A 67,446-nucleotide genomic window follows, 5' to 3' on the forward strand; every position below is an offset into this window, starting at 1 on the left:
GAACCTAAACAACATATCTGCATAGAAATGGCCTACTAAGAAAGATATACTTAAAGATCTTACTACCTACTATAAGGTTCTTAATATAACCTAAGTTGTAAAGAATAAGCTTAACTATTTTCCTTAGGGCGAGCGTAATTACTAGTCCTAAAAGGAAGAGCTTAATAAGCTAATAGTCCGCGCTAAAAAGATAGACGAATAAAAGGTGGACCTACTTTAAAAGTTTATCTCTCTAAAGATAGAAGAGCTAGTACTTAAACTTGCCTATAAAAATAATAATAGCGACTATATAGGTTGGAGTAAGCAGATAAATATATTTGCTAAAAACCTTGCAAACTATATACACTAAGCTAACCTTAAGAAGAACGCTAACTACCGCCTACCTGCCTAAGCCCCTGCCCCTATATTAACCCTAACCCTAGTAGTAACTAAAAAACCTATAAACCTTAATAGAATCTTAAACATGGAGTGTAAGCGCCGCGTTAATAATAGACTATACCTTACCTGTGGCCTGCCTAGCCACTAAAAGGATGCTTATAACCCTACTAAGATAGTAAACCTAGTCCTAATACTACCCCGTTAAATAACGTAAACTAATAACCATAGACGCGGTAACTGTAGAGTTTATTACAGACGCGGCAACCACGGAGCCTATTATAGCCGCGGCGGATAAACCCCCCCCTTTAACCCTATAGCTTAGTTACTCTAAACTATATCCTATATAGGAGCCTAACCCGTTAACAACGCCTAGTATTAGTAACTTCGCGCTAGCGAATATAAATACGGCTACATTATTAGTGAGGTATTATCTTTCTATACCCTAACTAAAACTAAAACTAATACCGCCAGCTAGACGGACACTAGACCGCCCTACTAAGATAGCCTTATACCCTAGTTATTAAAAGGTAAACCCTTAGACTAAGTTATGCCTAAGGGTTTAAACTATATAAGGAGGAAGACGAGAAGATTAGGTCCTTGTTACTAGATTAATTAGTCCTTTTTATTAGTAAACTACCACTTAATCTTAGATTAGTAAATAGTAATAAGAAATTAATCCTTATTTAAACCTAACTCTTCTTATTACGTAACCTATACCCCTAAGTTTATATTAATATAGTAAGCCTAGTAGACTCTGGTAGTACTATAATAGTATTTACTAACATAGAGTCTATTATAAGAAAGTATAATATTATAATTAAGAAGCTGCTAGCACCTAGGCTACTGCGCCTCGCAGATAGCATTCTAACTTTGCTTATTATAGACTACTTTACCACCTAAATATTAATCGGCCTCCATACTAAAGCTATACTCTTTCTTATTACTAAACTCTCGCCCGCTACCCTAATTATTCTAAGTATGCCCTAGCTTTAGAAGTATAAGCCCCGTCCTAGCTTTAGAAAACTTAAAATCCGCTTTAACTTAGACTACTACTTTAGGCACTACCTCCCGTAGGGGATAACCGACATTAGCAGGGACGCCCTATATAGATACTTAGTTCTACTAAGCCTAGTGCCTAAGACTATATATAAAGCCTTAATAGTAGAAGACGTTCCTAATAAAGGGGAGCCTATATAGCTATAAAGAAACGAGATAGTGGAAGACTGGACTACCCTAGTACTTAAGACTAAAATGACGGGCTAGCCAGCCCTGCTAAGACTAAAAAAGAAGGTCTGCTTTACGCCATTACTATTAAGAATCTAACCCTAACCTAGGCACTATTTAAACCCTAGCCGCCTAGCCTAATACCTAAAACTAAGCTATATACTATATACGCACACTACAGCTTATATTATAGTAAGGATTAGCTATAAAACTACTAAGACCTAGATAATAGAAACCGCGCTACTATAATGCCTAACCTTATACCTGTCTCCCGCGCGTACTATATAGGGCCGCCGCCTCATTTCCGCCCCCCTAGGCTAACTAAGCCATGCTAGCCTAGCCGTAGTACTAGAGAACTAGATACACCCTAACCTAGACGATATTAAATATACTTATACTATTAATTTTACCTAGTTCTATAAATAAAANGACGTAAAGGTAATAAGGATCTATATAGCAGAGCTAGTAGAACTAGTTAAATAAAATAAGCACCAATAGCTGCTTAAAGAGCTGCCTATAGGCCTAATAGAAGTACCGAACTTATTAAAAAGGTCTTTCCACCGGCTAGTAGAAGGTGACTATATAATAAAGAAAGCCTATAAAGTGCTCCCCCCCTATTTCTATAACTTCCTTAAAATAAATTTAAAAACTAAACCTAAGCTTTTACATTAGAAGATAGTTAATACTAATATTAAAAAATTCCTAAAAGGCAAACTAGGATTAACCCGCAAAGATATTCTACAACGCCTACTAAAGGAGTTTAGTAAATATATTAAGCACTTCCTCCCTAAAAATATATATAAGCTACCCCCTTACTAACCATAGGACTATAAAATTAAGATTACCCCTAGAAACTAGGCCCCGTACTATAAAAATAGACCACTTTTACCTGCTAAACTTAGGTATATAATAATAATAATAATAATTCATTGCTTAACGTCTGATTTGGATCCCTATTAGGCCCACGCGGACTACTCCTTATTTATATGTGGGGAGAAAACTCTATTTAAGAAAAATAAGAAAACCCCGTGATTTATCTCCCCGCCTTTTGGGACTTGCCTACTTAGCGCCTATGAGTTGCCTATGGTGCTCTACTACCTTACTATTTAACCTCCTTGGGAACCACTGCTGCCGTAATAAGCTTATGGACGCGCTAGTATTACAAACTATTACTCTACTACTGTAGAGTTACTAGGGGGCACCTACTGCTTACCCCCTTGCCTTTTATTACTATTTCCCTTATAACCCGGAACTAATTTAGCACATTTTAACTAATAAGCCACTAGGTGACCGCCTTAAGGCCTTTTTATATTAAGAGTAGTGTATTATAGTTCTCTATACTAGCTGCTAAGAGCATTATTTCTTAATTGGTGCGTAGGGGGCATAGCAGTATTACGTGTTTTGGTGTCTGTTTTGGCCAGCCATATTTATATCTCGGGCTACCTACTAGAACACCCACCTAGTAAAGCTAATCTTTTAGTCCTATTATTCCTGTTCTTAAGAGTGTTGCTATTATGTTTTCTGCCTTTATTAGGCCTTCTTGGAGCCCTTAGGTATTTACCCCCTATAGCGTTAACCATACTATAGCTTGGGTTTATCTTGCCTAAGTCAGCCTCTATACCTTTAACTCCTATTTACCTCTCCAGCGTTAGTCCAACTAGTATTGCATTGCGGTAGATAGTTTCCTGGCATTCTTACGTATTTTACTTTAGCTCCTTTCTCTGTCTTACTATTGTCTTTACTAACCTCTTACGCGTCTTCCTTCCTCCTCTATATAGGCCTGGGCCCTAAAGCGGCACTATTCTTCTTTTACTTTCTTTACCTGTTTCTCTAATATCTCTTCCCTACTTTANNGTTNTTNGTTTNTTCTCCTANGGGGNACCCTANGGTCCCTCTATAGTTTACTTAGGCGTGTCTTAATATACTTTATAACATTAGAGTTACGTTTATTTTATGTCCTTTATATTACAGCGGCTTTAATATATAACTATAGGGGGGGAATATTGGATTCCTTCTTAAGCAGTGCTGTGGCCGTTTGCTTATACCCGCCTATAATACTCTAGAGGCAGGCTATCTGGACCTTTTAAAGTGGTTTAAGGAGTGATTTAGGGGGGCCCTTCTTAGTTTCTCCAATGGCCTAAATACTGGATCTATATATTATGGTTGGCCGGACGACTGCTGTATATAGTAGGCGTAACCTCTAAAAGCATGGACCCTATGTAGAGTTAACAATCCTAGATAAAGCGATAAACTGTGCTTAGCCTTTATGGGCTGCTTACGCCGCATATACGCTCTACTAGAGCTTACTATTTACCTATACTCCTAATACCCTTAGGCCCTAAACTGGTTAACCCCCAAAGCCTTAAATACGAATTGTATACTAAAAATCTGCAGATTGGTTGCGTTTTCTTATGAAATGGATTAGCTGGTATTTCTCTGGTAAGAATTGGACTCTATAACGTTTTGCCTATTCTATATAAGTATTATAGGCTTTCTCTAGTGTTCTACAATTCTCTACGGCTGTTGGCCCGTATGTAATTAGGTTTGTGTCGTTAATAAAGCCTATCCCCTAGGTTGCCCCTTCCTTAAAGGAGTTGAGTAGGTTGCTTATAAAGAAAAGGAAGAGTATAGGCGAGAGGGGTAATCCTTATGGTATTCCTGTTATAACTATAATAGGGGGGCTCTAGTATCTGCTAAAGACTAGTAATGTTTCTTTCTAGCCTATAAACCCTTAGATAAATTATATAATCTATTCTAGGAAGCCCTTTACCCTAAGGATATGCAGGAGACGCTCGTAGGGTATATTATTGTAGGCACCACTAATATTTAGGCTAAGTATTAATACTATAAAGTCCTTTTACATCGCCCATGCAGATTTAATGGTGGCAGCGAGTAGCGTAAGTGCTAATAGTGTTAAGCGGTTCTTTCTTACCCCCATTTAACTTTGTGGTAGTAGGGCGTATTCCTCTACTATATCTGCCATGCGTTCCGCTATTACCCTTTCTAAGATCTTACTAAGGGTGTTTTCTAAGGTAATAGGGCGGTAGCTTCCTAGGATTGAGTAATCTACTTTGCCTTTTTTTTGTAGGACAACCGTTGTTATAGATCTTCCGAGTCGTGGGTAGTAGCCTATAGCAAAGTATACTCTAGCTACATCTACAAGCTAAGGTGCTATAAGTGGCCCATAGGTTTTTAGGGCCTTATTTAGAATCCCATCTGGTCCTAGTACTATATTATTTAAAAGGCGGCTAATAGTTCTAGCCATTTCCTCTATTATTATGTCGCTGTTAACCCACAGGCAAGTTACTAGTGTTTCGCCCGTAATATTACTAAGGTCTACTAGAGCCGGTTAGGGGAAGAACCTTTCTATAAGAATCTTTGCCTTCTTATCGTTGTTGTTTATAGCCTATAATTCTCCTACTCTTTGTAGGGGTGGTAGGTATAGGTCTTCTGCTAGGCGCCCTACCTTTTTCTTTACCCATTTTGCTATAGCCTAAAGGCCCTTATTATAGGGGAGGCTCGGGTTAAAAGTGTGCTCGTTTATAAACCGTCTTTAGTTATTCCTTGCTTCTTTTTTTAGGGTATTCTTTAGCTAGTTTCTTATGTCTTTATATCGTCTCTTGTCTTTAGGGTTATAGCTACTTATATATTTCCTTCTTGCTCGTCATTAGCTGGCAACTAGAACTGCATATTGTGTAAACTATATATATCGCGCGTAGGGGCCCGGTTTTAAGATCGGGCAGTACTCTTTTAGCCTATTTTTAATTGCTGCCTAGATCCTTTCTAGTCTTCGGTCAATTTCCTTAGGGGTGGCTAATAAGCCTCGCTTGTTTAGTATTAGGTGGATTTCTTCTAGGTTTTAGAGTTATTATTTAACTGTATTAAGGAAACTGTCTATCTTAAGCTTCCTTATTACATATCTTTTTCTATTTAGTTGCGCTTTAATATCTAGGTCTAGCTATATCTGGATAGGGATATAGTTTAGGGTAAGTGCCTATTCTTCTTCGGGGTTATACCTTTTAAGTCTCTAGTATAGGCCTTCGTCTATAAATATAAGGTTAATTGTGCTTCTGGTGGTACCTCATTGCCATATAATTGCTTCTAGGGGGGTGGCTAGCTTAAGGCCCCAGATATCTATAGCTCTTAGTAGGCACTCTAACTATTAATCTACAGCAATATAGATACCCCCCTACTACGGGTGGTAGAGGTTTATATCTCCTAGTAGGATAAACTCTATACCTTCGGTTTCTAGTAAGCTTATTGCCGATATAATATTCTCTATTTATAGGACCCCTTTAACCCTAGGGTTATATACATTAATAATTTGTACCGGTCCCCTATATATTTAGATTGTTATAACTATAATATCTAGGTTAACTACCTGCTATAACTATAAGGACAGGCTAATAGCCTTACTAATTATAAAGCACACGCGTGTGGCTACTTTTAGTTCGTATAGGAGCTAAAATCCTCGGGGGCAGTATGTTAATTATGTGAAGGTATTATAATACGGTTCTTATATAGTAAGGATATAATATTTCTCTGGGTCTAGACTATCTAGTAGGGGCCTTGCAAGGCAGTAGTTTGTGTTGCCGCAGTTATACTGTATAATGGATAGGTGGCGGACCCCCAGTAAGGGTCCTTCGACTCTCCTTCGTTCCTTATTTCTTCTGTTTCTACTTTCTCTAGAATATTTGGAGCTTCTATCTCTTATATCTACACCCTAGTTACTACTTATTTTATATAGAGCTTTTTATTCCTATGTCTTATGTTCCTATTAGCGCTTCTATATCTAAATCTGTTATTATTACCGGTTCTTCCCCTATTCTTACTAGTTAGCTATATACCCTTTATAGGTCGGCTACGAATATTATATTTGCCGTATTAAGTCTAATTCTTAATTATCCTGGTCTTAAGCCTACTATTGCTGTCCATAGGGGTCTTCCTATAGGGCGTCCTCTCCCTTATGTCCCCTATAACCCTTATATCCCTAATTAGTNTNGTAATNTTACNCGGCGTCGCTTNTNGCCCNTTAAGGCTTNGGATNGCTGGCCTAGCCCTCTAGTATTAAAGGTAGGAAACGCTAGGAAGGCGCCTGCGTCCCCCTAGCTTATCGCCTATTATTTCTATTCGTATAATCTAGCGTATAATTATTCCCGTAGCTGTTAAGCCCTTACCTTCCGTCTCCTATATTTAATGTAGTCTTCTCTCTCCTACGCCTTATATATGCTTCGGTGGCAGTTCACGCATTTTATTTAGTCTTAATTTAAGTAATATCTCGTATTGTGGGGGCCTATACAGTGGCCGCAGTACACCTATGCTGCGCATATAGATTAGGTGTGTCCCTATTATGTACAGCAATAGCATTATTTTAGGCATAGTCTATGGTTATAGAGCCTTGTGTTGTATATAAGGCCATTTATAATTATTCCTTTTTAGATAAGGAGTTTTTGCATTCCTAGTATATGTGTGCTAACAATAAGGGAGCTATGCGTTTGTCTGGCGTCTCCCTAGCGAGTCTCCGGCGACCCTCGTGTTTTTTTATTATTTTCGTTATATGCTTAGTTTGCATTTTCCTGTTAAAGCTATTGGATTTGGGTGATTTCGAGTCCTGGTATAAGGCGTTCCGTTTGTCTTACTATCTCCTATATAATTGCTATATTGTCCGCCTGGCGTCCCTTTTTTACCCTAAGGCTTATAGGAACCGCTGGGACTTTAACTAAGTAATCCTCGCGGAGTACTTTTATGCCAATATATTCTCCTAGCCTATCCCCTACCCTTACGGCTCGTTCCTTTGCCTATTAGTCCTTTAGGGTGACTCTAATATCTCCACTCTTAAGGTATTAGACTGTAATAGCGTTATAGACCTCTTTGCGTATCTTTATAAGGACTTCTGTTTCTAATTATCCCCTAAGCCCCTCTGCTTATTCTGTGTTTGGTTATATTATAATTATATACCCGGTTGTTAACTTAAGGGGGGTGGGTTCCCTGTGCTATAAAAGCGCAGCTATGGCGGCCTAGGTGCGGTTCGCCGGTAAGGGGGGGTTATACTTGTTTTTAATTTTGCTTAGCCGTTAAAGGATTTAATTAAGGGTTTGCTAGAGGGGTGCCTAAGGTTCGCTAAACTAGCGGAGCTATTCTGCTAGCTGTATTAGTTTGTTATGGCTAACGGTTACTCCCCCATAATTTTAGATACTAGACGCGTCTAATAGGCTTTATATTTTATCAGATGCCTTCTTAATAAAGGTATTTCCGCTTTATGGTGTGGTATTCGCCCGTCTTTGTTATAGAGGGCCATTACTAGGCGTAGTTCTAGCGGTCGCGCGCGAGTGCGAGCCACCGTCGTTCGACGTGTGCCTCCCCTGCGATGTATGCATCTTAGGGGGATTCTCTGGGTGTTTTTTAGGGTTCTTTTGGTTGGTTTTGGTCTTTTTGGGCCGGGTGCAGCAAGAGCTCCTTTTTTGGTTACAACTTAGGTATATAAAGAAGTGGATTAATAAAATGCTAGATAAGGGTTTTATCCGCGAATCGACCTTACTAGCTACTGTACTACTCCTCCTCGCTACTAAGCCTAGCGGCAGTATATAAATCTACTATAACTACTAAGGCCTAAATATAGTTACTATTAAGAATTAATACCTACTGCTACTAATCTATAAGACACTTAACGCACTTTATAGTGCTAAGTACTTTACTAAACTTAATATAATTACTGCGTTTAACTAGATCTAGATTACGAAGGGCTATAAGTAGCTTATAACATTTATTACCTAGTTCGGACTCTATAAGATGCTAGTTATACTATTTGGCCCCTATAACACACCCGCTATATTCTAGAACTATATTAACTATACTCTATATAACGCCCTTAATAACTACTACACTACCTACCTTAACGACGTCCTTATCTTTTTTAAAATACGCGCTAAGCATACTAAGTATATAAATAAAGTTATCTAAAAACTCGGCAATACTAGACTTTAGATTAATATTAATAAGTCTAAGTTCTACTCTACTAAAAAAAAATACCTTGGCTTAATTATCTTAACTAATAGCATAACTATAGACCCTAAGAAGGTATAGGCCTTATAGGAATAGAAGGACCCGATATTAATTAAAGAACTATAACAATTTCTTAGCTTTGCGAACTTCTACTAACGATTTATCTAAGGCTACTCTACTATCGCTATACCTATAACAAAACTCCTAAAGAAGGATATTATATAGCTATAGGGACTAGAACAAGCTAAATCGTTTAAGGCCCTTAAGGGAGCCTTTACTTTAGCACTAGTACTAATATGCTATAACTATATAAAGAAGATAGTAGTAGAGATAGACGTATTAAATTAGGCTTCCGGTAGAGTTCTTTCCCAATATAATAATAATGGAAAATTAAGACTAGTTGTATTCTTCTTTGTAAAGCACTCTACGCTAAAGTATAACTATAAGATCTATAATAAAGAACTCTTAGCTATTATTAAGACTTTAAAGGAATAGTATCCTAAGCTGTAAGGAACTAAGGAGCTATTTAAAATTATTACCGACTATAAGAACCTATAGACGTTTATAACTACTAAGCAGCTAAACTAACGCTAAGTCTAATAGGTAGAGTTCCTTTTATAGTTTAACTTTATAATTATATATAGACCTAGTAATAAAGCTATACTCCCTAACGCCCTAAGCCGGCTACTAGGAATAAGGCCTAAGGACGCTAATAATAAACGCCTCCGCCACCGAGCCTAAGTCGTTATACCGCCCTAGAAAGTTAACCCTATAATTTTAGAAGAATTACTATATAAGTCCTATAACTCTAATAACGCGGAGTTTATAGCCGCTCTAGACCCTAAAATAGCTAAAAAGTTACTAAATAAGTTAATTTAGCTAGGATACCAGGAGAACGAACTTATAAGAGATATAGTAGCAGCCCTATATAATTGGAAAGCTCGCCGTTAGCTAAAGAAGATTAGGAAATTACTTTGTTGTAATAAGTTAGAATATAGTATTATTAATAGATAGATCTACTTCCGCTAATATCTCTTTGTCCCTAACGCCCTAGACCTCTACCTAAAAGTTACTTATCGCTCTTATAGTAGCGGCCCCGCTAGTTACCCTAGTTAGGTTAAAACTTTTAACCTCTTAAACCAAATATACTAGTAGCCAGGAATTTCCCAGTTTACGGCTATATTTATTAAAAACTATGCCCTATACTTCCGCACTAAGACCCCCTATTTTACCCCGCTTGGTTTTTTAAAGCTATTAAAATTACCCGCCCGCCCATAGACTAATATCTTAATTAACTATATTATAACACTGCTAGTATACTAACGCCACAGCAAGGCATATAAATATATCCTTATTATTATAGACTGCCTAACTAAAATATAATATTTTGTTTTAGTAATAGGACTCTTAACAGAGAAGCTAGTTAATAGCTTTGTTAATAACGTATATAAGCTCTACGGTGCACTAAGTACGATTATCTCTAATTACGGTATATAATTTATTAGCGACTTCTAACAACGACTAAGTAAATACCTTAAGACAATCTTGTAATTAAGCTTAGCTTAATACTTAGAAACGGACAGCTAAATTAAAATTATTAACGCTGCCGTAAATAAATACCTTTATACTTTTATTAGCTTTATATAGAATAACTAGGTTAACTACCTACCGCTTACTAAGTTTGCTATAAATAACTAAGTTAATAAAAGTATAGGCATCTCCCTATTTTTTGTAAACTATAGCTTTAACCCTTACCTTAAAATTAAGCCTGCTAGCCCCCGCCTATTAACACTATTAGTATAAGTAAAGAAGAAGTTCCTCCACGTAGACTTTATAGCCAACCGCTTTAAGCGGATATTAATATAGCTTAAGGCCCTAGCCCGGATTTTATAGTAACGCTATAAAGATAATACTAATACCTATAGAAATAAGAGCGCGTTATTCTATAAAGGTAATATAGTTATAGTTAGCTTAAAAAATATAAAAATAAATAGACCTAAGAAGAAATGGGACGATAAATAGGACGGCCCGTACCCCGTACTCGTAGTATACTAAGGGGTAGTTATAGTAGACCTCCTAGACCACATTTAAGTAAATAAATCCTTTTATATATTTAAAGTCCGCCTCTAGGCTACTAAAGAGATCCCTAGCTAAGCAAATATTAATACTATAGAGCTCCGTAATATATAAGGACGAGTAGTAAAGAGAGATAATAACGGCAACATAGAAGATAAATGGGAGTTTAAGAAAATCCTTAATGTATATAATAAAGACCCCTAGGGCCTAACTTATAAGATTAAATAGAAATATTATAAGGATATAACCTAGTAGCTAGAGGAAGACCTAAAGGGTTATAAATAAGCTATATAGCGCTTCTATAAGCAACACCCTAAAAAGCTAGAACCCCAAAACTGGGTATAAGATAAAGAAAAGTCACGCTAAGGTCGCGGCCAACTACCGTATTAAAATTTGTGGTGGTTAAGATGTTATAGAACTTTAACTAGCGGTTAAAGTTATCTAATTAGCCAAATTCTTACTAAGAAACGCTATACGGATTGATTTAGGTAGTGGTATAGAGTTCTGCTAATCTTACTCACTAAACTAACTAATTAGGTTTTTTTATGCCCGGTATAGAAAATCGCTATTAGCTTAGTTAAGGGCGGTAAGCGGAACTAATATCTTTGTAGTAAAAATAGGCAACCCTATATACTGCCTATTTTTAAGTTATCTATTTAGTTTAGGGACTAAACTATCTAGGAAAGAGGAGTACTGTTACGGCATTAACCTAACGTATACTGTTTTATACTATCTCGTACTGTTTTCTATTATTAGCTAGCCTACCACTAGCGACTTAGCGGCTGGCCCTACTATTTATATACAATACCCCCTTTCTACCTTCTTCCCCTCTTTATACTATAACGTAGTTATTTAGTCTACTTTATTACAGTACTGTAACACTAACTAAATATAAGAAATCTAAATATAAAATAACCTATTAAGAAACTTAATTAGAAAAACGCTAGCCCTTATAAAGTTAAAAAGGTTATTTTCTCTTACGCCTACTAACTAAAGCTCCCCAATACGGTTTAAATCTACCCTATATTTTATACGTGTAACGGAACCTTATAGCAAGAACTACAATAGGCTCGTTATTGGGCTAGGTGTGTAGAAAATGCAAGTATAGAAGTTAACAACGTAATAATAACTAGTGGAGTGGTTGCCTAACAGATTAACTCTAATTATATTCTAAGAATCACTATAAGGAAGGAACTATCTAGGTAGGGACTAAGGGTCCTTAAATACACAACTATACTCCTATAAAATCCTTCTTATACGTAATGTACGTCTTATATATAAGGTATATAAGTTCCTTTTATTTCTCTTATTTAATACGTAGCACATTATATAACCTTAGTTACTATTCCTCGTCATATAGTTCTATCGGCTCTATCCTAAACTGTACCTAAATTAACTAACTAGCTTCTTCTGTCTCTTCTCTAAGTAGTTATAATATTATACTTAAAGCGTCCGTAATACTATCTTCCTCTTCTTTATCTTTGTCCTTAAAGATTTAAAATATCTCTAAGTCGTTTACTAAAGGTGTAATATCCGTCTAATTAATTTAGTTAATATTATTGCTTATTATACCTAAAGCAATTTCTTCTTTATACGCCCAACGTCGTGCTCGCACTGTTGCTATAATATTATCTCTTAGTGAGATTATACCGTCTCCATATTCTCGTTATTTAAAAGAGGGATTAGTTTATATTGCGTTAGCGAACCTATCTTTGTAATAATTGTCCTTTTGCTTAAAGTATACTAAAGCGAATATTTATTTATCCTATAACGTTTGCTCTACTTCTAATACTAAATATACGCGACCTATTACTCTTAATAGTCGTCTGGTTTCCTAATTAATTTATCTTAGGGTTTTGTATTTAATCTACTACTACGCGGCTAGATAGTAAATTATTGTAAGCCCTTATTAAGTTGGAACGTTCCTATAACGCGGAATAAAAGGCTTTAAATACTTAAATCGCGGCGTCTGCTCGTCTACTTTGTCTTAAAAAGGTTTATAAGAAGGTTTGTTTTAAGAAGTAGAAACTTATAAAATAAGGTCTGCAGAAACTAGGTAATAAAAGAACGGATTCTCCTCTAACAGAGAAGGAAATAGATCTAAGTAGTTCAGCAACTGCTCTTCTTAGGTCCCCCTTAGGTAACTTATTCTTTAGCGATTTTTTTTTATTAATACTACTTAACCTAATTTCTTTTAATACTCCTATACCTTTTCTATAGCGTTCTTTAAATTTTCTAGTGGCTTCTAGGTAGTCTTAGTGTAGCCTATCTACTTAACCTTATACTATGTTTTATTGTTAATGTCCTTATAATTAACAATCTTTAAAACTTACTATTCGTCTTCTTCTTATCCTCTGTACGTGTCTACTTTATAAACTGGTAGCTTAATATTTCTATATACTAGCTTTAGCATTGCGATATACTATATAGGGTAGATCTTTATTTTGGCTAGTAGGTTTAACTTAAACGTGACCGGTAAAATCTTCTATATAATTTTGAAAGGTCCTAGTCTAACATAGTTTAATTTCTTACTTAGTCGTTAACTCTTGAAATTTTTATATAGTAGCTATACTTTATCTCCCTCCTTAAGATCTAGTCCCTTAGATCTCTTAGCATTATAGTACTTTTTTATTCTCTACTGTACTTTCTTTGCTAATTTTATAAGGTCTATATAAAGATTCATTAACGTCTTTATTCTTTCTTTGGCTATACTACTCGTTTTCTTTACTTACCGTAGTAATAATAATGTTCTTAGTTTATATCCGTAATTTGCCTTAAATGGTAATATGCCTATTCCTTTTTAAGGTATTGCATTATATATAAACTATATAACTAGTAATAGTAATACCCAATTATTCTGTATATGATTAATATAATACCTTAGATACTGCTCTAGTGTTTAATTTAATCTTTCTATTTAACTATCTATCTGCGGATAATATGTAGTGGAAGTTACTGCTTAAACTCCTTACTCCGCTAAGAATACTTCCTAAAATGCTGTTATAAATCTTAGATCTCTATCTAATATAATCTTATTTAGTGCTCCATGTCTTATAAACACTTCTTTAACGTAGATTCTAGCGATATCTTCCGCTAAGATTTCTTCTGTATATATTATAAAGTATCCCTATTTTATAAGCTTATCTACTATTACTAAGATCGCGTTATAATCTTGTCCGGTAATAGGATCTTTTAATTTTAGTAATTTAATAATAAAGTCCTATAATATAACCTCCTGTGGTCTCTCTAGTATTTTAATAGGTTGTAGCCCTCTATATAGCTTATACCTTATTAGTTTATTTCTTTAGTAATTTAAATATTCCTTTATAACTTTTCTAGCTATTCTCTAGATTCCGTTAATAATGTATTCCTCCTAGAGTCTTAATACTAGGCCTATAGCTCTATTATATCCTTAAGTTAGTCCCTTATAGAAGTCTTCTATAAACTACTCTACTATGCTTTTTAGGATATACTTTACTTTTTGATTTTTGTATATATCCGTCTATAAATCTTCTAGCTATATTTTTAGAATTCTTTATGCCTAAAAGCTTTTTAGTATCTCGTAAACTTTCTCTAGTTTACTATCTTCTTAAGTTACTACAATTTTTAGATAATTATACCTAATTAATCTGTCTATATCCTTTTGTAATAAAGCCCCTAATAGCTTTTTCTTATTTTATAGTTTAGCTTTACGGCTTAGAGTATCTGCCCGCGTATTGTCTGTACCTTTAGTATATTAAATCTTAAAATGGTATTCCGTAAGCATTTCTGCCCATTTAACCTATCTTTAGTTAAGTTCCTTCGTTATTAGGAATCCTATTAGGTTCTTATAATCTATTTTAACTATAAATGGTTTTTTTGTACCTTATAAAAATACTCTTTATTTCTTTAATACTATAACTATACCTAACAACTCCTTGTTATAGATATTATAGTTTAACTCTAGTAGTGTTATCTTCCAACTATAGTATGCTACTAGGTGCTATTTATCCTAATGCTTTTATATAAAGCACGCCCTTAGTGTATAGTTTAATATATTTATCTCTATAACCGTCTCTAGTCCTAGTTAATAGATCTTAAGAACTAGCTCCTAGGTAAATAACTCTTTAATTTTTTTAAAGAGTTTTCTTTACTTCTCTCCCTATGCCTATAGTTCTTCTTTCTTCGTTAACCGCGTAAATGGCTTAATATCCTTTAACTACTACGCTATAAACCTTCTACAGTAATTGCAAAACCCTAGGAATAATCTTAACTATATAACGTTCTCTAGTTCCTACCAATTTACTATAGCCTTAATCTTCTTTAGATCTATACTAAGTTGGCCTAGTTTAATAATAAATCTAACGAAATTGGTTTTTTTGGTAAAGAACTTGTATTTTTTAATTACTACTAGCATCTGTTTTTTCTATAGTCTCTTTAAGACCTATTTAACGTGTTCCCTATATTCTTTCTTAGTTATTAAGTAGATAATAATATTGTTGAGATATACTATAACAAATTTATCTAAGTATTCTCCTAATATATTGTTAATACGCTTTTAGAATATTACTAGTGCGTTTATAAGCCTAAATTATATAACTAATAGTTTATATAGTTCTTCCTTTGACCTAAAGGCTGCCTTTTACTTATCGCCTTCCTTAATCCTAATCTAATGGTACGCCTATCTTAGATCTATCTTCGTAAAGATTTATATATTGCCTATCCTATCTTAGATTTCGCTAATTAAGGGTAAAGAATACCTATCCTTCTTAGTAATGCTATTTAACTATCTATAGTTGATACACAGCCTTAGTTTGCTATTTTTCTTTAGTACAAACAGTACTGGATAACCCGCTAATAACTATAATGGTCTAATATATCCCTTTTATAGATTTTCCTAGATAAACTCTTTTAACGCTCTACCTTTTTCCTCGGTAAGCTTATAGATTGAAAAAAACTTTAGACTTATTTCTAGTTCTAACTCTATCTTATAGTCCTATACTGTATATTCTAATAGCTTTTTACTTTCCGGTAACTATAGTTTTTTGCCGTACTTATAGTATCTCTTTAGTATATAACTTAGTCCTTTTTCTATTTCTTTATAGGTTGCTTTTACTTAGTACTATACCAACTTGGCTTATTATCGCATCTTACGGCGTTAAGTATCTTTAATATTAACCTAACTTATAATCTAGTTAATCCTTAGATTATATTCCTGTAACTAAGGTATACTTAATACTGCCTTATCCTATCCTAATGGTAGGATATTAAAAGACATCTTAATTTGTCTTCCTTTAATAGTTATCTAAATAGGTCCTATTTTAAGATTAATAATCCCTCCTCTATAGGTTATTAGATCTCCTAAAATTATAACTAATAGGTAAGATTGCTCCTTCTATCTATAAGGTAGTCCTATTCTCTTAACTACTGCTAGTAAGATATAGTTTCGCGTTACTCTACTATCTATTAGCGCTTTGAACTGCTGATTTTACTAATTAATCTATAAATTTAGGTGTTGTCCTTGAATTCCTTTAAGGGTCTAAGGCTCTACTACTAGCTCCCTTTGGTCCTATAGGCCTCTACTTTTCCTAACTATTAGCTGCTTAATTCTGGTGTACTTAGCTTACTCTTTAGCTAATACCTAGTTCGCTTTTTATCTTTAATATACTATAGACACGTGTTTTCTAGGCATTTCTACCACTGTTATCCGTCTAAGCATTCTTCTATAAGGAATCTTTCTGGTTAAAGTACTAAACTTCCTTCCTTTTGGACCTCTGCTGGATGCTATCTATATATATATTTAGCATTTCTGTACTATTACTCGTCTATTATTTAGTATATCCTTATAGGGTATTTCTAATTCTTTTTCTTTAGATTCTTATACATTTTGTATATATTGTCTATATACGTAATCTATAATAACGTATAGTATACTAGGTGCTTTAGGTTAACTCTTAGCTTATTTTTGTCCTAGAGTTTAAACCTTTATTATGCTAATCTAAATGTTATAACTTTATTCGCAGGTATTAAGATGCGTCTCTTACTTTTTTAGTCCTCTAAACGTTCCTTTAGATCCTTTAATATTATAATTAAGGCTTCTTTAATATGCGTTATGGCCTTTTCTATAATTGGGTAGTCCTAGATAACTTTTTTATCTAACTATATATAGAAATCTTCCCACTTATTATTGTGCCTTTGTCTATACCACTTTTGGTATAGCTACTAGAGTGTATACGGTCTATCCGTAAGGAAGTATCTTCTTATTACTATATTATAATAGCCCTTTATATGTTATTCTTCGAACCTAGTTAAAATCCCTAGATTCTCTTCTTCTTCTAGTTTAGTAAGCCACTTGGCTCTTAGTGTGCCTACTCTTAGCCTATTAGTGATTTTTTGTACTAGTGCTTTATCCTTTATATATCCTAATATGCTAGATTTCTTATCTAGTTTCTGTTCTTACTATGCGATAATTCTTTGCCTAAACTCTTCTATAGTTTCTTTTAGTTTGCGCCTTACGCTTTAATCCTTAAAGTCGTTTTACTTCTTAATCCTAGTATTAACTTTTTAATCTTTAGTCCGAACACTTTATTTAACTAGTAAATCCTTTAGGTTTATATATTCGTCTTCTAGTCTAATTACTGTTTATGCCGTAGATTCTTTAATCTATAAAGAAGCTCCTTGCCTCTTATCTATAGGTGTCTTAATTTATACTCCGAATTTTTAACCCCTTAGGTTCTTTAATCCTGAGCTTACTTCTAACTTAAGCTTAGCTTCAGCCTTAGTTTAATTAGGCTTACTTAGTGTTCTTATCTCGTCTTAAGAGTCTTAAATCTTACTTATCTTGTCTTAAGAATCTTATATCTATGGGAACTTCCGTCCTAAGCTTATTTATATATCTCTAAACTAAGCTATTGCTCTACTCTATTGGTTATTGTCCGTTATAGGTCCTTAAGCTTACCTTATCTTATTTTAAGAATCTTAGTTATCTCTTATCTCGCTATAAAAATCTTAAGCCTTTAGCCTTTTGCCTTTATTAAGTACCGAAGTGGTTTACTATCCTACTTCTTTTACGTCTTATAAAGCGATAGATATTATATCTAGTGGGGTTTTAATCCCTACTAATATTCCCTATTCTATAGTGGAATTATTCTCTACCTCTAGTATAATATCTTTAAGGTCTGCTCGCTCCTAGTAAGCGGCCCTTATTACCTTATTATTATGGAATGTTTCGCCTAGGTTGAATTTATTATCCTTAATATCCAATCTGTGAACTAGTTTATTAGTTCCTTTATATTCTATAGGTGCTAGCTTTTATAGCTAATAGCTTATACCATACTTAGCGTCCTTATAAATTTAGTATACGTTGTTATAATAAAACGTAAAACTTTATATTAAACATTCTTTTGTTCCTCGTAGTATATTATCGTCCCTCTATACGTGTATATCATCTACTAGTCTTATACCCTTTACTATATAGTAACTCTACCCACTTTTATAGTCTCTAACGTAATAACCTTATTTTCCGCAATTTATATAAGCTCCTTCTTTAAACCATTTTTCTTGCTATGGAGTCCGCCTAAATGTCTTCTGCTGTTAAGATCCCTAATTCAGCCTCTGCTCTTTAGACCTTTAATTACTTAATCCTTATCCCCTAGGTTTCTATAGTTTGCTCCATCTCTTATAGGCTTTTTTAGTACCACTTAGGTCCATTAGCTCTGCGCCATACCATGGTTTTTAACTTAGCTTTTGTTGTTACGTACTCTGCGCCTTATACGACTATAGAACTCTATTCTGGCCTCTCTTAGCCTATTCCCTTTGGTAGATTTAATTATTAATCTTAATCGTCTAATCTATTAGTCCCCTTAGGGTATCCGCATCTTCTATTAGGATAATTACGTCCTAGACTTTAGCCTTAAGTCCCTATTTATACTGTGCTATAAGCGCCCTATTATTCTANTTTACTTATATTGCTAGTGTCTGGAACTATATTATATACTTAATTGCTAAAGTTCGCTATATAAGGTTCTAAAGTTTTCTTTCCGCTATAGTTATTTCTTTTAGGTCTCTAAATATCTGCGTAAGTTATTCTATAAATCCTTCCTAACTTAAGAACATAAATTACACGTCTTAGTTAATAGTTGTTATTCTATTTGCCTATATCTCCGTAAGGTAAAATTTAAACTACTTAAGTGCTTTTCCTAATAAGAATAGTCCTGCGTAGGCTATCCGATCCATAGGTATAGGTAACTTTACTCCTTTCTATAAGACCTTAAAGTGCATCTACGTAAGGAATCCTTTAAGCTTTAACCTTTTTCCTATAAATCTCTTAATTAATAGTAGCTTAATCTTTGCTACTCCTATCCCGTTAAGTCTTTCTTCTAACACTATATTATTAGCCGTTAGCTAGTTAACTATTTCCTATAGCTGTCTGACCGTTATAGGTTGCTATAAATTAGTATCTACTATACTAGTATCACCTCCTATCCTTAAAGTAGTTGCTGCCGTTAATAGCGTTATAGTGGCTGCTTTTGGTGGCATATTGTTTAACTTCCTATATTAATACCGTAACTAGGTAGTAATTGTGTAACGGAACCTTGTAGCAAGAACTACAATAGGCTCGTTATTAGGCTAGGTATATAGAAAATGCAAGTATAGAAGTTAACAACGTAATAATAATTAGTAGAGTGGTTGCCTAACAAATTAACTCTAATTATATTCTGAGAATTACTATAAGGAAGGAACTATCTAGGTAGAGACTAAGGGTCCTTAAATACACAACCGTACTCCTATAAAATCCTTCTTATACGTAATATACGTCTTATATATAAGGTACGTAAGTTCCTTTCGTTCCTCTTGTTTAATACGTAGCACATTATATGACCTTAGTTACTATTCCTTGTTATATGGTTCTATCAGCTCTATCCTAAACCATGCCTAAATTAACCAACTAGCTTCTTTCGTCTCTTCTCTAAGTAGTCGTAACATCGTACTTAAAGCGTCCGTAATAATACGTTAGTCCTTTACCCTACTACCTCTATATTAAATACCCTACCTAAATAGATATAGAACCCTCCCCTATTAGTTAAAGTAGATAGTAAGAATAAGTACTTTATTAAAAGAATTAATAATATTAAGTATAATAAAAGGAAACGCTAATATATATACCTTATAAAATAGAGAGGCTTTATTAAGCCCTTATAGGAACTAGTTAACTCTAAGGACTTATATAAGCTATAGGGGACTTTTATAAACCCTACCTAGAACTATTATAGTCCTACCTTATAGAAGCTTAAGTTTAAAAGGGGTACTATTATAGGACACCCCTGTAATACCTTATATACATCCACCTATTTCCACTAACTTAGTAACTAGAGACCGACTATAAGATGGCAATTTGCGGCAATCTGATGGCAATCTGCTATATTCTGCTATATTCCGCTAAGTTTTACTAAATCCTACTAAGTTCTGCTAGGACTACTACGCGAATCCTATTTTGCTTTGTGTATATATTAACTAAGCAATTAATTTAACAATATATGCCCTTTCTTCCCGTTTTTCTACCTTTTTCTTTATGTAACTTCTTAATCTTATTACATAGTTTATATATATAGCTTAATAATATCTACTTTGCTATATATTATTATCGCTTATACTTTATAACAACTACTAAAGGGCGGATTTTATAGAAAAATGCACTTCTAAACCTTTAGGAAGTTTTAAATAATAATAAGAGCGCCTAAGAGGCTATAAAATAGCTAGTATGGTTAGGTGCCTTAACTTAGTTCTAGGCTATAAAGGTAATAGAAGTAGAGGATATAAGTAAATATTAGCCCTTCTAAAGCTTAGAGAACTGGTAAAAGAACTAGTAAAAGAATAAAGATAATAGTAAATATAATACTAAGAATAGTAATAAAATAATAGTAAAAGTAGGAATAGTATAAGAAGCGATAGTAAAATAGTAGTAAAAGTAGAGAGTAGAGTAGTAATTAGAATAATAACTATAGTAGTAAGTACGTTAGTAACTAGAGTAGTAGTATAAATTTAATATATATACTAATATATCTCGCGTTTATAAAATAGCCTTATTACTTATTGTTTATTACCACTACTGTTACTGGGTAAAGCTATTATAATAGTAAATATTAAATATATTTATATAATAATACAGGGGTTTAAAATAGCTTAATATTAAGTAACCGCATTAATAATATTTATTAGTACTACTATTGCTAAATAAGACTACTATAAAAGTAAATATTATATACTTAAAGGTTCTACTCTATTTTAAAGTAGATCTATAAAATAGCATAGAATAGTAAGTAAGCCCTTAAAATATTTCCAATAGTCTATTAAATTTAGATAGTAGCGCAGAGTTTAACTATTTTTAATTACTAAATAGGCTAATTAGGATTTTCTCTTTTAAGGATAGAAAATCGCTATTAGTTTAGTTAAAGATAGTAAGCGGAACTAATATTACTATAGATTACTATTTTATGTATAATTATATTTTATATATACTTTTCCTAAAATCTTTTATAACTCTTTAACTCCTTAGCTATATAACTTAGATTTTATATATAATGTCGGGAATGAGGCAAGTTGCCGTCACGTGTCAACATGGCCCTAGCGCGGTAAGGAACCTTAAGTTCCTCACCCCTTTCCTCATTCCTATTAAGAATAAGAAACAACAATCATTATACTATCTACGAACCGTAGCTACGTGATATCCCCCTTATATAACCAACACTAATTAGTGGTTAACTTCACTGTTATACCACAGAACAGCTAGGTATTACTAAGAAGAGACGAGCCACTGTACCAGTGCTACTCGTGCTAGAGAAAGCTGTTTTTTAAGGTCAGAACTGGTCCTAAACTTTAAATAGAACTCTTCCACAAATCTAAGGATCTAAAAGGCCAGAACTGGTCCTAAGCCTTTCTAAGATTACGGATTCTTGCGTCCATTACGCAGAATAACACGCTTTACGAGTCTTCGCGATTTAAGGCTAGAACTAGTCCTAAGCCCTATAATCGCAAATACACGTCCGAACGCGTACTAAACGACAAACGTATACTAAACGATAAATACACATCACGAACGCGTACTAGACGACAATCCCTATACTAACAACATCTCCCTCCCTCCGAAGACATAACTATGGCTATTCTAAATAACTGGAGAGACTCCTTACCACTAGGGGTAGCTATATACGCGAAACTCATCGACGAAAATTGGGACGAATTTACCCTTAATATAACAACTTGTACCGTAAAACAAGTTAATGGCTTTCTCCTACACCATATTCTATTTTACCGAAGTAGATACTACGCCGATTCACAGCTATGGGAATATTTTAGGGAGGATTTTATGGGATAGACTGCCAACACCTGGGCACTTAGTAATATTTATATTATTTAAGATTTTTAAGACTTCCTTCGGGAGAAAGGAGTATTTGTCTCTATAAACGGGGGTACTATTAGAGATAATATTTAGCAAGTCCTTGACGCAGAAGAAGAGCATAAATGGACTCCACAAGAGATTAAGCACCAAAAGAAGTTTAACTCTTGAGGGAATCCTAATAATGGATAGCTATAAGCAATACTATAGACAACCTTAGGCTATTAAACACCTTAAGTTCCTTAGGCTGCCGTATCTTAACCCGTGCCTTAAGCTCCGTAACAAGCTCTGTATCAAGCTCCGCAACAAGCTCCGCATTAAGCTCCGCAACAAGCTCTAAAGCAACCTCTATAGTAATCTCCGCAAGAACCTCCGCAGTAACCACAGCAGCCGCAGCAACATCCGCAGTAACCTCCGTAATAACCCCCGCAACGTAAGCAAGCGTAAGATCCCCTTGCTTTGAGATCTAATAACCTCCAAACCCTGCCACAGCAAGATCAGGAGAAGAAGTTCAGCGGGGAATTAGAATACGGCAGAGGGTACGATCAATGTCAACTATAAAGCAATCGTGGAGGTCCTTATAGAGGTCCTCATGGAGGTCCTAGTGGAGATCCTCGTGGAGGTCCTGGTGGAGATCCTCGTGGAGATTCTCGTAGAGGTCCTCGTAGAGATCCTCGTGGAGATTCTCGTAGAGGTCCTCGTAGAGATCCTCGTGGAGATTCTCGTAGAGGTCCTCGTGGAGATCCTCGTGGAGATTCTCGTAGAGGTCCTCGTGGAGGTCCTCGCAGAGGTCCTTATAGAGGTTCTTATGGAGGTCCTTATAAAGGTCCTCATAAAGGTCCTTATGGAGGTCCTCGTAGAGCATCAAGAACTCTTTAGGATTCGATAGATTAGTGGCCAAGATAACCCGGCAGATATGATGACGAAGGCAAACCCAAACAAGGCACTAGAGACGTTTGTTAATATAAATACTCTACATATACGAGTTAAAGGTTAGGTTAAAAGGGAAATTTAGAGAAGTTAAGATCTCATGGAACTTCGACCGCCGGTTAAAGTTGTCTGAGTAGTTAGATTTGTGCCAAGAGCGCCGCGCTTAATCGATTCGGGTAGCGGTATAGAGTTTTACCGACACTAGTCGTTAAGCTAGCCAATTAGGATTTTCTATCCCCGGGATAGAAAATCGCCATTAGCTCGCTTACTACTAGCGCCTTAGCGGCCCCTATGTCTTCACATTATCCGCCAAATCCTACTAACTGCCGCATTATCGCATATTGTCGTATATTATTTGGTATTGTTATACACTGTCTGGTATTGTTATACACTATTAGGTATTGTTACATCCTGTCTGTTTATATATATATAGATGGCAACCACGAAAAGAAGAGTTGCCAGTATCGGGAATGAGGCAAGTTGCCGTCACGTGTCAATATGGCCCTAGCGCGGTGAGGAACCTTAAGTTCCTCACCCCTTTCCTTATTCCTATCAAGAATAAGAAATAACAATCATCATACTATCTACGAACCGTAGCTACGTAATATCCCCCTTGTGTAACCAACATATAAATAGCTCTAATATTAATTATTATTATTTAACTTAATTAGCTTCTATTTCAAAAAAAATTATTATTATTAATTAAATAATAAATAGAAAAGTTTTAATTTATAAAGATAGCCTTTTATATATTATTTATTTATTAATAATAATTATGTAAATTAGCTTATTAACTACCTTAATATAATAATAAGTTATATAACGCTTTAATATAGGGTACTGCTAATTATATACCCCCTAAATATAACGTATATACCTTTAATACCTTTAGTAATATTAATTATTATATTATTATACTTAATTTATATAAAAAAAATTATATTGATAACTATTAAGGTAGAAGAAATAGTATATAAAAAGTAGGACAGTATATAAAGTAGTAAAAATCAATAAGGCAGCCTAACGTTGCAACAGCAAGAGTTACCACCTCGCGTAGCGAGGTGGCTGCGTCAATTCTAGTATAACGTAACCAGGCGAACCACTCCCAAACACTCTGCGGGGTTCTAGGAGTTCTTCCAAAGTGAATGCCTGTCAAATGCAATTCATTAAGTGATGTTATAAGTATACGATTCCATTAGCTGAGGCCCTGACTTACCGTACTAGAAGAAAGAGATGCAAGTTTCTTGCCTAAGAGTTTAGGACACCATGCCTCAGTGTTACGCTCTTGTAGCCAGCTCTTGAGGTCGAGCTTTTCAGACTGTGTAAGGGATTAGCTCTGCAGAGCCGAATGGAGTTCAGAGATTGTGAGGGATGAAGGGTGGGATCCCGATGTTGACATATTGTGATACTTGATATGGAGAAGCGGAACGGGAAAATGGAGCAAGTCAGCCTGTGCCTAAGAACGAAGACTGGGTTTCTCCTAATATAGCAAAAGCGAACCAATCGACAGCCGGAAGGTCTCAGCATCAGCTCTTGGACTTCTATTGCATTAACGAAGCGAGCTTTTATTAGACCAAAGATATAAGATTTATACAGATTCATAACTCGGGTGATATGCTGATATCCTAAGTATCCTGTACAAGAGTTTTCTTCTCAAGATAATTATAATACAGTCTCTACCGCAGTCGCTGTTTACCGCGGCTACCAACAGGAGTAGCTCCAACCAATTCCGGTACTGCCATTACAGGCTGGGATGCAAGCATCTTCTCTACAAGTTGTGCACCATCTAGTAACGTGCCACTCTCCTTTCGTTCAGCCTCGAGCTGGAGCTGCTGTTTCCGCCGCGCCTCGAGGTACTCTTTCCTCTCCGGCGTCAGCAACCACTCTTTCGGAAACTCATGCCTTGTCTTGGCCTTGTGGTGTCGGAAGTCGAAAGGAACGTCTGCGAATGTGTCTTTTCCATCTCGAGCCTCTTTCAAGAGCTTGTGGATAGTATCACCAAGGAACCGCTTGTTTTGTGCCTGCGTTTCGAACATCTCACAGCCCATCTTTATGATATCTGTCGAAGGATTGTAGCGCGGGCCCGCTAGTTTAATGAGCTTGTCTTTTTGCTGTGGAGTTAGGTCGGGCATATCAGAAGCGCAAAACTCGACGACGACTTTATTTGCGGCGGGGTGCTCTTCACCCATATAGGTAGTGTAGCGAAAGCGTAGAGGAGCACTTTTGTCCGGAGGCTCAAATGGTTTTGCAAGCTCTATAGCAGTCCATCAGCAACGAAATTCAAGACCATACTCAGCAATACGTACTACTTAGCAGAGGCAATTCCCACGCAGCAAGCCTTGCGTACTCTCTCAGCTCTCTATGCTGCTCCAGCTCTCCGTGCCCTAGTGCCGTGATATCATCTCCGTAATAATCATCATCTGGGCCGAGTTCCTCCTCTCCCTCCCCGAAGAACCCTATCTTCCCTCGCTCCTCTTGTTCAATGTCCAGTGCGTCCTCATCCTCCAAATCCATGCCAATGCTAAGGTCTTCTCCTGAAGAATTTAATGCCTTTTGAAGCGACTTGGAGTCCATGCTCCGTAGGTCACGAAGTAATTCATCCCATTCTGCTCGTGCATGCGATCGCTCTTCAAACTGTGATATGGTAGAGGAAAATGGCCGCTGCCACGGTATTGCAGATGTGGGTGTGTATCGTGGTGATATGTGTCGAGGGCACCTGCGGGAAGACAATACCAGCCTCTTGACTACTGTTGCCATTGAGAACCTGAGAATGTGTATGAGATGGCGGACATTTTCCTGGAATCGCACACCCAAAGTGCTTGGCGTTCGGAAAAATTCACCCCGACAGTCCGTACCCAGAGTCATCAGCTCGCGACCGCTTTTATCCAACAAAATAACTTGCTGAACGATGTCCGTCGATGAAAAGAAACAACCGAGGAGGCTGTGTTTTGTCACCATTGGAGCTACAGCTTCATTCAATTCTTTGATCTCGGCCTGCTTGGAATCGCGATTTCTTGAAGCCCTCTCCAGGGCAGGATATACTAATTTGCTCATTCAATACGGTAAGGAGGGGGAAGCCATCTTCAACAGGGTCACATCAGGAATTGGAACGAGCAAACAGACGGAATTGATAATTAATGGCTTCAACTTCAATCGCTTAGGTCTAGGCCAAGAAATGAGAGCTGCAAAGGGGGGCCCTAATGACTCGCAAGGCGTAGTTATTAGCCATGCAGGTACTTAGTTTCCTTTACGGAATGCAAGATGTCTGGGACGCTGATATGTCACATTTATTTCAAATCTAGGCTCAGGTACTATCCTGGATGCGCTTCGGATAGGTGTACCCATCATTGTAGTACCAAATCCAGAGCTTTTGGACAATCACCAGGCCGAGCTAGCCGAAGCGCTGGAATCGCAGGGATACGTTGTTCATGGAAGATTAGAGTAGGGCCCAACTCGTTCATATTGTAAGCGGTTCCATCTAACCGTTAATCTTTCAGTAATCTCCATGCAGCCATCGCGGAGTCCGAAGAGCTACGAAAACGCAGCCAAAGTTGGCCGCCCGTTAATAGTGGACGGCATAGACGCACAAATGGTCTCGCTGGTGTCATGGATGAAGAGATGGGGTTTTTGGATTGAACAGCAGCAAATTAGGGTTTGGTGAGCTGCGGCATTCGCAGACCGGAGTATTACTATGCTTCACTAAACTGATTTCTGGTTGTAACCCTTAGACCAATTGTTCAGTGACATACCAGTGAGCCAAGGATTATTTCGCAGCTTCTCTATGTGGTTCAGATGCTGCTTGGTCAGCTTGATGCACACGCTGAAGGGCATTGACGTTAGCAAACTGGGGTGTGCTATCATACGCCTTGGAGGGGACGGCACAGAAAAAGACTGGTATGCATACTGTGGGGAACCGTATGCAGGAATAATTTGGCCATAGTAAGTAGTTACATTTACTCGAACAACATCCGAGAAAACACCAACCGGCTATATACAACTCGGCGTTCGACCTCAAAACTTATGGAAGGCCCTTGGGAGCTTCTACCAACCTCGCAATGGCGATGCCCAATAGAGGATCGTTATATTAACAAGGGCTGTTCCGTTGTGTCGGAGCTCTTTGAACGAAATCCTGAAAGCGTAATCGCCAAGAATTTTCGTGCTTCCGTATCGGCATTTAAGGATCTCCCCATTGGCCAACTCTGGATTTTCCCAGGCACGCCTGCACCTAAAGACATTCAGGGCAAAACGCCACCAGCCCCTCTGGCTTCTTCTGTAAATGACTCTTACGGCTACCACCTCTCTCAGCAAGAGCCCTACGAAGTACTAGGAGGTAGCATCAAAGTCACCGACCCCGCCACCCTCCCAATCACTTCGACCTTCTCTGCCGCGCTTGTCACCGTCCAACCAGGTGGTACGCGAGAAATACACTGGTACACCACCTCCGACGAATGGACTTATTTCCTTGGACGGGTCCGGGCGCTTGACGGTATATCAAGCTCCTGCTTCCAGTCGTACCTTCTACTTTGCCGCCGGTGACGTCGGATACGTGCCCATGCCTAACGCGCATTACCTTGAAAATACTGACAACGTACCTCTTGTGTTCCTGGAAGTGCTTCAAGCGCCAACATCCAGCGATATCAGTGTCGGAGAATGGCTGGGACTCACGGTACCCCAGATTGTTAAGGATCATCTGAATGTAGACGATGCCTTTGTCAGCAAACTACTTAAGACTACACCACCTCGGCGCATCTCGTTGTAAGTGCGTGCCGATCGTGCCGATCAAACAGCGCGGATTTATACCCTTTCCGTATAGAATTATGCCTAAAATAGATAGTTTAGTCGCCAAGATCAATAGGCACTTACAACGAGATGTAAAGAGGTGGTGTAAGCAGATCATTATGCCTAGAGATAAGAACCTCGCGCAGACCGATTTCTCAAGCGAGCCTCTTTGAGAAAGCCTTTAGACTGGCCGAGGAGGACTACATAAACTTCCTTTGTCTTGTCCATTGCAATCACAAATTTTTGCGAGCTGGGTTTCAAAAGCCAGCATGGAAATTCTTGTAGAGTTTTCTCTACACAATTCAATAATATTCTATACTTCTCTACTCTTCGTTAACCCGCACCTTGAATATGACCTCCGTGACAGCTTCAGGTGGTTTTGTACAACCTAAAGAAATTTACTACGGTGTCCTGAGGACGCCTTTCTTCACTTTAGATTTTTCGGGTTCCTTGATATCCAGTCCCGTTCCAACTTCTTTAAGCACTCATCCAACACGCATTTGGCGGCGCGACGACTAATAGAATCGACTTCATTCGGCTACGCCATGGACGGTATGGCGTTTCAGTGTTTAGTTGCTAAGGTCGCTTGCTCGCCGACTCCGACTTCTGGCTATGCCACGTGATCCAGGCCCCTTTTCTTAGCATCCTTGGCACTAGCCATCACTTCAGCTATTCTTACTACACCACCTTGTCAACTCCGATTGAAAGCGCGTGTCAATCTTGGTGATCAATCGGCAGAATTTATACCTTTTGAAGCAATAAGCACGGCCATTTTAACGTATTTTCACCTACTTTTGGGTACAAATGTACGCATTTTGGTTAGCGTGATCAACACGCGCTTTCAACCGGATGCGCCGAGACGGTGTAGTTGCTCAGACATAACTACACGCACCAATGCCCTTTGCAAATGTACCTCTTTTTCACAGCTTAGCGCATTAGTCTGAATTAGTGGGTTTATCAACATCCAGATAGAGGACAGCGGTTCAATAGATACCAGCGATAGTCCGTGTGCTGGTCCAGATGTTTTTCCCTGGCGTCTCGTTTGATGTTTCCAACGTCAACTGAGAAAGTATGCCAAGCTCCCCTACGCGACCAGTAGAAATATTAGTTTGACGCCTCCAATCTTCTAAATTCCCAAAGCGTCATGTGCCTGAATATTTGACAGTACGCCACAAGCAATGATGTACTAGGGCTTTCTCAGTCATCAGCCCACCAGCTTCCAGACTCCTTTTGATCAAATGCAGAAATACAGGCGATTCCCCCCCAAGATCTCTTCAGGAATCTGGATACGTTCTGACCTGCCAACCCTGTCCGGATCTCTCGTCACTCGCTCAATAATCATTCTCTAAGTCTAACCCTGGGCAAAGCTCCGCATCACGCTTTTTCTTTACCTCGGTGTCTTTCCGGTCATTCTTTAATATAATTTTACTGATTTATTGTTCGATTCATTCTTTCTCCTGGATGTTCATCTGAGCAACATTCTTAAACCGGGCCCATATTTTATCAAGTGCCCACACATTCGTTTGGATCATCTCAAATGTTGTCAAAACTTTCCCTATCAGTCGTGCTTACGGCAACGGCTGCGCTGGCATCCGCTGTGCCCACGTAAGCCCTTCCGGCTCTGATTTTGCACCTCTAGTAACATTATATCGCAGAAATCTCGAACCGAGAAAAGTTGCTTTCAGCTGGGGGTCCACAAAGCTCAGAGGCGTTAATATTGGAGGATGGCTTGTAACCGAACCGTAAAGTCCACAACCAACGTTGTAAGAACACGGTATTAAAGTTTTCCAGATTCATTACTCCATCCATCTATAACGCTCACTCCGTTACTGATGAAGTCCACGACGAATGGACACTTTGCGCCAAGCTCGGAAAGCAAGGCTGCTATAATGTCCTCAAACCACATTGGGACAGCTGGGTTAAGCTCGCAGATTTCCAGAAAATAAAAAATGCGGGGTTCAATGTAGTTAGAATACCGATTGGATACTGGGCCTATGCCGACTTTGGAGGACCGTACACATCAGGCCAGGCACCGTATCTGGATAACGCTATCGGATGGGCAAGAACCACTGGATTGAAAGTAATTATCGACTTGCACGGCGCGCCACGCTCTCAGAACGGCTTCGATCATTCCGGTCATCGATTGGATAACCCGGGTTGGGGTACCTACAGCAGTGTTCCCCAGACTCATCAAGTTCTTGCAACAATCGAGAACAAGTATGCCAAAGCCGCATACCAGGACGTTGTGATTGGTATTGAGCTTCTTAACGAGCCGTTCCTATCAAAACTTGACCCCAACATGGTGCATACTTTCTACCGCGATGGTTACAATAATCTGCGCAAGATCAGTGATACCCCGGTCATCCTGCACGACGGTTTCTGGGCTCCGTCCTACTGGAACGGTTTCTTGACGCCTTCGGATAACAATGCTCAGAATGTTATCATCGATCATCATGAGTACCAAATCTTTGATAATAGCTTGGTTGCCATGTCGTCTGCCCAGCACCGCCAGCAAGTTTGCAGTGCCGTAAGCTCGTACTCGACTTCAGACAAATGGACATTTGTGGGTGAGTGGTCAGGAGCTATGACTGATTGCGCTCCAAACCTCAACGGTAAGATATCTCGTGTCGATGACATCCTCGAACTTCCTTCTGATAACATTTTCTGGCAGGATACAAAGCTGGCAATCGCTATGAGGGAAGCTTTCCCGGCAGCTCGCGTGTAGGCTCTTGCTCTGGCAAGACCGGCCGCGTCTCCGCTTGGTCGCAAACCATGAAAGACGATACACGCAAGTACATCGAGACGCAGCTGGACGCTTTTGAGACAAAGACTCAAGGCTGGATGTTCTGGAATTTCAAGACAGAGGGAGGAGCGGGCGAGTGGGATTTATTCCAACTGCTTGATGATGGCGTCTTCCCGCAACCTATTACGAGCCGAAAGTTCGGGAAATTTTGCACGAATTTCTAGGTAGACTTTGGAACAAGTAAGCGGATAATTCAGTATAACAAGCCGATGAAGCAGGGTTCTAGTACGGAGTACTCCAAGGCTACAAGCGGACGTTTTCTAGCTCGTTGGGTGCTGCTTTGCAGGGCAGGGTCTCTAATGGGAATGCTGATGAGTACGTGAGTGAGGAAAGAAAACCCCTTTTGGCCGTATTTGAACAAAACGTAGTTGTTCCATGTCATGCTTGATATAAACGAAGATTATTTGCTATCAGTCTGGGAAGAAAGATCAGGTTTTATGAACAATAGTATAAAAGGGTCGTGTATTTGGGTAATAAAGTGTCGTATCCAGTTTCGTCGTCGAATTTTAACAAAAATGCAAACCCTCCAAAAGCGCCTCAAGGGCTCCAACTAATATAACGCCTTTAATGGACGCAAAGTCTAAGGTCCGGGTATCACCAAGCCTACGGCACATTGCACCTTAGACGGCTCATTGACTCACTGCACCTCCAAAGCCAATTCAGTCCTAATACCACCACTTCAAAGTCTCTTAGAACCTCTCCGTCTTGGCAACCCTGTTTCCACCCCGACTGCAACACTCACACCTTTTTTGGGTGTCCCCGTTACCAACCTGTTTTCCTTGCCATCTACTGGTACTGCTGGAGTAGTGCTCACTGGGATCTTGACCTTCCGTGCTGTTGCTAACCTACTCTTCCTCTCCTTAACCTCCTTCCCCACCTGCACGGGAACCTCCTGCTCCTGCTTCAACGGCTGAGTTTCGAGTAAGTTGGCCGCCTCGCTCGCGACCGGCAACTTCCTTGCTCGTCTAGGTTTTGCGAGCCGCGACACTTCCGTGACCGCCTTCTCCTTTTCCTCTAGAACTTCTGCAGGGAGCAAAGACGCAGGCGCCAGAAGTCCCTTCCCAGGCGTGCCATTTGCGGCACCAAGTCCACGTAGGCGCCGGATGCGGGGCGTAGAAGCAGCCTTATCCTTCGACTTCGACTTCGATTTCGGACTAGCGTTGCCGGCATCCAAGCTCGATGGTTCATCAGGACTTGGATCCAGCGTCTCTACATCCGCCTCGCCTTGCGCCATTGCTTCGGTTAACTCTGTCAGTGCCTCCACGCTCAAACTTGCACTATCGGTTCTATGTTGGAAGTAGACCAGCATCTCGCCCCACCTGACAGCCTTTCGTTCGCCGGCCGCGGCGCCATCTCTCGCTGCCTCAACTACCTTATCGACTATTGAGCCTGGTACAACGGCTTGTTCAGCTGCTAGCTTCAACAGCCTGACGCTAGCAGCAACAGCACCGCTTTTGTTCTTGCGCGTATTGGCGCGTGTAAGAATGCCCAGTTCCTGCGCCTCCGTCCGTCGTAAGACTACTGGCTCACCGCCATCGGCACGACGGACGGGAATGCGGTTGGGAGTTTGTGGCTGGGGATTATGAGAAGCAGGAGGGTGCGGGGTACGCGAGCTACGAGAGCGTGTCGAGCGTCTTGACGACGTTGCAGGAGCTTTCGCCACTTCGGCGTCTGTAGGCTCATGATCATCCGAGGTCGTGTTAGTAGATTGATGAAGTGTAAGGGATTCAGAGAGATCGAGAGTGGCAGTTATGTCATAGGACATATGGGGCGATAGAGAATTCGGATCTTTATTTTCGAGGATTTTGCGAGGAGATGCTAGGGCGTGGCGGACTGCGTCGGAGTCACGGCGGTGTGACAGTGAAGTCCGACGAGCAATTGTTGTGACTTTATTGGCTTTACTAGCTTTGCTTGCTGCGGCGCGGGTGAGGAAATCTTTGAGAACGGCCGTGTCATCATCGAGATGAGTTGTGATGTCTTCCTGAGCGGCCTCAAGTGGTGGTGGTGGGGGAGAGCGCAGCTTACGAGTGGTGTTTTCTATGCTGGAGATGGAGGCTACTTCTACCTGTGTTGAACACCCGAGTGTTAGACCATCCGCTATGCTTTCGGGTAATGTATCGTCTTGAGGGTTATTCGGAAGCTTCTCGCTTCCTAGCCTGGGGCTGAGAGGCATAGCAGAAGGTTCAAGCTCCCGTTCAGACGCCTGTTCAATAGCTGACTCGTTCATCTCAGCCTTGGCAAGTGATTCTTTTGTAGTGGGCGTTTCTGATCCCCGGAAGATCTGTTCCGACTGTTCCTCGTTTTCAGTTCCCTGGTCCTCAATCTCCTCCATATTGTCAACAGGGGCTGCTAGCTGCTCGGATGAAGCTGTCATATCAACATCCTCGCCCGCGTCCGGCGCATACATCAATTCATCAACATCATTTCCTTCAGTTGAAGAATCGGATTTCCGCGCAAACGTTGTTTGAGATGTCTTAGCGCTCCGGAGAAGACCAATGTCTTGGGCCAATTCCTTCACCTCTAACACATCTGTGTCAATATTATCATCTATCTTAGATTCTAATCCGAAGTTAAGACTTGATGAATCGAGCGTTTCCACGTTTTCCTCCTCGATATTATAGGTGAATTCTTCTGAGGGTTCCCTTACTGCCTTTTCAAGTTCTTTGCCACCGTCCATTGGAATATTTGACACAGATTGTTCGGTCTTCGTCTCTGATTGGTTAAGAGTATACTCTTTCGAGATGGAACCCGTCTCTGTTGTGTCATGCGCCATAAGAAAACCGGCACTTTCCATACAAGATAGTTGAATTGGTGGACATTGAAATTTGGCATTAGTCTCTTGTTCTGTTACTTTCCCATCTTGACCTGCGGAAGACCCAGACGTATCTTCGGATTTAGGTTCATCTTCCATGGGGGGATCTTCAAGGATATGAGATGTAGACTCAGCTGACAAAGAGTCTAAGCCGCTGGTAATTATCGAACCAGAGAAATGTGCTTCCTCTTGGGGGCTTTCCGAATGCTCGTAAAAATCTTGATTGCTTGAGCAAGATTCAACACCATCTTTGTGCAAGTCGGCGATAGTCGGCATTTGAGCCTCGATAGCCTCCGTGGGAAACTCGTGAGAAGCATCACTATCGCCAGCATCTGATATAAGCTCGGACATTAACGCCAAGGGGTCCTCCGCGCCGCCGGTTTCATATTGGTGGTCACGTTCTGTGGCTGGTTCCACGTCCTCATGGTCGTCATTTGTGTGGGATGGCTTTTTCCCTGTAAGGCCTATGATTAGCACCTATACAATCTGCGCCTGATATCTTGTTGCATACTTGGTAGAACGCTTTTCCTCCACTCCCAGCGCGTCGCAGTAAACGCGGGCTTCTTGGCCTCCCAAATAGGAGTGCTCTCTCCCGACTCTCCTCGCTTCAGGCGCAACTTCTTCACAGCCCTCACAGGCGATTTTGACCCTTCCTGTTCCTCTTCACTCGAACTTGGCTTAGATTGCTGACCCATTGGCTGTGACCTGAGCTCGTATCTGCGCCAAACTTTCTTGTATTTGCCGTCGCGTGCAAACGGTAGTTTAGGCATTCTTTCCCAAGCGCGGGGTATCTTAGGAAGGGGTAGGGACGTTGGGTTGAGGAAAATGACATCGGTCTCGTGCCATGTTGAGTCGAAAGCCGGCGCAACTTTTCGGGGTGAGGGTGTCATTGCGTTGGAGTTTTCGAGATGTTTCGCCGGGGAAGTAATGATGCCAGGGATCCCAAAGCCCCAGTTATAGGTGTGGATCACCAGGGTGGAATAATAGTCGTCGTAGTTTACTAGGTGATGGTGTTTTTGCCCGGTGACGAGCAAAACAACAACACCACCGCCACGCCAAGCACCGCGGGACGGAACCTGCCGCCCGACATTTCGCAGAAATATCGAGCAGAGATACCTCCATCAGAACCTTAGCCATTCTTCTAGCAAAACATTGCAATTGAGCGCGCTTGCTGTGGACAGCTTCTCCTCGGCCTAACTACTCCATCGCCATTTAATTCGCCACAATGGTACCTAAACCCAGCACCTCCTCGACCGTCAAATCCGCCGCCTCTCGCCCTTTACCCCCCCTTCCAAAATTGCGAGTCCGGAGACCGAACAAGCCAGAGACAAATCCATGTCTTGGTATAATGACTTCAGTTTTGGGTACGTGAGAAGCAATATTCTCTTGGTCCCTGATGCTGTAAAGGATGAACACAGTTTTTCGGAGGTTTAGGTCTGGTTGCACTTTATGATTACGGATGGAAAGGATACGCTGGAAGCTGTTCGGTTACTGAGAAGAGATTGCCGTATATGTAAATTGAATTTTATGGCCATATGCTAATATGTCCAATTTGCAGGTTGCTGGGCTTCATCCGGATACAGCGTTCAAGGTTGTGCACAGCTTGAGCAGAAGCTAAGGGCGTGTATGGATGCACCGGTAAGTATTCTCTCCATTTTCAGAGCGCCTAAGGTATTGCCATGGTGCATGCTTAGTTTCATCCGTCTTGTTGTGGACACAACGGACAGTATATGGTTGGAAAAATGTTCATACCCATTTTACTAACGGATACTTTCAACAGCGACCTACAACCCAGAAGAAGAACACGATCAACTACCATCTATCACGCATGTACCCGAAGATCATTGGACCGCACAAGCGGGATTAAAAACTCGCCTCGGGAAAAGATATTTGGATGGGAGGCTTGTAGTATATCTGTAAACCTGTATTATGGGACTAAAGCGAATTGATTGATGAGGCGTGAAAGCAATGGCATTGCAGGAGTTTAAAGATGTTGCCGACAGGCAGCAGAAGGCGTTAGGTTGATTAATATATTATTATATATATGCCCTCCTAGGAGAGCTTTTAAATTTACTTGTCGCTCCTAAGATGTTGAACAAGTGGCTGATTAACTGGTATATATATTATCGTAAGCTGCCGTCAAAGTATTACATATTTCTGTAGTCTTTCCGCGGTCTAAGAGTTCTAATCAGCGGATGGGGATCTTCTAAAGCGAAAGAAAATGGTCTGGCCGCCTGACCTTTCAAATTCGAGGCTCGTCCAGTAGCGTATACCCGTCCTTGTAACCCCACCAATGTCCTTAATTGTGGTAATAGCAAGGGGGAAAAGATCAAGGTCTAGACGCTACGATTCCAAATTCGGACTCCAATGCGCACTAACATCACCTGTATTTCCCGCAAATTAACCTGCGATATCTCAAGTTCAGGTATTCGGCAAGATATTTCCTTGTCCATAGGGACATGAATAAATAGAAGAGCTGGGCCTGGACACCGATGTCGGGTTAAGAGCAAAGGAACGATAAGTCACAGCATGCACCCTTGTTTATTGAGGCTCTGCATTGAGGGCGCCGCCAATACTTATCCTGCTCCGCATCGAATGGCGCACGCATTCGCTTGGGCTGGTCAATGTTGGCAAAGAAGATGTCTGGGATGGGCTCGCTATCATTCGTCCACCGCGTCTGTTGCTGCACCTGGGATCGCGGCGGTTCGGTATGGCAACGGTAGAACCGAGTGCTCGTTGGGACCAGTCAAATGGTCTGGACTCTAATCCCTCGTCAACACAAGTGGCCGAAGGATATCTTTGTACAATCCGAAGGAATTTCCAGATGGACAGCACTGCCCAGACGCTATGACATTCGACCCCACGTGTTAGGGGGATACTTTCTCCAAAAATCGTGTTCGGTGACCGTCTTTCATTTCTGTGGCAGTCCTGAAAGTATTTAACATCTTGTAGACATCACCATGGTCGACGGTGTCAGCACTCTAAAGACGTTGTTCCACTGATGGCGCGAAGGATCGGGACCCACCCGCCCGTTATCATGACGGGCGGAGACTTACGAGAATGACTCGAGAGAATGAGTTGATCGTCGTCCGCGCTTTCCTCTTCCCTTTCGAGCCCGTTGGCGTTGCGAGGTGCGTCCTAGCTATTTTTGTCCGCCGCCCCCTGGCATGTCGCTTGTGACCCCCAGTTTTGCTTATTTTCTCACCCGGAATCGGCAAACCACAGTGCTCAGCCGCACCTTGGCCCCTCAAGCCTTCAATTTACCTCACCCACGCTTTCGCCTCTAGTTGCTGCAAGGCTGAGAAACAACTCTCTCCATTGGCCGTTCCTATGCCGTGGCGGCGCCCCAATACATCTGTCTAGCCCCAAACAGTTGGTCTGCCAGGCTTCACGAACATTGGCACGACTGAACACGAGCAGCGAGGAGATCGTCTGGCCTGCGACCTGGATGGACTGCAGAGACTCAGCCCTCGCCCTTCACGTTAGTCCAGGTCCTCAATTCATTTATGAGAGCTGCCCCAATGCTCGGCTTTAAATTTCCCTCCTTCCCGAGGTAGTGCTCCCAAATACTTCTTCTCCCGGGCCCGCAGCTCTCCTTTTACTTTTACTTCACAACCTGTATTGGAGTCGATCCGTACCTGTTCTATCCTTTTGCGACTTTCTTACTTTCACCTAGTCTTTCATTCATTGACTTCATACTTAATAATGTTTCGTTCTTCTCTCTGTGCCTTCCTGGCACCAGCCGTTGTGTCGGCCATGGCCTTCCCTTGGGCTGGTCCAGAGCCAACTCTGGTGATGCCTACTGCGGATAACTGGAGTCCAGCTCCTACGGAAGCTCCTGAGGTCAACCTTATGGAGATGTTCAAGCGTGCTGCTGGCGATAACACTTGTGGTTATATCAGCGGCATTTCCAGTAAGAATCCCTTAATGACCATCTACCGAGGATTTACTAACACCATTCGTTGAATAGCTTCTTCATTAACCTGCAATGACGACGCATACGTCTGCGCAACCAACACCTACTATGGCGTACACGGCTGCTGCGATCCCAACAGTTTGGCCGCGTGTAGCATTCCCACAACGTGTATCCCAAGCAGCTTGATGGCTGCCAGCTGCACAGGCAACTCTTGCTCAACCAACGACTATATCGCGAAATGGTAAGAATACAATTGAGAGCCTAAATGGACCATAGAGGCCTAACTGTCCATTAGTACCTATCTTACAGCACCATATTGCTACCAATGGCGCTATGTCTACTCGGACACTGTCATGACCGAATTCGGTTGTGCTGCCTCTGCCTTTACTATCTCTGTTCAGCGTACATTCGACGGCGAAAACAGTGCTGCCGCCACAAGTTCTCAAGTCGTAATTCCAATCTCCACCACCTACGTAACTCGCACTCCTTCTACCACGGCTACATCAAGCCGTGATTCCAGCAGCAGCGGTGGCTCTGCCGCTAGCCAGTCTCAGAGCGTAACCTCAAGCCCAACAGCTACGACTGTTAGCAAATCCAAGACGAACCTAGGCGCAATTGTTGGCGGTGTCGTCGGTGGTCTAGTTGTCATCGGTGCCATCATCTTCGGCGCCATTTTCATGATCCTCCGCAACCGCAAGAATAAAGCCAACCAGGTCAATACTGGTGCAGCCCAACCACCGCCCATGGGCCCAGCTCCCGGTGTCCAAGAGTACAAGCCGCAGCCACCACAACAATTCCCCCCTCAACAGCCATATGGCCAGCAACCGCAAGCTGCCGCTGGCTTCTATCAACCCCAGCAAAGCCAGGACGTCAAGCCCGGTTATGGCATGCAATACAAGCCTAACCAAGAAATTGGCGGAATGGCGCAACCTTATAGTCCACCGATGAGCCCCGCACCGCAGTACAGCGCGCCGATGCATCAAGGACCGCCCGCCGGTGTTGCAGAGGCCGGTGGCACTCCCATCCAAAGCCCACCACCGGTGCAGCAGCAGCAGCAGCATCCTCACCCTCAGCAAAGCGTTTACGAGGCGCCGTAAACTGGCGACTACATATTCTCGCATATCTATAACTTTATTTTTTATATATAAAAAAAGGCGGGGTTCGAATCGGTTTCGATGTGAATAATGTGTTTGCGTTTGTACGTGGCCGCTCGCTTCATACCGCATTTCAGATTGCGCTATCCCTACAGGAGATTTCAGGAGCTCCTAGTTGGGATGCTCGGGCGTTGATTGGATACTGCCATGCACGCATTTGGTATCCGGGCACTATTTTTCGGAGTGATATCCATGAGAGGATTTATTGAGAGGATGAAGGGAAGGCTCTGTGGATGTTTCCGAACGTCTTGTAGATATTTGATAATGGAAATTTAATCCTGTATAATCCCAGCATCAAATCCGCTGCATTGACAAGTTCATGCTTTAGCCCGTCAATTTGTAACTAAATATATAAGCTGCTGCATGCTTGTGTTTTCTCGCAGCGCGTTGCGAGTAACACAACCTCCAACGGGCACCTAACGCAGGGGCTCGAGAAGACTAGGGAAAACTCCGAGGTCCAAAAACAAACCCGGCAATAATTTCTCGGCGCACCTAGCAACACGAACACTCGCCCTCCATCCATCACGCCTATCGCATCCATCACATCTCATCACATCGTATCGCAGCATCATCCGACCTCAGAAAAAGCAACCAGGCAAGGTCTCAGTCCAGCCCTCCAATTGCGCAGCAGGCCTTGCCAAACGCTCGGCTCGAAGCGAGGACAGGCGCAATTGATGATCAGGGGGCGGGTGTCATCTGCGGGCGGTTCTTAGTCCGGGCGTGCAGATGTTGTGTAACGTTCAGTCGATTGCTCGTTCCCGCCAAATTGCCAAGTGGGCCTTGACTCGTATATACAGCATTCTGGCGCATCCCGTGGTTAGCGTGCTTTGTCAACCTTCCCCTAAACAGCAAAAATACCAAAATTTCCCCTACAAAAAGGCCGTGCGGGAGTGGCTGCGCTAATCACCAGAATTGAAGAGATGCTGTAGATTCAAAAAATGATTGTAAGAGTCCCCCCCACAACCGGTAAAATCCTTGGGCATCGTGCATCTGCTCGTTGCAGCGCTGTAGCCAAGCGTATTCTCGTTAACGCGATTCTTGAATTCAGCGAAACTAATCTTGGCTTTGGAGCGCAGTGGGCTAATTTTGACTACGGTTTTCGCACGCTGCGAAACTTTTATTCCGCACACCCCCCCCCTGCAGTGCTTAGCATAGCCTTTACCTTATTAGTTTTGACTTTAAGCAGGATATCCCTGCGCCCTCAAGGTAGCAGAAGCCCTCTAAATTGTTTATTCATCTAAATTGACAGTACACCCGGGTGAGGTTTGTGAGTTCGGTTACGGCATCAAGGCAGAAATTACGAATCAGGCCTGTACCATTAAAACACAACCAAAATTAATTAAGAAAAAGTCGTGGGTATAACAGTAGAAACCTCACTTTAGCACTCTATAATATAGATAACAATAAAAAAAGTCTTTATTGTGGATGGCAATTCAGATCTAATGGGTGTAGCGAGACCAAACTCACAAACCTCACCCAGGTGAGTACGTCATCCAAACGGATTGGCCACAGCTCATGGCTGGCTCTATTCGCCAGCTCATCCGCAGCCCCAGCCGTTCAGCTGAGTCGAGGCGTGCGACGGCCTAAACTCGAACCAAACACCTCATCTTCTCGCCGGCCCAGCACTCCAGCACGAGAAAGTCCACTTCACCTACAGCAGCCGCCGCCCTCTTGCCATGCCCGACAACGAGCTCCGCCTGCTCGCGCTCGATGGCGGCGGGGTCCGCGGCTTGTCCGCGCTGATGATCCTGAGCCAGCTCATGGAGGCTGTCAACCCAGACTCGCCGCCGAAGCCTTGCGACTACTTTGACATGATCGGCGGGACGAGCACTGGCGGGTGGGTTTGTCGCTGTATACCCAGACTCTGGAGACGTATGCTGACTGATCAGGCTTATCGCGATTATGCTCGGCCGGCTGAGGATGAGCATCGACGATAGCATCGACGCCTACCTATCGCTTTCGGACCGGATATTCCAGAAGAAGAGACATCGGGTGACGGTCAAGGGCAATATCCAGGGAAGATTCGACGCGGAGGAGCTGGCGCAAGCTGTGAAGGAGGTCATCAAACAGCAGGGACTGCAGGAGGATACGCTTCTAAAAGACGCCCCGGAAGCAGCCTGCAAAGTGTAGGTTGGCCTCATAGCTTTCCCGGAGTGTAAGCTGATGACCGCCACAGATTCGTGTGCGCGACGAGCAAGCAGACCAGCGAGACTGTTTGCCTCACGAGCTACAAGTCGCCACGCGGTAACAGCGACCTCTTGAACAGCGTGAAGATATGGGAAGCCTGCCGTGCCACTTCGGCGGCGTCTTCCTTCTTCGACCCTATTTCTATCGGGCGGTATGAAGAGGAGTTTGTGGATGGGGCCACGGGAGCCAATAACCCGGTGTGGGAGGTGTGGAATCAGGCCCAGCTAATATGGGGATCGGGGCCACTCGAGAGCAGGGTTAAATGCTTAGTCTCAATTGGAACCGGTGTCCCTTCGCTCAAGCCCTTTCAGGATAACGTCCTCTATATCGGCAAGACGCTCGTTGCAATCGCAACCGAGACAGAGCAGACGGCAGAGAGATTTCGGCAAGACAAGTCGCTTCTTGACAACACTAGTCGGTACTACCGATTTAACGTGGCTCGCGGGCTAGAAGACATCGGGCTTGAAGAGTCAAAGAAGAGTAAGGAGATTGCTGCCGCTACACGACGATATATCGGGTCTCAGGAGGTGTTCAAGCAGATGCAGGCGTGTGCAGACAACGTAGCGGGAAGAGAATGTTAGTCTTGGCGCATTGTTTATTATTCGTGTCGCGTATCGTTCGTGTAGCTAAATTACCTATGCAGATTTTGGAGAATATCGAACGGTCTTTAGCCTCGAAGGTGTTCCGAGAGTGAGCAAGTTTGTGGACCGACCAGCCGAGATGGCAGAGCTCGAACGAGTCCTCCTGCCAAAACAACAGAGCTGCCGACAGAGGATATCTATACTCCACGGCCTTGGCGGAATAGGCAAGACGCAGCTGGCAGTCGAGTTCGCGCGGCGACACCACCGCAGGTTCAGCTCCGTGTTTTGGCTGGATGGGAGAAGCGAGGACAGCCTCAAACGAAGCATTGCGAGTTGCGCAAGCAAGATTCCTCAAATTCAGATCCCAGAGACGAGTAGGGCATACTCTGCGGACGGTAGCATCGATGTTAATGCAGTTGTAAAGGATGTGATGGATTGGCTTGCACAGTCAGACAACACCGCCTGGCTGCTTATCTTCGACAACGTCGACCGGGAATACGATCCGTACGGTGCGGAACCCGATGCATACGATGTAAAGCGCTACCTTTCAGGCGCTGACCATGGGTCTGTTCTAATCACGACTCGGCTAGCCAGGCTAGAGCAGTTGGGTGACTCGCAGCAGCTAGGCAAGGTTGACAGACGTCAAGCCGAGGCTATCTTCAAGAATTGGTATAAAAGGAAGTACGGTAAGGCCCCAACATAATACGTAGGCCGATATGAGCAGTTAAAGATGACAATGCGATTACAGATATAGCGGAGAGTGAGCGCTTGCTCAAGCTGCTAGATGGCTTGCCGCTGGCAATTGCACAGGCAGGTGCGTATCTTCAGGAGAGTAGAGTTGGACTTGGGACCTACCTTACGTTCTATGAGCAGCAGTGGAGTGAGCTCATGGAATCACGAAACTGGGACGCGCCACTTCAAGATTACCCGCGTCGCAGTGTGTGGACGACATGGGTTATCTCTTATAAAGCTATTCGTGACAGGCACGAAGCTACGGCCAACCTGCTCCTTTTATGGTCATTCCTCGACAACAGGGATCTGTGGCATGGTCTATTCACAGTAGCATTCCGGGCTTCTCCAAGAAGCTTGTCGGAATGGATTGGAGATATCGCAAGTAATGAGCTTGAGTTTAGCAGGGCGATGCAGCTTCTACGTAACTACTCATTAATTGAAGATATTAAAGAGCTAACGAGTTATTCTACTCACCCAGTTGTCCACCAATGGGCGTACCATTACCAGGGCAAATATTTTGAGTCGGCGCTAGGTCAACTGGCGGTGGTTACAGTTGGATGGGCTGTACCAAACCGTTCAGCCCGGGACTACTCGACTATACAACGTCGACTTCTCCCTCATGCCCAGGCGTGCTCTCGATGGGTGTTAGTAGGGAAGATGGGGCGAAGTTCTAGAAGTCACAGCGGATGCGACGTGGGTTTTAATAAGGCTGAGGAGAAAGTAATGCTAGATGCTATCCTCCGGCTTGGCAACCTCTACGCGGGCCAAGGCAAGCTGGACGAGGCGGAGAAGATGTTCGAGCGGGCGCTGCGAGGCTATGAGGAGGCACTCGGTGCCAAGCACACGTCGACGCTTGGGACGGTTAACAACCTGGGTATTCTCTATTGGAGACAAGGCAAGCTGGACGATGCGGAGAAGATGTATGAGCGGGCGCTGCGAGGGAGAGAGGCACTCGATCTCAAGCACACGTCAACACTCGACACGATCAACAGCCTGGGCCTTCTCTACGCGGACAAAGGCAAGCTCAGTGAGGCAGAGAAGATGTACGAGCGGGCGCTGCGGGGGTGTGAGGAGGCATTCGGTCCCAAGCACACGTCGACACTCGAGACGGTCAACAACCTGGGTGTTCTCTATTGGAGACAAGGCAAGCTAGATAATGCGGAGAAGATGTACGAGCGGGCGCTGCGAGGCTATGAGGAGGCACTCGATCCTAAGCACACGTCGACGCTCGGCACGGTTAACAACCTGGGCCTTCTCTACAGGGGGCAAGGCAAGCTGGACGATGCGGAGAAGATGTACGAGCGGGCGCTACGAGGCTACGAGGAGGTACTCGGCCCCAAGCATATATCGACACTTACCACGGTTAATAACCTAGGCCTTCTCTACGCGGACCAAGGCAAGCTGGACGAGGCGGAGAAGTTATACGAGCGGGCGCTGCAAGGGAGAGAGGAGGCACTTGGTCCCAAGCACACGTTGACACTCGCCACGGTCAACAACCTGGGCATTCTCTACAGGAGGCAAAGCAAACTGGACGATGCAGAGAAGATGTATAAGCGGGCGTCGCGAGGGAGAGAGGCACTCGGTCCCAAACACACGTTGACACTCGCCACGGTTAAACAACCTAGGTCTTCTCTACGCGAACCAAGGCAAGCTCGACAAGGCGAAGATCTACGAGCGGGCACTACGGAGGATAAAGGAGGCACTTGGCCTCGAAAACGTAGAAAAATATAGGCCAGCGCTTAATACAATAGAGAATATAGGCGATCTCTGCTAGAAGTAGGGAGAGCTTATTAAGACTTAGGAGATATTTATAAGAGCTTTTCTTGGCTTTTAGACTATTCTTAGACCCTTTAGCGATAGATATTAATATTAGAGCTAAAATAGACGCCCTTAGCTCTTCTTAAGGTAAGGGTATTAGAAATTATTAAATTTACTTATTTAGTAGCTAATAGATTTATAAAGGTATAAATAACAGCGTAAAGCTACTAGTAAAAGCGGAGGTATCTAAGATTATAGGTATAAAAGGTATAAAGAAGTTAAAATCTATACTATGTAGGTTTATATATAAGGTTCTCTAGTAATCTACTGACGAGTTAGAGTAGGGTTAGCTAAGAGATATTATTAGAAGTCGCCCAGTTCTAAGGCTATACTAGACTATAGCAGTGCTCCTTTTAGAAGTTCTAACTCACTTAAAACTTTAAGTGGTCTAATTTTATACTGGTAAAAGTATATTATTACATACATTTAACGTTGTTATGCAGTTAAGCTGTTAACAAGACAACCCTTTTGTAGTACTACCTTTTCTGTCGACCGCGTGGCTATCTAACAATTCCTGTAGTAATATAACAGCTGCTAGGGCTGTACCATGTGCAAATGAGACCCAGGCATTAAGGTGGTTTCTCTGGTAGTAATTCCGTGTATCTAAGATTTCTTTCTTATACGTTCGCATAAGTCGATATTTATCTAGTTCTGAGCAGTGCGCAACCCGTACTTAGGAGTCGAGCGAAGAAGCGCAGCCAGGAGTCATACTCAACAGCTTCCCACAACACAGGACCGCCGGCGCCGGTAACACTACCTCAACACTACCAGTCCCAAGACCCCAAACCCATCCCAACCACTACCCCATAACCACCTCCCAGCCTCCCTAGCTCCCTCAACCCCCTCCACCACCGACTCTGCACCCCCAACTCCTCCGCACTGAGCACCCACCCCACCTTCTCAAAAACCACGGCGCTGCCTCTAACTGTGCATATTCCGCGGCTGTCCCTCCCCTCCCCCTAGCACGCCAGCACACCCAAAGTGTGGGGGGAGGTTATGGGGGCTGGTTGCGGGATGGCAGTTTACGGCGAAGCCGGATCCTGTTGTTATCCAGGGCGGATTGGAGAAGTGCCAGGAGGCTTTGGATGTGTGTCGTCGGGAGTCTCCGCTGCTAAGGTTGTTGTGGCCTTGTGAGTTTATCAAGCGTATAAATATCCCAGCAACAGCTGGGCAATTTAGTTCTAGGTAGTGTGCAAATAATACTACCACTTCACGCCTCTTACCATCCTTCCATCCCCATCTGAATACTAGAAGCCATCCAATCACGCTCCCTCCTCCTTTCCTATCTTCTCCTACTTCTCCTCCACACTCTCCCCCGGACCCCTCCGAATCATAACAAACCCGCTCCCTTCCCCCTCTACCCCCTCCACCCAAAATGCTCATAAATCGGTCTCGCCGCACATAGCCTCAAGATACATGGGCTGCGGCGGGCCATGCCTGTCCACGAGCTCAATAACCTCTCAGCAGCAGCCCTGATACTCCGGCACGATCTATAGCGGCACTAGCAACCTGCCAAAACACCAAGCCGAGTTAGCCAAAAAGTAAAGCACTCTCCTCTCCCATCTTCCACTCCTCTCTCTCTCATCCCCTTCTCCCTCCTCGCCATCCACCCCCTTCTTCCCCCCCGCCACCCCCCCCCCTTTCCTCGCCACCTCCCCTAGACCTCATCCCACAGCCCAAAAACTCAAAAAAAAACTCCCACTCATCAATGCCCCTCCCGCCACCCCCTCTCCCCAGAACTGATCCCACTTCTCGAAACTCTCCCGCCACACCGCGCCATCCATCCCCGCCCCAACCGCCCCTCCGCACTCCACCCATCGCCCCGCGCCACCCCTCCACATCCCCCACGTCGCAGCGGCGCCAGAAGCTCAGGACCCGCGTCTCGGTGCGCTCGGGCGCCAGCCAGCCCGCGTAGCCGATGGGGCGCGTGGGGTCGGTGGGCGGTGTTGCTTTTGTCCGTTTGGTGTGCGGGGAGCGGAGCCAGGGGGGCGTGCGGGCGGCGGAGTTGTGGGTGCGGAGGGGGGCGGGGAGGCGGAGGTGGGGGGGTTCGGTCTTGGGGGGAGGGTCAGTTTGAGGGAAATTGGAGGAGGGGAGATGGAAAAAAGGGGGGGCAGCTTACATTGTCGGGCCTGGAGGTGGAGAAGGCGGCGTGGTGGCCTTTGATTTGGGAGAGGGGTGAGTTAGGGGTGGATTTGTGGAGGGGGAGGGTGGAGGTTGTGGGTTTACGGGTTTAGGAAGCTGTGGGGGGAAGAAGGGCAGTCGTACCAGGGGAATTAGGTCCGCCTCTGTGACGGGCGAGATGATGACTCCGCCGGGCTTGAAGAGTGGATGGCGGGTTTGATTCGGACATGGTTAGATATCACCTAGGAAGATTTGGCGAGAAGAAGAGGAAGAAGAGAGACGGGAGAAATGCACTGGGAACTTGAAGAATGGATGACGTAGAGGAGAAGTGAGATTCTTGCAAACTGGAAAATCGTCTCGACGGGTTGAAAAAAGGAGCTTATATATATATATATATATATGTACGGCGGTCAGCTACGTGAATTCTACAGTAGTATGGACCCACATTGGTATGAGGGGCACAGTAGCATGGATAGCGTGGAGTAGTGATGAGTCTTGATGAGTCGGTAGGGCTGAGCAACGTATCGAGAAGGAGGCTGCAATGCGAATCAGCATTGGTGAGTGGGAGCCCTGGACTCAACGCTATATTCATAGTCAACTTAGCAAGTCAAGAAAGCATGGCATTCTCGTAGGAAGTCCACGGCCTTTAAGAATGAGTATATGCTCCCTATTATCCTCTCTGTATTGACTCAGACGTGGAACCCATTAGTGTCACTTAAATCCCTCCACATATTGATAGATGCAGGAATAATGCTGGTTTCGAGATATACCTATAGTAATCTATCTCTAGCCCCAAGAACAATTTCCTAATTTTGCCCTTAAGTAAATGCCTATACAAATGCCTATAAACACCCCCAAGAACGCCAAAGTCCCTGCTTTTCCCAGATCCACTCCCAAAACACCCCAAAATGCATGCATATCTCATCAATCGGTCCCCCGCCCCACAAGCACAAGCAACGCGACGTTCATAACGACAATAATGCCCCAAATCACAATCGCCGCCGCCGTCGTGATCCAATGATTCCGCATCTGCACAGTACGGGGCACATCGCTCTCCGCATCCGCATCCCCCTCCGCATCCTCTCCCTCAGACCTGCCCACCGCAACCTTCATATACTGGCTGCGGCAAGTAAACCAGATGAGCGGGGCGCTGGTGAAGGGCAAGATGACGCTAAGCGCGACCTGGCTGCCCTCGAGCGCGCGGCTGAGGCCCTCGCGCCCGACAGCGCCCGCGATGATGATGCTGGGCGTGATGCTGATGCTGCGGGTGACGAGGCGGCGCACCCACGGCTTGATGGTCCAGTTGAGCTGGCCCTCGGAGACCATCTGGCCGGCGATGGTGCAGACGATGCCGGCTGAGGTGCCGGAGAGGAGCAGGGCGAGGGCGAAGATGGTGCCGGCGACAGGCGCGAGGGTCGAGGAGAGCAGATCGTGGATGGTGAAGAGGTCGGCGTCGTCAGCACCGGGGAGGGAGGACAGGGAGGAGCCAGCGACGATGAGGATCGAGCTGTTGACGAAGAGCGCGAAGGTGACGAGGGAGATGGCTAGCTCGGCGATGCTGTACGACATGCATGAGCGGATGGCGGCTAGTGAGGGTCGGTATTTGGAGAGTGAGGCGTCGCTGTCATCCTCAGACTCGGACGCGCGCGGCTCTACGTGGTCGGGGGTGGAGACGTTGCCGGAGTTCTGGTCGAATTCGCGGAGACGAGCTTGCACAATGCCACTTCCGAGGTAGAGGCTATGTGGCATGACGGTTGCACCAAGAATACCGCATGATTGGAAGAGACTGCAAGCGTTGTTAGGATACGTTTAACTTCAGATACAAATTAACTTGGAGTTGAACGTACCCTTGAGATTGGATGATTGCCGAAGACGGGAGATATCCGCGGAAAACCTCGCCAATAGAAGTGTCTTTAATAAGACTAAGTTGAAAACAAAAGCAGATTACAACTCCGAGGACCAATGACATGACGAAAAATTCGAATGCGCGTAGAGCACGCATAGAACCTGAAGGATTATAGAAGAGCAGAATAATGAGCACATCCAGGATAGATATGGCGCATCCAGCGACTAATGGTATGTGTAAAAGTACATTGAGAGCGATTGCAGTGCCAATGACCTGTCGTTCTATTGTCAGCTACTCATACAGAATCTAAACATAGAAGTGAATTACCTCAGCTATATCAGTGGCAATGATAGCAGACTCTGCAAAGAAGTAAAGCAAATAGTTCAACCATGGTGGTAGGTTAGCCTTGCAGTTCTCAGCAAGATTCATCCCCGTGACAGAACCAAGTTTGATGCATAGGGACTGAAGAAAAACGGCGAAGAAATTCGACATGAGAATTATGAACAGTAATTTGAATCGATAGGAAGCTCCAGCAGCGACATCCGTTGCATAATTACCTACAAAGACAAAAAGGTTAGCTCATTTCTCACACCGCAAATTCTTTGAGAGTGGCCAAGTAACGTCCAAGAAAGGCCAAGTAACGTCCGGGAAAGGCCAAGCATAAAGATAATGCCACAATACGTCTGATGGGTGTTCAGGAGAGGGCGAGGATATGGATTTGATGGTAGATGGAAATGCATCACCGTCCTTGCAAAAAATGCCAGTGTGCTTGTGTGTGTGTATAAACGACATGTATATGAAAATGACGAATAAAGACGTAGCCTTGAGCTCGCACAAATGACTAGAATCACAAATGAAGTTGAAGAAAAGGTACTCACCAGGATCTATATACGCAACAGCAACCATGAAGCCAGGTCCAACAAACTTCCCATATTTAATCAGCACTTGAACGGTTCTCCTTGCCATCCCCCGGAGGCCATTTCCCCAATCCCTAAGTACTTTCCGGCCGTTATTCCCTCCATTTCCAGGAGATGAAGAGGCAGAGAGTGTAGCTGTGCCTGCAACAAAGTGCTCTGAGCCCTTAGCACTGCTCTTAACATTTCCTGTGTTCAATGGCGCCGTATTCTCTTTCCCCTCCACTGTGTGTTCCTGGCCAGGATCGATGTTTGCCCATGAAGGGTCCACGGGATCTATACAATGATCTCTTTGCAACCTTGCGTTGGCCATATGGTTTAGGTCGGCTTGAGTCGTTGCGTCTGCATTGAGGGCTGGTGGGTTCTGATTCCAGCCGTCTGTGTCGACGTGATCGGCGCGCGAAGGACAGTTCATGGCGGTGAGGCGTCAATGCGGCGACAAGAGCGGTTTGCCTGGGGTTTAAGCGGCAGCGACGAAGGATCAAGTCAGGCCCAGGTGATACGTAAGTGATATCGAAGTGTAGACTAGTGGGACTACAATGGTTATATGTTTAAGACTGAATGGTTTGCCGCTGCTAGGCTTGTCACGGTTTTGCCCGAAGGACGGTTTCGAGACGGTCTGGAGTTGCGTAAAAGTGCCTAGCGTTCTCTCCTCAACCGCCCGCCCAGTCATTGCTCTCACATAAGATATGGCGATGTCGGCCGGGATTTTCGCACCTGCCAAGGTCTTGACCGTCTTTGACTAATTCTGTGATGCTCCATGGCGATTAAGCGCCACATTCAGTTGTGTGAATGACGACACTTTCTTTGGCCCTTTGGGAGAATAGTGAACGAAGCGAACAGAAACGATCAAGGGATGGGAAGCCTATTTGGTGCATTTGAAAAGGAAGGCCCGAGTAACTCCGAATTTTCTGAGCCTTGTTGCAAGTATTTTGATGGGGTGCGCACGTGGAGACTTTTCAAATGCACCAAATACTGCCGAGGTCCTATCCCTTGACACCGTAGGGTCCTTTGCTAAGGTCGCTTATGTGCGCGACTGGATTCAACTAAATATATACGTATATATGTATGTATATTCTATTATAGCCATGCACCATTTAGGGTATGGGCCGTTACAGAGCGCTAACTAAATACTTCCTGCCATCAACATGCTTGCTCTAGTTCAGAAGCCAACTATAAAAACTATATATCTATTACCTAACACTATACTTAACCAAGGAAAAAATAAAGGAAAGTAATATGTTACTATTAAAGAAAGTTGGAGTTTAGAGGCGAGCTTAAGTAAGTAGTTTTCAACGCCTTGTGTCCGTAGGGCTATTCCAGCGTTATACGCTTCTTAATCGGCGACGCACCAGTAGAGGCACGTGTAGAGGAGGCTCGCGGTGTATTCGGTTAGATAATTAGAGAAGAAATTCTTAGGAGTCTTTGCTTATTAACGTTAGCTTTTATACTCTTTATATCTTATACGCTTAGGTATAGACGTCCGGTCTCCTTTATAAATTTAATTATAGCTTTAACTACGCTAATGTCTGGCTTCCAGCGCTTAATTGGGCCGTTAATACTCCTACCTCCTTTTTGTCTGCGTAAGTAGCCTCCTAATACATATAATAGATCCCTAAATCGATCTCTATATTGCTCTCTTAGTTTAATCCTCTACTACGCCTACCTCCTATAAGAGAAGAGGAAGTGCTATATTAATTCTATAAGCCTATAGTCGTATAACGCCGTCTCTAATGCATTAATTTTATGGAGATATTCCTTTAGAAATAACTTACCGGTCCGTAACTGTATAAGGATGGTAGCTTCTAGGCTAATTAGCTACTAGTATAATCCTATAGCCTTTCTAAGGTAGAGTGCTGCGTTAATCTTCCTTATAAACTTACCTATATTAGATCTTCTTAATAGAAGCGGTCCTATTATTATCTTAGCTCTTTTTAAGGCTTACGTCACAAGGTACTATAGGAGGCCGTCTCTCTATAGTAGCTCTTTACTCTCTAGTCTTGTTACTGCTTTAGTAAGCTTATTAGCCTTCTTATTTTCTATAAATCCCAAATAGCCTGGAATCTAGTATAGCGTAACATTATTTAGCTAGAGCTTCTTTAAGATCTCTATAACTATTTCCTAGTAGGCTCTAGCCCTCTAGCTCTATACTAACAGTAACGCTAATTGCGAGTTGGAGAATATTCTTATACTAGAAGCAGGTATTGGAAAACCTACTTAGTTAACAGCCGTATACATGGGGTCCCATGGCTAGTTAGCTGCCTCGCTAATTGCTAGAAGCTCTGTTAGGTAGGCGTCGGCCTACTTAGAGCCCGCCACCGTTTTCGAAAGCGTTACTTTAGATGGCGTAGCATACACGCCAACTCCTACCCTACTATTACGCACTGATATATTAACGTATATGTTAACCTGCCCTGGTTTATAGTCTTTAATAATAGCTTAAGTATGCTCTTCGTCCTTGCATATTACTACGTTTAGCTTAGCTATTTATGGTGAGCATATATATAGTTTAACCTCTAGCACCCTATTTACCTAGACATCCTTATATATCTCTGCTATCCTCTAAAGCGGTAACTAGTGCTATTTATAGAGCCTCTATCTTTAAATTATCTAATAAGGATATAATTTGCCTAGTTTATAAATTAATACCTAAAACGCAATAGCCTGGTTACACAGCCTTTACTTAAAAGGGAGCAAGCCGGCTTTTACTTCCGCTATTAGTAGGGCGACGGAGCGGAACCCCCTAATAATAGCTTGTGCCGTAATCCTCTGCGCCTACTAGAGGAGTTATATTAACTCTTATATCGCAAGCGGGTACTATATTAGTAACGTGTAGTCTACTACTAGTAGGACCGAGCTCTTAGCTAGCTGCTTAACGCTCTTAGACTATAGTCCCTTTAATCTGCGCAACGCTAGCGCCACTTTAGTGGCTTTACCTGCCTTATCTGCTAGGTACGCCTTAAACCATAGCTCCTTATTAAGGATTACCCTAAGAATTTTAACTTTCTAAGTCGGGGGGATCCCTTTTCCTTTAAATTAGAGCGGTGTAGTAGCATCCCTACCTACTTCTTTATATTTAGTAAGGTAGATAAATAACGTTTTCTTTACTTTAAATTGGGCTCCACTAGTCCTCTCCTATTTCTTAAGCATTGGTATAATCTTGCCCTAGATAATCTACGTATTTTCCTCCGCTGTAGGGCCTGTAACCTATACTAAGTAGTTATTAACAAAGGCCATAGAGCTGCTATTTCTAGGTACGCTTTATATAAGATCCGCGTTAAAGAATAGAAAGAGTATTAGGGCTAGTGCTAATCCCTATAGGAGACCCGCCTGCGGGAGCGCCTATACCTCTAATATATATCCATTAACTAGGATATAGGCTTAACAGTTTATATAAAAGTCCTATACCTATTATATAATCGTCTAAGGTATCTAACGCTGCCGTAATCTCCTAATTTCCGGCTCTATGGCCACATTATTATACGCACCCTTAACATTAAATAATACTAGAGATAGCGTCTTCTTTTCTCTCTACGCTTTAAATACGTCCTTGTAGAGATACGATAGCGTATATATTGTTAACCTTTACTTCCTAGCTCTAAAGTGCATCTTAGGTAGTAGGCTATATTCCTCTACTAGGTATACTATCCTCTCTACCACTAGTAATTTAAGTGCTTTTCCTAGCGTCGGGAGGAGGGAGATCGGCCTATAGTTATTTGCTACCGTATAGTCTCCCCACTTTGGCTTCTATAGCGGTATAATCTTTACTACCTTCTATTTTTAGGGTACCTTTCCTATCTTAAGTAATTTAGTAAAAAGAGTAGTAATCTTACCACTTAGTATAGGCTATAGCTCTCGCTACACCCTAGCTAGTAGGCCGTCCCTTCTAGAAGCCTTATCTAGGCTAGCCCTAAATATAGCTGCCTTAACCTCGTATTTGGCGATAGGCTCCTATAGTAATTGGTTATAGCTAGTTATAGCTTCCTTCTCTTATTCGCATGGCGGCGGGACCAGAAAGAATACCTAGAGTAGTTCTCTTATAATATTATAGTTCTCTGTAATAACTTCTCCTTATCCTCTATCCTTCTTAATTGGCGGTATTCTAGCAAACGCGGATATAGCCTACGGATTAAGGTATTTCGACGCTTTCTATATATTGTCACTATTACTAAGGAATTCGTCCTAATAGAGCTTCCTATATCGCCGAATAGTCCTATAGAAGAGCTTCTTCGCTTTTGCTGCGACATTATATAGCTTAGAGTTATCCCTTTTTTGCCTCCGTATCGCGCTATTCCTGTTCCTCCAGTATATATATAACTTCCTTAGCGTTATAAGGTCTTCGTTCCACCATCTTTTTATATACGGTAATAGTCTAGCCTATTAGCAGTATACTTTAAGGGCTTTATTAACCCACCTATTAAGGTAGTTAACTATTTCATCTATATCTTCTATAGGGAATCCCATCTCTTTCTATCGCTCTACGTTTTCTTATATCTTATCCTAGTTTGTATTTTTAATAAGCAGCCTCTCCTAGCTCTCCTACGTATCTATATTAACCTAAAAACTAGTATAGATAGCTCTATAGTCTAATCCGTACTTATACTCCTAAATAGCGCACTTTACTAGTTTACTTGCTAGGCCCGGGGTTGTAAGTATAAGGTCAATTATTAATATTCGCCCCGCGTCGCTTTTAAACATAGGTATTCCCACTAAAAGTAGGCTCTAGAGTAACCGGTCCGCCATAAAGTTAATAATTAGTGCGCTTTCTTCCTGCGTTAATATGGTACTAATATAACTTCCTCCCTATAGCGGATTATGCCGATTAAAGTTACCTGTAATTACTACCTTGGTGTATAGGTTACGTAATAGTTTACCCTAAATTAGCCTATTAATTATCTCTAGTCTACTAAAGAGCTCCTCTAGGTTCTCTTCCTTAGTTCTTCTTAAACCTCTATCTGGAATATATACCGACATAATTATAAGTCTCCTTTAGCTAACGTGCGCTATTACCGCTATAATGTCTACTAAATCTACCTATAGCTGTGTAGCTACTAGCTCTCTAGATGCCTAGATATATAACCTAACTAGGGGATACCGCTACTGCCTACCTATTGGGACGAACCTCATCCACTAGGGATTTAAGCTAGCTAGCACCACTTCCCTATCTAAGAGAAAGCAGTAAGGCTCCTGGCCTAGAATAAAGTGGAAGTCCGCCAGCGCTTTGTTATTATATAGCGCATACTACGCCTCCCTGTACTTCTTTATGTTTGCCTAGAGGATCTAAAGTTCTCTATTTATAGCGCTATTATATAAGAATCCTGTCCATCTCTTTCCTGTATACTAGGCATTTACGGTATAAGGTTTAGTAAGGACCCTAGTAGTTCACGCAGTATAGATTTACCGTCTTACACCAGAGATAGCCTTCCCGCCTATATATTTCGCACGTATTAGGTCGTGTGTAGTCTTTAGCCCTATATCTAAACCTTTTGCATTTATAGCATGCTATAGGGGTACGTTGCTCCTTAAATGGTGATATAATAATTACGCCTTCCCTAAATAACACGTTATCTAACATAAGCAGCTTCTCTATATCCTCCTTTATTGCTACTTTAACAATTACCGACATATACTAGCCGCGCGGCCTTAGTTGTCCCAGCTATCTTATTATATATACCTCTACCCTATTCTCTACCCTAAAGCGCTCTATAGCTAACTTACTTACTTTTCCGCTATTAATATCTATCGCTAAAGGTACTTTAACCCAGTTTGCCTTAACTGTATACTACTTAGGTCTAATAAGCCTTGTGCTAAGGATATACGGTTTAAGCTATTAAGTAGTCGTCTGCCTAAACGTAGCTTCTTTATCTTTTTTCACCAAGAATCTAATAATACTCGCGCTGTCGCTTATTTGCTATACGTGGAAGTCCTTAAGTATAGCTCCCGTAAGCCCCTTAATATCCTTTATACCTTACGCAATGGTTTACTTTACTACTTTAGTAGTAGCTACCCTCTCTATTGCCTCTAAACCTACTCGGCTAACGTCTATTACTAGCTACTAATTAGGTTCCTTAGGGTTCCTAGCGCTTATCGTTTATAGCAAGGTTATCTCTAACCCTGCTGTGCCTCTACTGGCCGCTACTAATGCCTATAATTATATTAGAGCTAAGGGAGTATTTAGTTACGCTCGTAAGGACCAGATAGCCTTTTAAAGTTTAGTATTTTGCTTTTTAAGGCTTCGCTATTCCGATTTAATGTCTATAAGGTTATTTCTAATACTCTTAATAATGCTATTCTGGTTTGTAATAATATTGCTCTACTATGCTATAGTTTCTTTAAGGCTTTCAATAAGTCGATAAAATTCGTTATAATTAATACCTCCTCCTTTACGTTTGGGTAAGGTAGAGACTCTTACTATAGGGAATAAAGGCAGTATATGCTGTATAGCTTATAGTCCGGTTTATAGTGCGGTTGTCTACTATTTAAACTGTGCTAATATTTAGGCTCGTGTCCTTAGCGACTGCTGGGCCTCTTGCACCTTCGCGCTTGGTTTCTTTATACGTCTTAGTAGAGCTGCTGGCGGGTCCAAAGGTGGTGTTGCTAATACGCGTTCAGGGGTCGAAGCAGCCATCGGGGCTCCAGGGCTTCGTTCGGTGGGCCGCAGGGGCCGCCTTACAGCGGGAACTAGCTAAACAAAAGACTAGGATTCGATTAAAAGAATGTCCAAGATAAATATCCTCCTCTTTCAACTGTAGATCAAGCGGCTCAGGCGACTAAATATATACAAGGGGGTAACATGAACGGGTCAAATGCCCCCCCTGCTAGTACAGTAAACAAAATAACCTGGCCCCGCTACGTCACTTCGGACTCGCTTATTTCTTCACCTAGACTAGCAGGGGGGCGTCTGACCCGTTCATGTTACCCCCTTGTATACTATCAAGGGTAAGTTTTGTGCCAAGACTCTCATAATTTGTAAGGGACTTGGCACAAAACTTACCCTTGACACCACAGTATTAACCCAGTTTTTCCGATTGGTTGATTCTTATCGATAACCTAAGGACCAAAATTGCCCAAGGGATAGCTCACCTCTCGGCGTGAATCGCCGGCCAATCGTCTGTCTTGCATTATATCGTAAGATAATATCGCCTCAGCCTTGTCAGCTGAAGCTGCGCGAATGCATGCGTCCACCAAGAAAAGTCTCATGGTATCATCTCATCTGGAGAGCGCCAGCATAAGCCAGAAAGTAGGACGCTCGTTGGGCAACATCCAGTAATTAGAACAAGTCTTCCTATTCCAAAAATCCTCGTACACCTAAGTAGAGGCAAATATATCTCGCTTGTAATATTGCAATGACTGGAAGCGCCTTGATCCATCAGAATTCATTCCATCATCAATCATCTCAACTCTCTCACCCCCTTGCTCTCCGTCTCTCTTCCGCCTCAACAAGAACTAAAACAAGCTCCAGCCAAAATAGCAATATACCCCAGAATATAAGAGGAGAAAAAGCCGTGGAGCAAAAAGCCGTGGAGCCGAGAAAATGCTAAGCGACTGTAGCAAGCCGTACCATTGGTTATACTTTCTCTACGCCACGAAACGAAGGAATCCGAAGCCGGCAATAATGTATCATGCATGTGATCCGAATTGCGCCGGTCCCGCCCACATGATGAGGATAATGCCGTTGAGACTCCCGCGAAGAAAAGAACCAAGAATGTCGTATGCTCCCGTTCGCCTAGGGTAGTTAAATGATGCCCATACACCTAATAAGTACTTGTGTCGAAAATTATCCCGTTTTAAAGAACGCCAAGAACAATGCTGGCCCGCAAGCTCGCGAGCCATTCTGAGAGACTGCTGCTGCACCAATCAACGCTGACAATACAGCTCTATCTCGCCTAATTGTCCCGCCATGATCTGATCCCGCTGTTGCTCTTTCCACGTCTCAAACGCTGTTTGTACGTCTTCATCCGACTGGATGCTGACATAATCATCTTCGTCAATGTATTTGAGTTTTACTTGCCCCGCGCTGAGTGAGACACTCGTGGATCGTTGAAGCTTAGCATCGATGCGGTCCTTTAATGATTGAAAGCTGATGTTCGTGCTTACAACCAGAGTCATGGTACTTCCAGCTGACGGGCAGTGTACTTTGACCTTCAGTTGTGATGGAATCGGGATATCCTCGGGACGGGGAGTCTGAGAAGACAAAGGTGGGGACATAGTCCGATCAAATGAGGATGCGAGGGCCATGGTTCTCGGCATTGGCACATGTCGTGGGTCGTGGCGAGCAGGACCTCCAGGATATTCGACACCATTATGTTCTGATCCACTTCGCTGCTGTACAAGCCTTTCACGTTGGTAATTTGGCGACTGCGTAGCGGCCCGTTGCGGCAAGCTGTTTGGCGAGTTGTTTTGACTCCGGTTGACAATCCCTGGTGTATACGCATAGTGAGTAGGAAATGGAGGAACTTCCGGTACAGGTGGGTGCTGCCCGTTCGAACGACGACCAGGGCCCGGTGGATTATGGATATCTGGGCTGCTGGCTGACCTCAACCTGTTCTGCGATAGGACTGCATTGTGCTGTAAGCCTGCATTAGGAGGCAACGAGGGCCGCTGCATAGCGTTGCTACGACCGCCAGGATATATACCTGAGCCCATAGACCCCTCCCGAGACATTTGGCGGGCCATTGCAGGAGCTGTGAATCGTGCGTTGTGATCCTCTCCATGCCAGCCATTTGGAGGCGGCTGCTGCCGAGGGAAGGGAAACATGCCAGCAGAGGATGAGCTTGTGCGTGAGGAAATGGGAGATTCGGCGGTTGGAGAAAAGTATGAATCAGCCTGAGGTGTCCCACCAGCGCCTTGAAGCTGTTGGGTTCGGAGTGTTAGTGATGGTTGGGATGTATAACCCATTGGGAAACGGGGTGGTGGTACTCGTGAATCTAGGTCGCCCATCGGAGGGCCACTTTCACTAGTAGCCGACCTGGAACGTTGGCCAACTATATAGTTATCCTGTAGACCTAGATAACCAGGTACAACGGTGTCGAGGTCATCATTTTCATCTCCATCATCATCATCTTCTCTGTAGGGATTCTCAAGTTGGACTTGATCCCTCATGTAGGTAAACTCGGTTGCGGAAGCGCTTGACTGCTTGGTGCTGCTGCTGGATCTCGCATGGTCCTTCCAGATCCGTCGTTGAGTATCAACCTGGTTAGCCCACTTCTTCATGGTTTCCTCGGAATTGAATCGAACGACGAAATTCTCGATGCCAGGATCGCCTTTCCAGAAGATCTGGCAAGTGTAAGAACCTAAGGGAAGTTAGCAATTGGTTGTGAGGCCGCGGGTTCAGATCGCACCTGGTTTCGAAAGGGATATCGTTTCTGTGACATTTTGCATAAAGATACGGCCTTTAAGTTGAAGCTTCGGTTTTCCCTTGCGATCCACAAGAGGCTTGTTCATCATTCTATTCTTTTGCTTGTTTGGATTAATTTCCTTGCAGCAAAGGAGGATCATCTCGAAGAGGTAGATTTTGTACTATCAGATGAAGATCGTCAGTGAAAAAAAATTGCAATGTGTAAGGTTGAGGTTGAAAATGATAGCAGAGATAACATGNACTTTGACTTCTCGTGCACTATTTTAATAGCCGAAGCTGTTAAACTGAGTTTTTGGCTCACCTCTCGCTCTTCATTCTTTGTGCTTATGCTTTCGCCTTTGAGTACAGTGAACGTGCCGTGAAGTAGTAGTTCTCCAAATCCTTCAATGCGGTGGCCTTTCCAATCCTCAACCCTACTCTTTAGCTCCTCAACAGCTTCAACCCGCTCTTCACGGTCGATAGCAGCGTTGGTTCGTTGAAGTACAGAAGACGCTGCCTCAATGCCAGTTGATATGTCATCTCTTCGTTCGTCATCGAGATCACCTTTATCACGCAGTTCCTAACTGGCAGTAAGTATTCACGCATCAAACCAAAGCGCTCAAACTTACCTTCAGCAATAACGGGTATTTAGCCAATCGCTGGAAAGGTTTCAGGAGGAATGAAGTCAGATGTGTGGGTGACTCCACCATCTGTCGAAGTTCAGATGAACCACCTGTCTCCTTCAATTTATCAAACTCGCGCATTGCAACTTCTTCGCACTTTCTCTGGTTTGCAATGTACGGTTCGTACACTTTAAACGCATCCTTGTATAGCACGAAAAGTTTGCCCCAATTCTGCTCATTCTCGGGTAGGGCATTGGTCTGTTCGACACGGATCAAGAATCTCCTCTGAAAATCTAAAAGAGCGTTCAAGTTCAAAAACACATCGTGAACTGCGTCACCTGTAATGACTCCCTTCTCTTCTACAAGCTTTTTAAAAGCCTGAAGGAGTTCTAGATGTTGCACATATGTGCGCTCTGTCTTAACCAATTCATCGATAATATGCTGTCTTTGGGTTCTTTTAGTGGTTGTTGTAGAAATTGATGTATCATCAGGGCTCTCAGTCTCTGAGCTAATGACACCAACTCGAACTAAAATATCGAGGACTCGATTGACGACTTTGGCAACCTAGTGCGGTGTAAGCTTCCGGTCGAGAATAGTACACCATATTTGTCTTCTGCGGCAATAGTTTCGCGATTCAACAGCTTAAAGTTCATGTCATCAACGTACCTTTACGAACCCAGTTGTGTCATCACCATAAAGGTCGGTGATGATGAAGCACTCTGTTGCGGGAAATTTTAACTCCGCCATGCAAGCCTGCAGAAACTTAAACGTCGCAGCCTGTCCCCTCTTCTTTTCCGCAACCCTAGACTCATCCACTTCCAGACGCACTTTGGGGTTCAATGCATTGTAGATCGTCATCAAAGGGTATCCTCGTCGGAAAGTCCTCCATAGTAACGTGACTGGGTCCGTGTCATCATCCGCATCCTGTTCTTCCTCTACCAACCATTGCTCAAAATCCGGCACTGATCTCAGACGTTGCTGAAGGTTTAGACAGATCTGGAACAGAGAGGTATCTTTGTCGGCCCGTTTATTTAGAACATTGTTCGTAGCCTCGATTGGAGCACCGTTGGCGGGGGTCGGTGGGAAGACCGGAGGTTGGCCAAATAAAGTGGAAGTTGAGGTGCCTTGGGTAGTTTGAGTATCGCGCGCAGTGCTGTGTGAAAAGTTGGAGTACTGGCTAGTGTAGCTTTGATGGCTTTGGGTATTCATTAGAGGAGAAGGCCCACTGGCTGAGTTTAGTCGAGAATGAGCACTTGAAGGCGCGTTGTGAGTATGAGCTCGAGCAAGAGCGGAATGAAGAGCGACCTCCATCCTAGTGATTCATAATCCCTCACAAGACTAAGGGTCGAGGTGGCGCCAAAGCGCTTTGACACCGTGTCAGGGTCCGGCGTGCGGGCGAAGCGCGGACAGTTCGAGGAAACTGCGATACGGAACTGAGCAGCGACAAGATCAAAGGTTGCAGAGTGATGTCGATGCGAAGGCGAAGAGGTGCTTGGAGAGCAGTGTGGAGGACGCACGATAAGGGGTGGTACCGCAGGTCGTTTCACATCCGGGAAGCGCTGCTCGACGCCAGGCTCATGGGGGCGCTGCTCGACGCCAAGCCTTCGTGGAAAGGGTTTAGGGGCTTCGATTCCCCAACGGGCTAGTGATTCACGCCCCGTTTTAGCCGCATGAAAAATAACGTGTAGCGTGTAACGTACAGCGTGCTGTCGCCTGGTCGAGCTAAAAGTTGAATTACACTGCCTTCTTGAAAGTGTTAAGCAGTCCAGATCACCATTACAGCCAGAACTCTCATCACACGTAGATGCGTGTTCTATAATGATCTTCCGTTATTCATGTAATTTTTTACGTGTAACCATCGCGAGAAAAGGACGCATACGTCGTCCTCACTGCAATTTCACCAGGTCCCATGTAATTTTTTACGTGTAACCATCGCGAGAAAAGGACGCATACGTCGTCCTCACTGCAATTTCACCAGGTCCCATGTAATTTTTTACGTGTAACCATCGCGAGAAAAGGACGCATACGTCGTCCTCACTGCAATTTCACCAGGGCCCTCCCGAGGGAAATAGTTCGGGAAATATCCTGATCCTCAACGATCGTTCTCTTAGGCAGAAACGTTAAAAGTAGCATAACAATTAGTTAATAGACCCACACTTTATTCGTCTGTTAGTATATTTTAGTCGCCATTGAAGGCTGTTAGTCATTTCACCCTGTGCATCCCTTTAACAGTCAATCTTTAGTTCCTTCTTCAGTTGGAGAGTACGTCTTGTGTCCATGTGTATCCCATACGCCACTAAGGCATTCATATATGTTTTCAGCATCCCAATTGTGCTCTCATTGATGGCTTAATCACCTAATAATATCTTTATTAGTTTAGAAGTACTTTAGGTGCCTATCTAGAATCCATGTTACATGAGAAGGACTCGATGAATAGCCCCTGGTATATACACCTTTGTCGGTGGCGCATGGGATAAACAAATAGTAATGATGGTTTTGAAAATGTCCGAGTGGATTTAACTAATTAGGCACTAAGCGCGGGCTATCTAATCATCAGAAGCCAGCTTTCCTACTCTTTCTATTAATTATCCTCTGACAAAGTTTTTCGGGTTATTTAATAGAACCTATATATATTTGTAGTGGAGCCTTAAGGAAGCTCCACCTAAGTAAGAAATTGACTAAGACTTTTGTACATATTCTGCTGTGTAATTCTTCAATGTCTATTGTGGTAAAGACTAACGGATTATGACTAGCAACGCTTGAAGTATTCCATGGATGTTTACGGTGAAAAAACAATGAAGTCTGTAGAAACCTAAAACGCAATTAGACTCCAGGCTGAGCCGCACAGGTGCTAAATGGAGATCTACTAAATATATGCATCAGCTTCTTTCACCATACTCTCAACATTGTCACTCATTGGCTGATACACGATTGGTAATTTTCACGTATTTTATGTAGACCCTGGTCGCCTCACCACTGCAATCCGGAAGGCCGTCAGCCTCAGGCTTGAGCGCAACTTAACATCACAAAACGACAACGACACTGTACATACCGCTGGCCTTCGTCTGTCAAGTGCGGCCACTGAGTCTCACCCACTCCTAATTTACGGTCTTCCTTCGTTACGGTCGTGGACTCGTCACCTGGTGTTTTTGTTGCAAGTCACCAGCCCGACCAACACAGGAAAGCTGCCTTGATTTCTTCTATGTAATAACCAAGGCTCAAATCGCTGTACGCTTAGTCGCATATCGTATCTCGTCGCTACCATCGCTTTACAGTGCTGCGTCTGTACATCTGCGAGACCCGCACGGTGTTGCCGTGGATATCTTCTGCCTTAAACTATGGCAGGACCCTTGGGCAACAACGGTGTAGGTCCCTTCGGCGGCGCGTCCTATCTCCCGGCTTTTCGACCTTCTTCATCTATGAATGCTGCTTTCAAGCTCGATGAGGGGTACTCGGAGGATACAAGGAGTCAGAGCGGGAGTGACACTATCATGAGAACTGATTCAAGATTGGGAGAAGGCTTGGATCAAGATACCCAGTTTCCCTTACCGGAGTGGGTCTTGAACATGAATGAGGGAGATCGGAGTGGTATGAACAAATGCTATAGTGCCGCCAGTCAAAAAATAGCCTTCACTAACCTTGCCTAGAATTCGCATATGCAATTTTACGGTCACTGCGTACTTCATCTATCGCGGCGATAGTTGAGAGACTTAACCCCCTCTTACATCTCGACCCCGTGGTATATCTTCCCCCAGAGATAACCTTTCAGATATTTTCATACTTGAAACCCGAAACCTTATTACGGGCTTCGACGCTTTCGAAAATGTGGAGATATCGGACACTTGATAGTCCGTTATGGAAACTTTTGTTCGGATTAGAAGGCTGGACATCAAACCCCCGCCGGGTTCGAGTATATGAGGAAACTGAGAGAGCTCGCAAAGCTGAAGTGAAGGAAAGGAAGACTCGAGCACGAGCTGCGGAAGATATGGATGAACAGCAGTCAAATAAGAAACGAATAAGAGAGAGGCCGTTATTCGGAGATGGCGGCATCGGGGAGAGTGGGATTCACGATCGACTGATGCCCTTAACGCTTGATGGCTCACAAGAGGGTCCTCAGGCGTGGGCAGAGCAACATGGTGTGGTGGAAGCTGATGATAGTCCATCTGGTGGCTCTGAAGACAGGATGCAGGGTATCGCTTTTCATAGTCCACCGGAAGCAACTCAAATCTCGGCATCAACACAGACTCTGGAACGATTCAAACGAAACAATAGGCTTTTCGACAATAATGCTATTGAGGATGCAATAGGATCGCCAAATTCACCGCCTCCTATGGATCCGCCAATCCAGCCATCACTCTTGCTCCCCTCTCCAGGTGACCCCAAGCTCAATTGGCAATACCTCTACAAGCAGAAAAGGCGATTAGAAGACAACTGGAATGCTGGTCGCTTCATAAACTTTCAGTTACCACACCCTAACTATCAAGAGGAAGCCCACACTGAATGTGTGTATACCATTCAGTACTCTGGCAAATACCTGGTCAGCGGTAGTCGCGACAAAACTGTGCGGATCTGGAATCTTGATACGCAACGCTTAGTACTTCCACCTCTAGCCGGACACGCTGCCTCTGTTCTCTGCTTACAGTTCGACGAGAGGCCTGAGCAAGATATTGTAATAAGTGGTGGCAGCGATTGCCATATTCTCCTTTGGAAATTCTCCACGGGCCAACTATTGAGGAAACTCGAGAAAGCTCATTCGGAATCTGTTTTGAACCTCAGATTTGACGACAAATACCTCGTCACCTGCTCCAAGGACAAGACGATCAAAGTGTGGAACCGCCGAGAGATATGGCCTACGGACGAAGCTTATCCGACTTCAATAACATCGGGTGCTAGATTCCCTCAGCACATCATCGATATGCAGCACCTGGCGGAGGGCCAGCATCTTAATTTCAGGCCGCTGAAGGAATATAGTCTAATAATGACTCTCGATGGCCATGGTGCAGCTGTCAACGCCATCCAGATCCTCGACGGACAGATTGTATCGGCATCAGGCGATCGCAGCGTCAAGGTGTGGGACGTGCACACCGGGGCATGTCTCAGAACCTTCTCAGGTCACACCAAGGGCATTGCGTGTGTGCAATTTGACGGTCGCCGAATCGTAAGTGGTAGCAGCGACGAGACCGTGCGTATCTTCGACCGTGCGACGGGCGCGGAAGTGGCTTGCTTACAAGGCCATACCAACCTAGTGCGAACAGTGCAAGCGCAATTCGGCGACCTGCCCGGGCATGAGGAAGAGCTAGAAGCCGAAGCTCGAGCCATCGATCGCAAGTTCTTTGAAGCTCGCGAAAAAGGCATCATCTCTACTGAACTCACTAGGGAGCAGCGTCGTGCTCGGAACGCCGGCTCCCGTGACCCAAAAGACATATTTGCTTACGGCGCCAAGCTTCCCCCTGGAGGTGGTGGCAGTCGTTGGGGGAGGATAGTTTCCGGCTCCTATGACGAGACGGTCATCATCTGGAAAAAGGAAGCCAGCGGCCGTTGGGTACCCTCAAAGACTCTGTTCCAAAATGAAGCTGTTAAGGCAGCAGGTGGCCGGCCTCGAAGGCCTGTCGCTCAAGCACACGCGCATGCTAACCACCTTAACGCTATCAACCAAAATCAACACCAGCAACTAGTTCCAGCAGCGGTTGCTAGTGCCACTAACTCCGCAACCCCAACTCCTCCACCGGGCAATGCTGCCGCTGCTGCACCCAATTTTCAAGCTCTCGCTCAACAGGCACAGGCCCAAGCACAGCAAGCTCAATCGCTTGCCCAGCAAGCCCAAGCTCTCCACGTAGCATCGCAGGCTGCTCAGCAAGCGATAAACACCACCACCGTAACCGCCAACGTCGCGAACACCACACCGACTCCACAAGCACCACAATCACAAGCACAAGTACCCCCGCCACAACAGCCTCAGCCAGGCCCTGCACCCGCAGCCGCCCCGCCAGCTGCACCACACCATCATCACCACCCTCCGCACCACCACCATCATCCGCTCACACCCCTCGCTACCCAAGGAACCAATTCACGTGTCTTCAAGCTCCAATTCGACGCAAGGCGGATCATTTGCTGTAGCCAAGATCCGACAATCGTGGGATGGGATTTTGCTAACGGAGACCGGGATATCATTGATGCAAGCCGATTTTTTGGAGAATCCGCATGATGCAGGCTTTACACAAAGGCATCACCATAACAAGTCCTTCAGGATCTCAAAAATTCATCTCAGAGCGTCTAGCACCGCTTCAAAGGACAAAGTGGACGAGGGTTTTTTTCGTGCGAGTCTTTTCTGGAATTTGCTAAGGTAATTTAAACTTTATATCAGGGCATGGGCGGGCATGTCGGCGGAGTTGGACGAAGTTCTATTATTGTTATTTTGACTCGTCTTTCCCTATAAGCTATCTATGTGTGCCTTTTCTTTTTCTGGTTTTTTTTTTGGGCGGGACTTAATTGTCCTTTTTCTTCTTTTTTTGGCTGCGGATGCTGGATCTGGGCTTATGTGCAATAACAGGGACGGGTGCATCCTTCTAGGGAAAATGTCAAATCCGTTATGATGACGTGACGTTTTCGTGTGTTTGTGTTAGTGATGCCTGTCAAAGTGAGATTAATCGATACGCATGGTTTGTCTAACTACTCAAGAATGTGGTGTATACGGATCGTTCCGCTCCTTATCAGGGCAAGTACCAGAGCCAGAATTAAATACTATGTCTAACGCACTTCGTTATGACGAATTACGAAGCAATTTATTCCCATGATGCTTTGTAATGTTTAGAGAAAATACCTCCCCCTAAGCCCTGGCCGTTGCCCAATTTCGAACCTCTCCTTATCAATGACTGGCACGACCACGGCTTACTGAATGTTCCTTTCGGCACTGATATACACAATTCTTTTAAGTTATTTAGTCTCTTTTTTATGGATAAGCTTATGGATAAGCTTGTAGAGTGGATAAATAAGTATATAGAGCTCTATCCACCGGATGAGGAGTATGTACGCGCATGGCAGCTAATATGTAAGTAGGAACTCTACGCGTACCTTGAGGTGCTTGTTTATATAGGCATCACTATAGAATTAAGCATTGAGAACTACTGGAAGGATTTAAATATATATGGTACTGAGCATATTGTCAAACAATATATTAGAGTTGTTTAATTTTAGTAGCTTAATTGCTACTTCCGAGCCTTACCACTATGGCTAAAGTCTGATATAACACCTAAGACTATATTTACCCGAATTAATAAGCTTGCTGAGTATATTCGGCTTACCTATAGGAAGCTCTATATACCTGGAACCTACCTTACCGTTAATAAAACAATCTAGCGCTTTATAGGTCGTATACCTAAAATAGTTAATATTCTATCTAAACCTATACTAGAAGGCTTTAAAATATAGGTTTTAGCGAATAAGGGCTATATATTAGACTTTATATGGCACGCTAAAGGCAATATAAAGGGCCCGGTTGATTTGGATTAATCTTTTATAAAGGAAGGCTTTTTAAAGACGCAGGTGGTAGTCCTTAATTTACTCCTCTAAAACGACGCTGAAATAAATAAACGCCTCTACCTACCTAATAAGCACGTTATATGGCTTGATAACCTATTTATAAGTATTAAGCTTCTTACTAAACTATAAGGCCTTGGTATTGGAGCCGTAGGAACTGTTTAAATAACTAAAACATAATATAAGGAATAGGGGGACCTTAAAGGCGACATTAAGGTAGCTATAAAAGGAGAGAAGAAGAAGGTGCCTGCCAAGCAAATTAGCTAGACGCTTGTAGAGCTTAAATTAACCTATTCGGCTTAAATATTATAGGGAAAATTATATATAGAGGTCTCTAAAAACGGGCAGGTAATAGAATTTGCTTAGAAGGACGCTAATATAGTGCTTTTTATAAGTACTGTTAATAATAGTAAGTTCTATAATCTAACTTTAAGGCTTAAATTCTAATAATGTTATATATTACTAAGTCGCTAAACTAGAATTATATAAGGTAAGGATATAGATAGGGAGTCCAATAATAGAACAATGGGTATATTATATAGACAGAGACGAATCCTTAAGGGAAAAGGAGGAGTCTATATGCGAGGTAGGAAGGGTTTTCCCTAGGCACGTGCAGAGCACGTACCTCACGGGCGAGTCACCCCTGGGTTGCCCCAGGGTCGCCCATACCTTACGGGCCACCTTCTTTGTGGACCTACGGTTGCAAGGGATAAACGTGCTTACCTAGCTCAGCCGTTCTATATTTGTACTAGCGTTATATTCTATAAAATAAAGTAGCATTAAAGTCCTATCTCTATGTTCTCCAGTTATTTAGAGCTTCAATCGAAGACACTGTATTAGGATGGTAAGGGCCAAGGATCCGTTTCTGCATGTGGACGCATTTCTCCATTAGTGAAATAGCCTCATGGTTACGGCCTTGGCCCCTGAGCGTAAATGCGAGGTTGTTCATACTAGTAAGCGTAGAGGGATGCTCGGGCCCAAGCACCCTATTTCTCGTCTCTATTACTTGCACCTCCAGCTCTTCGGCCTCCTTCCACCGCCCCTGATCCCTGTACGTCGACGCCAGGTTAACCATGCTGGTTAGCGTGGAGGGATGCTCGGCCCCAAGCACCCTTAAACTCGTCTCCTTTACTTGCACCTCCAGCTCTTCGGCTTCCTTCCACCGCCCTTGATTCCAAAACGTCGACGCCAGGTTGGCCATGCTAGTTAGCGTGTCTGGATGCTCGGCCCCAAGCACCCTCAAACTCGTCTCCTTCACTTGCACCCCCAGCTCTTCAGCCTCCTTCCACCGCCCTTGATTCCA

General features: G+C 43.2%; 13 protein-coding genes across 13 annotated transcripts in view; 8 read left to right on the forward strand and 5 right to left on the reverse strand.

Annotated features, from left to right (window-relative positions):
- Positions 1-24,530: 24,530 nt before the first annotated feature.
- Positions 24,531-25,722, reverse strand: K441DRAFT_625890 (mitochondrial 37S ribosomal protein mS35). Its single transcript, XM_067646116.1, has 2 exons — positions 25,291-25,722; positions 24,531-25,238 (listed from the first exon to the last, which is right to left on the reverse strand). The coding sequence occupies exons 1-2, from the start codon at positions 25,556-25,558 to the stop codon at positions 24,661-24,663; spliced, it is 846 nt and encodes a 281-aa protein (XP_067509837.1). The 5' UTR covers positions 25,559-25,722; the 3' UTR covers positions 24,531-24,660.
- Positions 25,723-25,871: 149 nt separating this feature from the next.
- Positions 25,872-26,878, forward strand: K441DRAFT_692205 (uncharacterized protein). Its single transcript, XM_067652547.1, has 3 exons — positions 25,872-26,217; positions 26,287-26,425; positions 26,482-26,878. The coding sequence occupies exons 1-3, from the start codon at positions 25,893-25,895 to the stop codon at positions 26,618-26,620; spliced, it is 603 nt and encodes a 200-aa protein (XP_067509838.1). The 5' UTR covers positions 25,872-25,892; the 3' UTR covers positions 26,621-26,878.
- K441DRAFT_672906 (uncharacterized protein) lies at positions 26,766-27,520 on the forward strand (the record flags this gene model as incomplete). The annotated part of the gene is made up of 2 exons (XM_067650599.1): positions 26,766-26,878; positions 26,908-27,520. 2 exons carry the CDS (start codon positions 26,766-26,768, stop codon positions 27,518-27,520), a joined length of 726 nt encoding a protein of 241 aa, XP_067509839.1.
- Positions 27,521-29,300: 1,780 nt separating this feature from the next.
- K441DRAFT_535419 (glycoside hydrolase family 5 protein) lies at positions 29,301-30,730 on the forward strand (the record flags this gene model as incomplete). The annotated part of the gene is made up of 4 exons (XM_067642368.1): positions 29,301-29,368; positions 29,419-29,505; positions 29,555-30,375; positions 30,435-30,730. The coding sequence occupies 4 exons, from the start codon at positions 29,301-29,303 to the stop codon at positions 30,728-30,730; spliced, it is 1,272 nt and encodes a 423-aa protein (XP_067509840.1).
- A 515-nt stretch (positions 30,731-31,245) lies between these two features.
- Positions 31,246-34,268, reverse strand: K441DRAFT_672908 (uncharacterized protein; the record flags this gene model as incomplete). The annotated part of the gene is made up of 2 exons (XM_067650600.1): positions 31,246-33,833; positions 33,890-34,268. 2 exons carry the CDS (start codon positions 34,266-34,268, stop codon positions 31,246-31,248), a joined length of 2,967 nt encoding a protein of 988 aa, XP_067509841.1.
- Positions 34,269-34,470: 202 nt separating this feature from the next.
- K441DRAFT_651241 (mitochondrial 37S ribosomal protein mS37) lies at positions 34,471-35,462 on the forward strand. The gene is made up of 3 exons (XM_067647152.1): positions 34,471-34,742; positions 34,937-35,016; positions 35,159-35,462. Exons 1-3 carry the CDS (start codon positions 34,604-34,606, stop codon positions 35,243-35,245), a joined length of 306 nt encoding a protein of 101 aa, XP_067509842.1. The 5' UTR covers positions 34,471-34,603; the 3' UTR covers positions 35,246-35,462.
- Positions 35,463-36,300: 838 nt separating this feature from the next.
- Positions 36,301-36,995, forward strand: K441DRAFT_99691 (uncharacterized protein). Its single transcript, XM_067654591.1, has 2 exons — positions 36,301-36,509; positions 36,604-36,995. The coding sequence occupies exons 1-2, from the start codon at positions 36,439-36,441 to the stop codon at positions 36,911-36,913; spliced, it is 381 nt and encodes a 126-aa protein (XP_067509843.1). The 5' UTR covers positions 36,301-36,438; the 3' UTR covers positions 36,914-36,995.
- Positions 36,681-38,777, forward strand: K441DRAFT_600841 (uncharacterized protein). Its single transcript, XM_067645211.1, has 3 exons — positions 36,681-37,291; positions 37,349-37,535; positions 37,590-38,777. The coding sequence occupies exons 1-3, from the start codon at positions 37,084-37,086 to the stop codon at positions 38,389-38,391; spliced, it is 1,197 nt and encodes a 398-aa protein (XP_067509844.1). The 5' UTR covers positions 36,681-37,083; the 3' UTR covers positions 38,392-38,777.
- Positions 38,778-39,967: 1,190 nt separating this feature from the next.
- K441DRAFT_99752 (uncharacterized protein) lies at positions 39,968-43,920 on the forward strand. The gene is made up of 6 exons (XM_067654592.1): positions 39,968-40,285; positions 40,338-40,574; positions 40,625-41,211; positions 41,279-41,902; positions 41,971-43,853; positions 43,911-43,920. Exons 1-5 carry the CDS (start codon positions 40,125-40,127, stop codon positions 43,677-43,679), a joined length of 3,318 nt encoding a protein of 1,105 aa, XP_067509845.1. The 5' UTR covers positions 39,968-40,124; the 3' UTR covers positions 43,680-43,853; positions 43,911-43,920.
- A 2,630-nt stretch (positions 43,921-46,550) lies between these two features.
- On the reverse strand, positions 46,551-49,552 carry K441DRAFT_651243 (natural resistance-associated macrophage protein). The gene is made up of 4 exons (XM_067647153.1): positions 48,612-49,552; positions 48,061-48,290; positions 47,735-48,006; positions 46,551-47,673 (listed from the first exon to the last, which is right to left on the reverse strand). The coding sequence occupies exons 1-4, from the start codon at positions 49,060-49,062 to the stop codon at positions 46,812-46,814; spliced, it is 1,815 nt and encodes a 604-aa protein (XP_067509846.1). The 5' UTR covers positions 49,063-49,552; the 3' UTR covers positions 46,551-46,811.
- A 6,952-nt stretch (positions 49,553-56,504) lies between these two features.
- On the reverse strand, positions 56,505-59,918 carry K441DRAFT_534362 (uncharacterized protein; the record flags this gene model as incomplete). Its single annotated transcript, XM_067642324.1, has 5 exons — positions 56,505-57,940; positions 57,989-58,166; positions 58,307-58,564; positions 58,614-59,171; positions 59,274-59,918. The coding sequence occupies 5 exons, from the start codon at positions 59,916-59,918 to the stop codon at positions 56,505-56,507; spliced, it is 3,075 nt and encodes a 1,024-aa protein (XP_067509847.1).
- A 2,027-nt stretch (positions 59,919-61,945) lies between these two features.
- On the forward strand, positions 61,946-64,812 carry K441DRAFT_535326 (WD40 repeat-like protein; the record flags this gene model as incomplete). The annotated part of the gene is made up of 2 exons (XM_067642364.1): positions 61,946-62,195; positions 62,255-64,812. 2 exons carry the CDS (start codon positions 61,946-61,948, stop codon positions 64,810-64,812), a joined length of 2,808 nt encoding a protein of 935 aa, XP_067509848.1.
- A 2,124-nt stretch (positions 64,813-66,936) lies between these two features.
- Positions 66,937-67,446, reverse strand: part of K441DRAFT_683738 (uncharacterized protein) — a gene marked incomplete at both ends in the record, with an annotated part of 3,331 nt that continues 2,821 nt past the window's right edge. Inside the window, one exon of the mRNA XM_067651721.1 lies at positions 66,937-67,446. This exon is cut by the window's right edge and continues 61 nt beyond it. Coding sequence (XP_067509849.1) covers positions 66,937-67,446 — 510 coding nt within the window.

This window comes from Cenococcum geophilum, assembly GCF_001692895.1.
Source record: "Cenococcum geophilum 1.58 unplaced genomic scaffold K441scaffold_2, whole genome shotgun sequence".
NCBI classification, from domain to species: domain Eukaryota; kingdom Fungi; phylum Ascomycota; class Dothideomycetes; order Gloniales; family Gloniaceae; genus Cenococcum; species Cenococcum geophilum.

What these genes read in the sequence shown, in the direction of transcription:
- K441DRAFT_625890 (XM_067646116.1), bottom strand. Translation starts at nt 25,558, where the DNA reads ATGGACTCCAAGTCGCTTCAAAAGGCATTAAATTCTTCAGGAGAAGAC. An exon ending in GGAATTGCCTCTGCTAAGTA is followed by an intron (nt 25,239 to 25,290) that starts GTACGTATTGCT and finishes GGACTGCTATAG; the next exon opens with AGCTTGCAAAACCATTTGAG.
- K441DRAFT_692205 (XM_067652547.1), top strand. Translation starts at nt 25,893, where the DNA reads ATGTCCGTCGATGAAAAGAAACAACCGAGGAGGCTGTGTTTTGTCACC. An exon ending in CGTAGTTATTAGCCATGCAG is followed by an intron (nt 26,218 to 26,286) that starts GTACTTAGTTTC and finishes TTTCAAATCTAG; the next exon opens with GCTCAGGTACTATCCTGGAT. An exon ending in GTTGTTCATGGAAGATTAGA is followed by an intron (nt 26,426 to 26,481) that starts GTAGGGCCCAAC and finishes TTAATCTTTCAG; the next exon opens with TAATCTCCATGCAGCCATCG.
- K441DRAFT_651241 (XM_067647152.1), top strand. Translation starts at nt 34,604, where the DNA reads ATGGTACCTAAACCCAGCACCTCCTCGACCGTCAAATCCGCCGCCTCT. An exon ending in TATAATGACTTCAGTTTTGG is followed by an intron (nt 34,743 to 34,936) that starts GTACGTGAGAAG and finishes TCCAATTTGCAG; the next exon opens with GTTGCTGGGCTTCATCCGGA. An exon ending in GGGCGTGTATGGATGCACCG is followed by an intron (nt 35,017 to 35,158) that starts GTAAGTATTCTC and finishes TACTTTCAACAG; the next exon opens with CGACCTACAACCCAGAAGAA.
- K441DRAFT_99691 (XM_067654591.1), top strand. Translation starts at nt 36,439, where the DNA reads ATGACTCGAGAGAATGAGTTGATCGTCGTCCGCGCTTTCCTCTTCCCT. An exon ending in GAGCCCGTTGGCGTTGCGAG is followed by an intron (nt 36,510 to 36,603) that starts GTGCGTCCTAGC and finishes GGCAAACCACAG; the next exon opens with TGCTCAGCCGCACCTTGGCC.
- K441DRAFT_600841 (XM_067645211.1), top strand. Translation starts at nt 37,084, where the DNA reads ATGTTTCGTTCTTCTCTCTGTGCCTTCCTGGCACCAGCCGTTGTGTCG. An exon ending in TTATATCAGCGGCATTTCCA is followed by an intron (nt 37,292 to 37,348) that starts GTAAGAATCCCT and finishes TTCGTTGAATAG; the next exon opens with CTTCTTCATTAACCTGCAAT. An exon ending in AACGACTATATCGCGAAATG is followed by an intron (nt 37,536 to 37,589) that starts GTAAGAATACAA and finishes ACTGTCCATTAG; the next exon opens with TACCTATCTTACAGCACCAT.
- K441DRAFT_99752 (XM_067654592.1), top strand. Translation starts at nt 40,125, where the DNA reads ATGCCCGACAACGAGCTCCGCCTGCTCGCGCTCGATGGCGGCGGGGTC. An exon ending in GGCGGGACGAGCACTGGCGG is followed by an intron (nt 40,286 to 40,337) that starts GTGGGTTTGTCG and finishes CTGACTGATCAG; the next exon opens with GCTTATCGCGATTATGCTCG. An exon ending in CCGGAAGCAGCCTGCAAAGT is followed by an intron (nt 40,575 to 40,624) that starts GTAGGTTGGCCT and finishes TGACCGCCACAG; the next exon opens with ATTCGTGTGCGCGACGAGCA.
- K441DRAFT_651243 (XM_067647153.1), bottom strand. Translation starts at nt 49,062, where the DNA reads ATGAACTGTCCTTCGCGCGCCGATCACGTCGACACAGACGGCTGGAAT. An exon ending in TTGCCACTGATATAGCTGAG is followed by an intron (nt 48,007 to 48,060) that starts GTAATTCACTTC and finishes ATAGAACGACAG; the next exon opens with GTCATTGGCACTGCAATCGC. An exon ending in GCAATCATCCAATCTCAAGG is followed by an intron (nt 47,674 to 47,734) that starts GTACGTTCAACT and finishes CAACGCTTGCAG; the next exon opens with TCTCTTCCAATCATGCGGTA.